Raw genomic sequence first — 72,089 nt, forward strand, 5'->3', positions numbered from 1 at the left:
CAAGTTGTGGAAATAGAAAAATACATAAGCCTCAGAAGGATAGATTTCAGAATTACAAAAATAATTTCCTAATTTATGGACAGAGAGGACTCTTCCAGAAAGTATTTAGTCTCTCCTAATTGTGATGATAAACAGAGGATCTATTATAAAGATTCCAGCAAAGGTGGATAATATGACCTGTCAAATTATGAGATTATATTCTTTCATTAAGTCCAATTTCCAAAGCATTTCTGTTTGACCAAACCAAGAAACTAGAATCTCATTCCAATGTATTTTTAGGAGTCCTTATTTACTACACATTGGCTCATGTGCACCAATGCCCTCTCAACTACTTTGTCACCAAGTCTATCAATTTTACCTCCCAAATAGCTTTCAAATCCATTTCTCTTTTTTCACCCTCACTGTTTTATTTTATTTGTTAAAAAAAAAATTTTCCTGGGCCGGATATGATCGCTTACACCTGTAATACTAACTACCCAGGAAGCAGAGATTGGGAGGATCACAGTACAAGGCCAGCCTGGGCAAAAAGTTTGCGAGACCTTTTCTCAGCCAATAAAAGCTGCATGTGGTGGCATGTGCCTGTCATCCCAGGTATAGGGGAATCTTAAATAGGATCATGATCCAGGCTTTCCCAGGCATAAACACAAGACCCTATTCCAAAAAAATTAACAAAAGCAAAAAAGGGTTAGGGACATAGCTGAAGTGGTAGAATGCCTGCCTGGTAAGTGTGAGACCCTGAGTACCACAAGGGGAAAAATGTTTCCTGGGTGCCTTCTATGTAACAAGATCTGTGCTAGACACTGGAGACACGATGCTGAATAAGACTCAAGTCTGTGCCTTCCTAAAGGAGATAAGCAAACAAACAAAATTACAGTACTCTGTGAAAATGCTATTTTGTTAGAGATAAGGACAAAACAGTATCTGCTTGGAAGCGAGGGGGTGGGGGCGAGAGAGGGGGTGGGAGGAAAGGGAGGGGGGGGGAGGCGGGAGTAATGACCCAATCATTCTATGCACATATGAATAAAGGAAATTTTCAAAATTTTTTTAAATGCTAATTTAAATATATGCTATGCAAAGGGAGTGGAAGCTGGAAGAGGTGGCCCTGAACTGAGTCTCAAAAGACACAGAATCTCAAACCTCACCTCTTCAGCAAAATGTGTGCTGCCCTCTGCCCCACTCACTTTGTACATATCTACTTGACTGCCTTCTACCATTGAGTTGTCTTTATATGTAGCTTTCTCCCTGGGTTCATAATGGCTAGACAGAAACTCTTAGTTTTATTTGTCATTATTCCTTCAAGTATATTGTGTGAGTAGCTGGTTGTAACCTTTTAATAGGTGCTTATAGAACCTGTTGATTTTCGTTTTAGTTGTAACTCACAGCCATGGTGAAGTACCTTCATTCTTACAAATTCTTATGATGGACAGTCATTCGCAGCACTGTTCTGCATCTGCTTTTGAGACTTTCTGACGCTCTTCCTGTTCCACTTGACTGGGCTTTCACTTTTTGTTCCTAGCACTGTGTGTACTTCTGAACAATCCAGAAGCTTCACTAAGCAGGAAAGCAGTACCTCGTGCAGCTCCCCTTACTTGGGAGCTACATTACAGTGGCTAACTGATCAGGATTGATGGAGAAGGATGAGGACCGCACAACCACCCTGGCACCTTCTTTCAAGAGCCACACTCGTCAGAACCATGGAATATCTGACGGGGTGAACATGGTTTGTCCCTCCATCTCCGGAAAAAATGACAGGAGCTCTGAAACCAGGCTGAAACCTAAACATCATGGCTTGACTTTTCCTAAACTGGTATCTGTGGGTAGTTTAAAATGGCCTGGTTCCAATTTTCTCTATTTCTAAATTGAACCAGAATGAAGCAGTGGAAATTCATTAAAATTCAGTGTTTCCCAATGTGTGAAACACAATCTACCCAGAGATTTGCAAAGTGATTCCCCATGGTACTCATATGAATGTCTTTTAATTAAGAATGCACTTAAGTCAAAGTAATTTATTTTTCAAGTCAGATATTTATTTACCTTTTATTTAGGGTAAGTAAAAAATGTATTGATTTAAATTCATCACCATGCATATAATAGCATAAGTGCTCTTAGAGGATTAAAGTTAACTTATTCCATTGCTCAAGGTTCATACCAACCTGTGAAATTATGGTAGCAGAGAATGCCAAAGTTGGAAGAGAACATCTAATTCAAGCCACTATTTTATTCACTTACTTAACAAATATTTACTGTGTACTTACTATGTGTAAGTTTAAAGGCAGAATTGCAGAGAATCATAAAGACAAGCATTAAATATATACCTAGTAAATGAATTATAATTATGTAGGTTCTATGAAGACATACAACATTTATAAAACCATTGACAGCAGGATGATGCTTGGATGAAATCTTCAAGGATCAGAGGAGATTAATCAGGTAAGGTTTGGGGTGGTGTTGGAGGCAGGTGATGAGAAAAGTGTGTAAAAAATGAGAGAGCCAGTGTAACTGGAGTTCATGAGACACACTCAGTCTCTCATGTGCAGATGTCCATATAGAGCACACATGGTGGCTAATTTTAATCAGGACCAATCCAGAAACAGAGGCTCTGGAGGCAATATGACCTGGCCACAGGTCTTAAGAAAAGCCACACATCCTAAGAGTAGCCAAACTCTGGCCTCACCCTGTTCACTCATTCTTTGTGAGCTTCAGCGTGCCCTGTGTTCAGCTCCTTTTCAGGTGCTGGGACCCTACAGAGAACAAAGCAGACAAAACTCTGTCCCCACAATAGCCCAACCAAGACACAGTCTCCTCCCTCTGCACAAAGACACCAACTTCTGTCTGTTTAGTTGCTTCTTTAATATCATAGTCTTTATTCAAACACACCAAAATTGTACTTTTCCCCTGGAATCTGAAAGTAGCTCATTTGGGAACAGGCCAACACATGGACATTGATTGTTTACTCAGTGATAACTTTTGCATCCCTATATTGCTCCTGACTGAGTTTAGACACCCTTTGACGGTTCTAGGCAAACAAAAGAATTTGGGAAACAATCCAATGAACAAAAGCATTGCCTTCAATCACCCAAAAGTATTAGGAAGGCAGGTAAAATTTTATTCCTAAACACCTAAAGCCCATGTAATAAATATTTCCTTGCTAACTGGCAAATGAATGTTTCCCAGCATTATTGATGTCCAGAGACCCTAAGGAAAGGATCTTGTGGAAGTACAGCACAGTCTACCTCAGCCATGAGAGTAACTTGTTCATATAAACCATTGAATGCCAAAGAGTGGGGCAAGGAGAGGTGTAGGTACACCGTGGTCCATGGCATAGGTGGGACAGGTTCTGCATCCTCAGATCCAGCTTAACCAAATATTTCTCAGGAAAGAAGTATGTCCCTGCTACTGCTAGCCTAGCAGCCTGTGCAGGAAGCCCTGGGTTGGATTCCTCATCACTACGTCCCAGACCCACATCACCCCTTCCTCATTCTGTGGACTTACCAAGTACTGAGGTCCCCCATAGGTAAGACATAAGGCCCACACTACGTTGATGGGGAAGACAGGAAAAAGTAATGTTGGAGTACAAAAACAATGCAAACAGAACGGTCCTCATTGAACAGCCTGAGGAACATTTGATTGAAAAGAGCTATATGGTGAGAAAGCAATAAAGAGTTGTCAAGGGCACAGTCCAATGGAGGCCTGGGGAAAGCCCTATCATTTATACCAAATGATACCAGATCATGGTGTTGTCTGTGTGCAGAAGGACCATAATGAATGCCTTGAGAAAAGAATTGGCTGGCTGCCCAAAACATGCTGTCAGAAACTGCCCATGTCTTCTCTGCCATGTGCCAATAGCAGTAAAGTAGAGGCTCTTTAATGAAAAAGAACAACCAGGCCATATTATTCAGCCAACTGGAGGACTAACTGTGTGAATGGGGATTTTAGACACTACAAAGGTTGACTGTGAGGGAGTCTGAGCTGCAGTTTTACTTTGATTTTGCCTCTGTCAACTTTCCTAGTTGCACAGCACCAGAAGGAACATCATCAAACTTGGTTACCTGTGAGGTTTTTTTTGTTTTTTTTTTTTTTTGGCTTGAATTATTTGTCCATTCCTAGTGAATCATTCTAAGTAGTTTGTTGACTTATGGATTCTATTTGATATGATCTGGTTATACTCATGCATCCAATGAAATTATAGTATGCCTTCATAAAAGGATATCCAGGAAAAAAAGATAGACAACATTTAATTAAAATCAAAATCTGTTAAGAGCTAAGTTCACATTGGGCATAATTAATCATCATCCAACTCTCAGATAAGCACTAATCATGTATATATTATTTGTGCAAATCTCAATACTATTATATTGTATACCCAAATTTTGTCATTGTCCTTCTATAAATACTATGTAAGTTGATTCAAGTTATATACCTTTAAATTAAACTTACAGATGTACTTAGACAAAGCACAAAATATGACCAAGATGAAAACATTGTTTGAAAATACAGAAAATGTACAAATCAGTGACAATTTACTTGTCTCCAAAACTTTATTAAATTGTGTTTCTTCACCTATTCTGAATCACCTAACTTGTCAGTAATATGTACAAATTTTTAAAAAAAGAAATACGATGTTTTAAATTTGTTCCTAGGGTTCTTGTTGTAATTCAAAATAACTATCAATGTTCTTGGCTTCTTGATTTATGAATGTTTTCCAAGAGTTCTTTAATCCAGGACAGAAGAATATCCAGTTCACTGATGGCTTTATAGATTCCTTTGTGTCCAATCTGCAGATAAAATCAATATTAAAAAGCAGAAGCTTTTTGTATTTTAAAAAAAATATTCAAAAACAAGGATTTGGAATACTTACCCCATAAAATGTTCTTTTCATCCTGGAAATAGATTTCATCTCTCTAGTTGATGAAACACAGGAAATCTAAGAAATCAAGAGGTACAGGTAGAATTGTTGGAAAGGGACTCGCCATGCTTTTCCATCCACTCAACAAATAATTATTTACCAGGTATTATGTGCTGGACACCGTGGAGTCCCTGGCAGATAAATAATACATGATTTCTGTCCTCACAGAGCTTATAGCTGCATGGGGTAAGATTATAAATAAAATTTAGAAATTATATTAAAGCTATGTTTGCAATGTAACTGTAACAGAGATTTATAGGAACAGCCCACTGTCAATCAGGTGTTCATGGAGGGCTCCTTTAAAGATAACCTTTAAATTGGATCTGAAAAATGAGAAAGATCCAGCTACATGAGGAAGAGAGGAAAGAGGAAGTTGGGGAGGAAATGCAAGAGGAAGGGTAACTTGGACAGAGGAAAAAGTGTTGCAAAAACCCTAAAGCAAGGAAGGGCTTAGTGCTTTCCAAAAACTAGCAGAAAAAATGGCTAGAGCAATGAAGCAAAAGAGATATGGAAGCATGGATTTGGGGAAAATAACAAGGAAACATTTACTTTAAAACATCATCCTGAGTGTCATTAAAATGTATAGCTCAGTGTTCAGTGTGGTATGCCAGGAGAAAACACCGAGGAAAGGCATACGAGTTTCTCACGGAGCAGGCTGTTGTCCTGAAGAGCTGACTTGCAGCCTGGCCAGGGCAGCCACCAGTCTCCTTTGTACATGTGAATTTTCAACCCTATCAGAGTGTAGAATCAAATAGGAAAAAATTACCATCTTCCTCTGTTCTCCCACAAATTGCTAGAGGGTTAAAGAAAAGGGAAGAGAAGGAAAAAGTGTACATATCTAATTTGTTTCCTTTGTTCTTATTTATAATAGAACCAAGACATATTCTAACCAAGGCTAGAATAGACTAAGGAGTTTTTTTATGGTTGGATTATTCTCAATTTGCCAAAGGGAAAATAAGACCTGAGTAGCTTAGTCATTCACTTAAGGTCTCCCAGGAGGTCCTATCTTAATGGCAAAATGATGTACAGGCACTTAGTTAACACTTAATAACAGTTAAAATTCATGAAATGTGAGCAGCTAGATGACAACTATTAAAATGAGTAACACATGTCAACCAACAGGCCTCTAATGGTTATGATGGTGACAGTGTCATGGGTCTGCCTAAATGGGAACTCTTTCAGATCAGAATCTGCACAGGAAGGAAGAGACTCTTCTTTTGAAAAGGGTATCATAATTAGGCCCAGAAGAAATGTATGTTCAAGGGCTACAAACAAATTTAGGTACAATTTTCAGGATTCATAACAGAGGGTTAAACTTTCCTGTGCTAAGAGCTCTGAATTAAGAGTACACTTCACCAAAATATGCAACATGTGACCCTTCCCTTTGCAGTAGGTAGGGTGTTCTTATCTACTATTAGTGTGTAATGAACAGTCAGTAAAACTTGGTCTTCATATTAGATGTACATAAACCTCTGTTTTTAACAATAATAACATCATTCTTTGTGATCCCGTCAAAACATGTTAAGATTTAAAGGTTTAACACTGAAGGTAGGAAGCCAAAGAAGCCAACCAAATTCTGAGCATTAAAGAAGTGAAATAGCACTTCCTATAGAGTACTCTGCCCAGAGAGGTGTAATACACAGTACACCCTACAACAGGGTGAGAAGTACCAGAAAGACATCCATCCTCACTCACTCCCAAGGTGCACTCCACCACAGGAAAAGCCAGGAAAGCAAAAAAAGGAGAAAATCAGGGTTTGTTGAAAAAAAAGCTGAAAGTACCAGTGTTGCCGTTGGAGCTGCACTCTGGTTTACAGGATTTGTTTGTTGTAAAGGACCCCTGGTAAAAATCTGACCCAGAAAGTTCTTGTTTTCTTAACTGCTAGAAATGTGCACACAGATTAGATAGCTAGATTTTACTGTGACAATTCAAATTGTTTTACCTGAAAGGAGGAGTTTAAAAAAAATAAGTTCCTTTTCTTCGTTGCAGAAACTTGACTATATGACAAAAGGCTCCACAGTTTTATTGTAAGAATATCTCAATCATTTGACAAGCTCAACTGAGGCAGATATGATTTAGACTACAGGCAATTCATTAGTAGCACTACAATAACCAGAGACTGTCTCACAGTCAACCATAAAATAGCTGTGCAGTAAGAAACCACAGACAACATCCTAATCATTCTCTAAGTCAATGGTTTTACTGCCTATTTACTACACGCTGGGCTTTCACTAGTGTCTCTGCCACACAGCGTTGCTTCAGCTAGTTTATAAAAGAACCCTACATGATGAAAACTGCCTCAGGACACACATGATGACTCACAGTCTACCGAGACACAGAGCATAGTGCAGAGTGAGAGCACTGTGTGATAAAAACTGTGATTGAAATGAAAGTACAGCTGCTCTGGGAGACAGAGGAGAGAGAGGCGATCCAGCTGCTGAATTCCCAAGGGCTTCCGGAGAAGAAGACAAGGGAGTCACATCTTGAAGAATGAGTGGTAGGCAGGTGCTCTTATCTCTGAGCCACTCCACCAGCCCATTAAGGATGTGTATTGAAAACTGTTGAAAAACTAGGCGGGGGGCTGGGGTGGGGGAGGAAGGTAAAGGGGTAAGGAAGAGTATTCGAAGGGATTGAACAGACCGAAGTAAAGCACACCCACAGAGGGCATACATTGAGACGCCCCTCTGAACGTCAACTTAAATATTAATAACGAAAATCAGGACTGAAAAATAGGCACAGTGTGGGTGGTGGGGATACTTGTGAGGGGAGGAAGGTGAAGGAAGGAGATTAAGATGACAGTATATGGTTGACGGACTTCAAATACTTATGAAACAGAACTAAATAACCTCTTGCAATTGCTTTAAGTGGGGTGGGGAGGGGGCAGGGGAGAGAGATGATGGGGGCAATGTAAATAATGTATAATATAAGTCTAACAGAATTGTCACTACGAATTCCCCCCCCCGTATTATGAATCTATCCTAGTAAAATAATTAAAAAACAAAGAATGAGTAGAAGTTGCACAGAGAAGGGGTGAGCAGACAGAGAAAGAAAAAGAGAGCAGAGATGATTTAAAAACACTTCAGGTCCCAACTAAAATCCCTAAGCTAATTATCTAAGTTACAGCCCCAACCCCCAGCCCCTGGCAACTCATTCTCCTGCCCTCTGGTCCCTTCATAGCCCCATTGCATCCAGAGACCAGCAGAGACGGGGTGAGAATATGTATGGTGAGCTCTATGAGGACAGAGGAATTAACTATCAATTTTGGTTAAATTCCTAGCTCTGGGATAGTATTCATCAAATACAGGTAATATATGTTTGTTGAACAACTGAATCAGCAAATGAAATGTAAGTATCAGCCTCCTGCTTCAGAGTCTACAGCTTGCTGGTTTAATAAAAGTTTGAAACATGCCCTAGACATTAGTGAGCATTTCAATTTTGTTTACAACAACTAGAAAAACACATACTGCAATCTTTAGCTGGTGTCCTCAATATCCTCATGTGTTTGACAAACAGATTTTTATTGCAAAATACTATATTGTACTGCAAATGCATAAGCTGGGGGATGAAAAAGCACATGCATGAGAACTTGTATTTTTTACTTACCTGTGCATAAAACTTCCCACTGGATCACAATTACATTTTGGGCTGTGCTTGTTTCGGGGAGAGTTAGTTAGTTGACCCTGATGCTAAGATAGCTCCTACTCTGGTTATAGGGTCTTAGTTTCCAGAAACTATTTCTTTCTCAAAATACAACCGCTAGATAAGGGTTTAGAGTAAAGATTAAATTAACATTATTAAATGTTAGCAGATGTTGAGTTTCAAGCAAATCTAATTCCTTGACTTTTTGCATAGTTTTAACAGAAGGTCCTAAAAATATTATCCAAAGCACATTTAAAGAAATGGTTGAACAAGAAGCCACGAATAGCCAAGGCAATACTCAGTCAAAAGAACAATGCTGGAGGTATCACAATACCTGACTTCGAGCTATATTACAAAGCAATAGCAATAAAAACAGCATGGTACTGACACAAAAACAGACATGAAGACCAGTGGAACAGAATAGAGGACCCAGATATGAAGCCACACAACTATAACCAACTTGTCTTTCACAAAGGCGCTAAAAATGTACGATGGAGAAAAGACAGCCTCTTCAACAAAAACTGCTGGGAAAACTGGTTAGCAGTCTGCAAAAAACTGAAACTAGATCCATGTATATCACCCTATACCAAGATTAACTCATAATGGATCAAGGATCTCAATATCAGACCACAAACTCTAAAGTTGGTACAGGAAAGAGTAGGAAATACTCTGGAATTAATAGGTATAGGCAAGAACTTTCTCAATTGAATCCCAGCAGCACAGCAACTAAGAGATAGCAGAGATAAATGGGACCTCATAAAACTAAAAAGCTTCTGCTCAACAAAAGAAATGGTCTCTAAACTGAAGAGAACACCCACAGAGTGGGAGAAAATATTTGCCAGCTACACATCAGACAAAGGACTGATAACCAGAATATATAGGGAACTTAAAAAACTAAATTCTCCCAAAATTAATGAACCAATAAAGAAATGGGCAAGTGAACTAAACAGAACTTTCTCAAAAGAAGAAATTCAAATGGCCAGAAAACACATGAAAAAATGCTCACCATCTCTAGCAATAAAGGAAATGCAAATTAAAACCACACTAAGATTCTACCTCACCCCTGTTAGAATAGCCATCATTAGCAACACCACTAACAACAGGTGTTGGTGAGGATGCAGGGAAAAAGAAACCCTCTTACACTGCTGGTGGGAATGTAAGCTAGTACAAGCACTCTGAAAAAAAATTTGGAGGCTACTTAAAAAGCTAAACATTGATCTACCATTTGATCCAGCAATACCACTCTTGGGGATATACCCAAAAGTCTGTGACACAGGTTACTCCAGAGGCACCTGCACACCCATGTTTATTGCAGCACTATTCACAATAGCTAAGTTATGGAAACAGCCAAGATGCCCCACTACTGATGAATGGATTAAGAAAATGTGGTATTTATACACAATGGAATTTTATGCAGCCATGAAGAAGAACGAAATGTTATCATTCGCTGGTAAATGGATGGAATTGGAGAACATCATTTTGAGTGAGGTTAGCCTGCCCCAAAAGATCAAAAATCGTTATGTTCTCCCTCATATTGGATCAAGGGCAAACACAACAAGGGAATACAAGGGAATTGGACTTTGATCACATGATAAATCGAGAACACACAAGGGAGGTATGAGGATAGGTAAGACACCTAAAAAACTAGATAGCATTTGTTGCCCTCAATGCAGAGAAACTAAAGCAGATACTTTAAAGCAACTGAGACCAATAGGAGAAGGGGACCAGGAACTAGAGAAAAGGTTAGATCAAGAGGAATTAACCTAGAAGGTAACACACATGCACAGGAAATCAATGAGAGTCAACTCCCTGTATAGCTATCCTTATCTCAACCAGCAAAAACCCTTGCTCCTTCCTATTATTGCTTATACTCTCTCTTCAACAAAATTAGAGATAAGGGCAAAATAGTTTCTTCTGGGTATCGAGGGGGGTATGGGGGAGAGGGAGGGGGTGGGGGGGTAAGGGAGGGGGTGGGGAAAGGAGGGAGAAATGACCTAAACATTGTATGCACATATGAATGAAAAAAAATAGAAATAGAAAAGCCAAAAAAATTAAAAAAATTTTTAAAAATAAAGCAATGGTTGAGAAAAGTTTGCCAAATTAACCTGCTTTAAAAATGGACTAAGTAAGTAAATGTCAGCTTGGCAAAAGCCTAGGCATTAGGGCATGAACAAACAAAATTACTAAGACCAGAAAGGTTTATAGGAGACTCAGGAAGAAAGCAAGAAAATTAGCATTATTCCAAGAAAACAAAACTATATTTAAACCAAGTTTTCATGAGAGGTTTATGACTAAACTATTAGACAAGTATCTCCCTTCAAAACCGAATGAACAGTCAGATACTTAATTTGAACAAAACAAATAACAAATGTCTAACAGCAAAGTAAACATGAAACAGAAGACTTTCTAAAACATTACCCAATTTTTATTTTCTCCATCACTATGAGAATCATCTGTTATAGTAATTAGAGATAATCTCACTTACTTAGAATAATCTCAGACCCTCAGGGTAAGGTTACTGTTATTGTCTAAGACTTTAGGCATTGGGCTTTGCAGTAAATTACAGAATAAGGCACAGTTAATCTCACTTTCTCAATTTTAAAAATTTGAAATTATGAGGATGAGTAATTGGTAATTTTTCACATTGATAAGCTAATTACAATTGATGATTCAAATTACTTATCACACTGCCTATAAGAAATAGAGACATAAATATTGTTTGATAAGACATCACATTTTAAATGTAATTACACATAATAAATATGGAAAAATGTGTCTTTCTAATTACTAATTCCTCTTTGGGCTCTCAAAATGTTAAAGTAAATGATGAAATGTTGAAAACTAATGGAAAATTTTTTTCAGTTTCAACTTTGATCACTAGCAATTAGGCAAATTATTTTAGGCATCCAATAGGCAACTGTTAAATTCCCTTTCAAGTCTGAGAGCATTTGAGTTCTATAAATGTCTTTAAAATATCTCCTTACATTATACATAGGCCACCTTTCCAAATAAAATGGATACCAAGATTATAAAGGTATAGAAGCTTATATTACATTTAATTTATTTTCTTGGAATATTTATACCATCAAACTGACTAAATTGAATACCCAAATCAAACCAATTGGCAAATATATTTTATTACGTGCTATAAAATGCTTGGAATGTTACCAGATACAATGAAATACTAACCAAATGTGGCAGTACTGGCCATTCCAGACCTTGGAGTCAGTCATGGTAATTATCATGGTGCTGTTTCTTAGGAGGGGCCCAAGAAAATGCCAATCAGAGTACTTCAAAGAAGCATAAAAAAAGCAGGTAGCTTGGAGAAATCAGAAAGTTTTCACAAAAGCAAAACAATGATTAAAGTCCATGAGTTAATAATGAAACCAAGAGAAAATGACAATAAAAATAGCAACTCATTGGTCATCATTGGAAAATATTAGAAAACCAACCCTTTATACTGAAAACTGGTAAACAATGAAAAAGAATTAAGTATTTGCCCTACCTTTCTTGTTTAAGTTTTCAAGACAGCTAAATAGTTAGTGAGGAGTGTGTTTTGTATGTAAGATCGTTCCTGCTTATGAATAAAGAAGGTATAATGGAATTTTAAAGTCACTGTTTTGTAATGCCTTATGAATAGACGACTCTAGACAATAATTATCAATGGCTGCTAACATCTGAAAAATAGAGATCATATATTATGTGCCTCAATGAAAATATATAACTCTATCTACAAAGTGTTCTAGCCAAAAAAATCAAGCCTGATTCTAATCAAGTCTCCATATATAATTACTAATTTGTGGAAAATATATATGTTAAAGGATGATAGTAGATGGAAACCTGATCCCACACAAAAGAGCAAAAAGTCTCAAAAATGGCAAAACACTAAAGAGTTATAGCTAATAAGTCAATAAAGGTAATAAAATGTAATCACTGAAAAAGTCAATCAAGAAAGAAAAGATCAAGGAAAACAAAATGAAGAACAGGCCAGACAAAAAGAAAACAAAAGGCCAAGTGGTAAATTTAACTATATTCATAATCATATTGAATGTAAATGGTCTAAACACACCAATAAAAAGGTTGTCAAAGTAGATTTTTTAAAAACTCACAGCCTAAACGAATGCTGCCCATAAGAAACACACTTTAAATAAGACACAAGAATAAGAGTAAAGCGATAATATACCATGCTAACACCGATCAAAAGAAAACTGGAGTGAGTCTAATAGTTTCCAAAGAAGTAGGTTCCAGAACAAAAATATTATTACGGACAAGAAAAAAGCTAATTTTATAAGGACAAATAGCTAATTCAGCAAGATGACACAGTGATGATTAACATTTGTATACTTAAGAACATTATTTCAAAATACATTGAAGCAAAACCTGATGAAACATCAAGAAGTAGAGGAATCCTCCACTGATGCCAGAGCTCTCAGTAACTGATAAAATAAATAGGAAAAAACAGTACAAGCATGAGGAAATTGAAAAACAGTCACAACAACTAGGTCTAATTGAAATTTATAGAATACTCAACTTATGAGTAGAACACATATTTTTTTAGATATACCTAAAACACTTACTACAACACACCAAGTTCTGGGTTATAAAACATGGGTCATCAAATATGAAAGGATTCAAGTCATGCAAAGTATGAAATCAAAATGAGAAAAGTATCTGGAAAAATCCCTAAGAGCACAGAAGCTAAAACCCTTCGAAATAACCCAAGAATCAAAGAAATAAAAATGGAAATTAGAAAGGATTGCAAAGTAGAGGAAACAAATGTAAAATACACCAAAGACTTAGTGACAAAGACAAAGTACTTATAGAAAAAGTTACAATATGAAATTCCTTTAATAAAAGTTAGAAAGTCTCAACTTCGACCTAAAGAAAAATAAGATTTCAAATTAGTGATCCAAGCTTTCACCCTAAGAAATTAGTAAGAAAAGATCAAATTAAGCCTAAATTTAATAGAAGAAAGGAAATAATAAAGTTCACCGAAATTACTGAAATAAAAAATAGACAGGCAATGGCGAAAAAACTAAAAACTAGCTGAGAAATTTTTAAAAATTGATGAATTTCTGGACAGACCAGTTAGCAAGAGAAAGTAAAAATAAAAATTGCTATGTCAAGATTCTGAGAAGTGACATCATGCTGCAATGCACAGATATTACAGGAATATGAATAATTTGGGGCTATAAATTTAACAAATTTGGCCAGGCACTAGTGATTCATACCTGTAATCCTAGCTATCTGGGAAGCTGAGATTAGGAGGATCACAGTTTGAGACCAGCCCAAATAAATAGTTTGCAAGACCCAATCTTCAAAATAACCAGAGCAAAATGGACTGGAGGTGTGGCTCAAGTGACAGTATACCTGCTTCACAAGCAAGAAGCACCGAGTTATAAATCCTAGTCCCACAAAAAAAAAAATGGAAAGAAAAACTATTGAAAGACACAAGCAAACAAAGCTCACACAAAAAGAAATAGATAACCTATATAAGATAGCTTTATATCTTCTAAAAAGTAGAATACATAGCCAAGCATGGTGACACACACCTACAATCCCATCACTTGGGAAGCAGAGGCAGGAAGATGGTGAGTTCAAGGCCAACCTGTGTTCTATTGTGAGATCCTGTCTCACACACACACACACACACACACACACACACACACACACACACACACACAAATGAGTATTTAACTTGAAATTTCATTGCACAGAAAACTCTAGGCAAAAATGGTTTCACTGGTAAATCATAGCAAACATTTAAGAAAAAATAATAATAATTCTATACAACCTCTTTAAAAAATTTGAAGCAAAGGGAACAGTGTTATAATCAAAATGAGATAATGCTATTACAAGAAAAGAAAACTGCAGACTAGCATCCCTCATATATGTACATGCAAAGTTTTTAACAAAGTTCCAACAACTTGAATATAACAGTATAGGAAAAGAATAATACATCATTCCCAAGTGCACCCCTGGAAATGCATAGTTCTTAACTTTGAAAAATCAATGTAACTCATTGTTTCAGTTGTCTATATATATATATATATATATATATATATATATATATATATATAATTGATCTGAAAGTGAAACCTGAAACTAGAAAACTTCTATATGAAAACAGTAAAAATTCCCTGTAACCTTTGTTTAAAACAAAGATTTCTTAAATATGACAAAAAAGTGGCCCATTAAAGAAAAAAAATTCTAAAGTAGACATCATAAAATTTGAAATGTTTTCTCTCAAAAGACACTATTAAGATAATGAAAAGATGTCAAAAACTAGGAGAAAATATTTGCAAATGCTGTATCTGATAAATTGCATCCAGAACATCTTTTAAAACACATACTCAAAACTCAACAAGAAAACAATAATTACAATTTTAAAGAGGGAGGGACACAAAATATTTAAACAAATATTCCAGTAAAGAAAATATGTGATTGGTAAATAAGCAACTCAAAAGATGCTCAAAATCATTTAATACTGGGTAAATGCAAATTGGTAACAGTACTCTCCAACTAGCCTGGCTCACATTTTAACAGGAACTATACCAAGTGATACAAAGTATTAAGCAGCTTGAACACTCATACATTATAGCTACAAATGTAAAATTATACAACCACTTTGGAAAGGTTTAATAATCCATATAGTAGTTTCTTATAAAGTGAGCATACAGTTGGCTCAAGTGGTAGAGCACCTGCCTAACAAACATGAGACCCTGAGTTCAAACCCCAGTACCACCAAAAAAAAAAGTGAACATACACCTAACCTGTGATCCAGCCATTCTACAACTCAAGAAAAGTGAAAATACCTCCCCAAAGATTTGTACATGAATATTCATAGTAGCTTTATAAGTGACAGCCAAAATATTGGGGGAGGGAAGAAAGTTGTTCATCAATACGTGAATAAGTAAACTAAGGTACATCACCGCAATGGATGCTACTTGGTAATAAAAAAAGGAATGAATTGTTGATACATGCAATGACATCAATGAATCTCAAAGTAATTATGTAACTGACTGGGTGAAAGAAACCACTCAAAAAAATAGTGAAACACATATACCATTTACACTAATTTTTAGAAGATTCAAACTAAGCCTTAGTGACAGAAAATAGATCAATGTTTTCCTGGGGACAGAAAGGCGGGGGAGGGAGGCACAGGAAAGAAACTTAAAAGCAATGGATATGTTCGTTATCTTAATTGTGGTCGTGGTTTCACAAGCGTGTGCGTATATATATGTAAAAAATATCAAATTGTACTGTTTGAATATATTCAGTTTAGATATATGTCCATTACACCTAAATACAGTGTTTTATAAATACATTAGTATTAAACACATGGAGAACATACCGCTACTGTTAGGATTATACTTACGCAGTTGATTCCTCCAACTTTTTTCAGGTCTAAAGCAGTTTAGAGTTGTGAGCTTTCTCCTTCAGTATTCTTAGGAAATGCCACCCACCAGCATGGGCTCCTCCCAGACTCTACCCTCTTTCTCAGGCTCTCTTGACACTCCCTTGACCCCTGATATGCCCTCACCTGTCACCTCGTCCAAGCACACCATTGCAATGCTCTTCTCATTGGTTCTCATTGTGAGACTCACTGGTCTCACACACCCCTAGACATACTCCAAAGAGGTCTTTCTAAAACCAAGTATTTGATCATGCTGTGCCTTTCAATGCCCAGTCTTACCAGGCTCTTCACTTGGCCTCCATTGACATCTCCTGGTTAAAATCTAACCAGCAAACCTCATCTTCACATTCCTCAGGCCACTGAACATTCACTTGATTACTTGCCATTTCATGAAAATGGTATGTTTTATGCTAGCAAACCTTTGCTCAAGCTTTTGACCTTATTCACCTAAAAATTAAGCTCAAGCATTGCCTCCTTTTATAACACTCTTATCAGTCTCCCCCCACATGCAGCCCAATCCCCACAGTAGGAAGATTTATTATTTGAATTGATTACTTCTTCCTTTGGGCTTGCACAGTGACTCCCTCAAACAGAAAACTTTGAGCATTCACATGTAGCATTTCATAATTCATTGAGAGAGAGTGTGTATTGTATTTGAGACAGGATCTTCCTATGTAGCCCAGGCTGACCTCAAACTTGCCATCCTCCTGCCTCAGCCTCCCAAGTGCTACAATTACAGGCATGCACCACCACACCTGGCTCATTCAACATTTTTGTTTGCATTTCTCTTATAATAAGAGTTGTTATTTTGGACACAAATCATAGTTGCCTTTCTTTTTTTTTTTTAAATCTCAGTACCTAAAACAGTACCTGGCAAATATAAAGATGGCCAAACAAAGACAATTTGCCAAAGGTCAATTTACCACTCAAACAATTTTTTTAAATTTCTTGTTTCTTTTAACCATTTTATTTCCTTCGAAATAAAATTTACATTTTGTCTTTGTAACATCATTTTAAGATAAGTTCAATTTTTCTCTGCATCAGTCCTTCTTATTCATGATAAGAAAGTGCTCATGAGGAGAAATCATACATTGTCATGTTCAGGAACAACCTATAACATCATGCAGTGTGTGTGTCCTACACCGCGGCACCCAACTTGAGGGGGCACTGCATTCATGGCGCTGTTCTTCCTCAAGACTACATCCTTTTTCTAATTTGTGCAAATGTACCAAATAAGCTAATAGTGGCCCTGGTAACAAATAATACATTGATGAACACTTTTTTAGCAGTTGGCAGAGACTGCTACCTATTGGCCAAAATTGTATTCCTTTTCTTCCTAGACACAAGCTAGACTACACTTCTCAACAGGATCAGAATGATACAGGGAGCAAGGCTTAAAGGAAGCTGAAATGTCTTCTTCCCACTGTCACCCCTGCCACAGACTGAATGCAGATGGCTTAGGGAGCGGCTTAGCTACAATCTGGAAGGGGTCTGGATCCTTGACTCATAATGAAAGGTGATTCCATCCAGAAAACTCAGACTGGACTTTTATATGAGTGAAAAGCAAAGGTTTGAAATCTGAACCCACCAAACTTTGGGGGGAGTATTTGTTATAGCAGTCGGCATTATCACACTAATACTAAAAGTAGTGCATATACACAAAAGTATCCTTGACTATGAAGAATTCTTATATTTTCTTCCTACTTATAAGGATATATTAGTGTTAAGTATATTCATAAGAATTCTACATGTACAAAACATTTGGTTCCTATGACTTTTATATCTCCAGTTTTCACTCTCATTGTTTCTTGTTCTCAGAGAACAGAGAAAAACACTAAAAAATATGTTTGCACAAAAATGGGCTAGAGAGGGGAATAAAGAAAAAGGAAAAAAAGGGAAGAAAAACAGTTGATCCCAGTCCCTTGATGACTTCTTTCAAATGTAAATCGATAAATCCCCAAACCATGATAATTGTTTATTTCATTGTTTTTATCAAATAGTAACCAGTGACAGCACTATGCTAAAAAGTGATAGTAACTAAAACCACATGGTACTGGCATAAAATAGACTCAGCAACTAATGAAACGGAATAGAAGCCCAGTAATGAAACCAAGCATATACAGTCAATTGATTTCCAACAAAATGTAAGTATATGCATTGGGAAAGGGACAGTATCTTCAATAACTAGTATTGGATAAACCAAATGTTTGTATGCAGAATAAAATTGGACCTTTATCTCACACCTCATACAAAAATACAGCTCAAAATGGATTAAAGACTTCTTAAACATAAGACTTAAAAGTGTAAAACCGCTGAAAGAGAACAGGGTGAAACAATGGAACACTGGTTTGGGCAATGATTTTTTTAAATTTAATCCTCAAAATACAGGCCAAAAAAATAAATAAACAAATAGAATCCCATAGAAATAAAAAAGGAAACCAATAAGGGACAGGCAACCTACAAATTGGGAGACAATATTTGAAAGTCATGTCTGATAAGGGATTAATATTCAAAATATGTAAGGAACAATTTTATAGAAAGGAAAAACCATTGTCTGCTTAAAAATATGGGCAAGAGAAATGGATAACATTTCTCAAAAAGAAGACACATGTATGAAAAATGCTCAGCATCACTAATCATTAGGGAAAAACAAGTTAAAACCAAAATGAGTTATCATTTCACACCTGTTAGGATGACTGTTACGAAAAAGACAAAAGATAACAAGTGTTGGCAAGTATGTAGAGCAAAGGGAACTCTTGAGGACATGGGGCAAGGTGCAGAGTAGCTTTCTGTTTGACTCCATGCACAACAAGAGTCAGTGTTACAAATTTTCTACATTCAGAAAAGCGAAAAAAAGGAAGACAGCCAGGAACCACAAAAGAAGGACAGGACAGCTGAGAAGCATGAAGAAACAGAAAGGAAACCTTCTGCAGCTCCAGTCCTGGCTCCCTGGCAAGGCAAGGAAACTGGAGCCTCTCTACCACAAGAAAAGCTTGGCAGCCATGACAAACTGGCAAACCTAGCTGTGGACAAACCCATACCTCCTTGTGAGCCTTAAACCTAGTGCAGGGATTGGTGAGACAGCAACTGCTCCTGCATGACAGGCTAACATCAAACGACAAAGGTATTTTTCACCCTTCATATCTCAGAGAGCTATAGTAACTGACATCTTGAGAGAAGGCCAACTGTTTGAGATTGAGCTACTGAGGGACTTGAAAACAAGGAACAATCATGACTCAGAGAGTTTTTGGACACCCGACTACAGTGTGTCTATGTGGGAGATGGCCACGAGAGGCAGTCATGGAATGGAGAGAGGGCCTGACGTGGGCTTGTTGAAAAGTTAGGCAGTGGGGTGCGGTGAAGGATGCAGTGGGGTGCGGTGAAGGATGCAGTGGCCAGTGTAAGTCCTATTGCCTGAGGACCACTATGGAAACAGCACTGAGTTAATGGCTGGTACAGTGCTTGGGCTCCAGGAGCAGCCTATTGACTGTGGGGCTTTGCTGCCATGTAAGGTTTGAACAATTACAGTTCAGGGAGTCTTGAGATACCTTACCACAGTGTCTTGGAAGGAGATGGTCAAAAGTCGTGGCTGTGGAGAGGGAGAGGGTCTTATATGGACACACTGAGAATCTTAAGCAGGGGCAATAAAGGGTATAGTGGTCAGTGGCCACTCTCTAGGAGTCCATTGCCTGAGAATCACTACAGAAACAGCACCAAGTCCTTGGCTGATGGACCACTCAGCCTTCAGGAACTGACTGCTGTTGCAAGTGTTTGCTGTCAGGCACAGCGGAGAGCTCTGAGCACAGGACCAAGAGGTAACATGATTTCCCTCAGCTTCCTCCCTCATAGAGTGCTGAATTGCTGGGCAGGCTCTGACAGCCCTGAGACCTGTACATGAATCCCTCCACCACCAATGCAGAACTAAACATTCTGTTTACTCCCCTAACCATCCAATGCATTTACGGACATCTCTGGACTTTGAAACTTGTTCTTGGGGGTACCACCTGGGAGGCCAGTGCAGCAAGTAGGAATCTGCTTTGTTCATAGGCTACAAATCTTGCAATCAACAGTGGTTTCCAGTATAAAAAGAATGGAAACTTCTAAGATAAAAGCAGCAGAGGAGCAGACAATCCTTCACTGGCCCTGCCCTCAACCAACAGATAGTACCAAATTGCATACTCAAAACTAAAGGGACTCCAGCTAGTTTTCCTCTATCTGAGTGGTGCTGGGGATCAAGCCTGCTGCCTGAACAATGGATGAAAGTTTGGCTATTGAGCTACTCTCCTTATCTAGTGACAAGAGACTACACCTCAATTCTGCATTAATATTGAGCATATTTCCACCAAAAGACTAAAGGTGATTAAAACTTTCAACCAATGACTTAGCTTCCATGCATAAATCCCAATGCAGAAACACGAGAAATATCCTGAAAAGGTAACATAAATCCTTCAAAAGTCAATAACTCCCTAGTAAAGGAAACCAACGATAGTGAAGTAGATGAAATCTCAAAGAATTCCAGAGAATGCTTATAAGGATGATCAATAAAAGTAAAGATTCAATGCCTAAAAGAATCAAGAGAATACAAATAAACAACTGAATGAAATAATGAAGACAATGCAGGAGATGAAACAGGAATTCAATAAAGACATAGAAATCCTGAAAAATATCAAATCAAAATTTTGAAAATGAAAAACTCAATAAGTCAAAAAAAAAAAAAAACCTCAGTTAAGGGCTAGGGGCATGGCTCAAATAATACTGTTCAAATCCCAATACCACCAAAAAATATTCAGTTGGAATTCTTGCTAATAGACTGCATCAAGTTGAAGACAGAATATCTGTGCTTAAAGCAAAAGTAAAGCAATTAGAACATTCAGATAAAGACAAAGAAAAAATAAAGAATGGGGGATAAAGGAGAATGATGGAGAGGGTGAATTGAAGTATATAGTATAAGGACTTTGGTAAATGTCACAATGTATCCCCAGCACAACAATAATAAATAAATAAATTTAGAAAACAAATTTCATAGGCAAAAATCAATGGAATATTAGTAAGCCAACTTCCTACCCAATCCCAAAATAAAGCCTGTTAAAAATTTCTACCAAAAAGAAAAAGAAGAAGAAAAAGATAGAAAGTATGGATGGAACATACAAGACCTCTAGGACACCATAAAAAGACCAAACTTATGAACCATGGGCTTAGAAAAGGTGCAAGCTAAAGTCATTGGAAACATACTCAATAAAATAATAACAGAAATTTTCCCAAATCTTGAGAAAGAGACAATCACCCAGGTAGAGCAGAATTTTAGGACACCAAACAGACAAGACCTGTAAAGAACCACTCTAAGGCATATTATAATTGATACATTAAATATACAGAACAAGGAAAGAATATTGCAAGTTGCAAGAGAGAAGCACCGAGTTCACATGTAAAGGCAAACTTATCAGAATAACAGCAGATTTCTCAACAGAAACTTTAAAAGCAATGAGGGCATAGAATAATTTAGGTTAAGCCCTGAGAGAAAATAACTGCCAACCTAGATTACTGTATCCAGAAGAGCTATTCTTCATAATTGAAGAACTAAAAACCTTTCTGTGATAAACAAAAACTAAAGCTGTTCATGACTACTAAGTCAGCACTACAAAAAGATACTTAAAAGAATCCTATACACAGAAGAGGAGGGTAAATGCAACCATGAAAATATAGGAAAGTATAAATCCCACTAGACAAGTAGATAAGCAAATGAGGATTAGGAAAGAAGTACACATTGTAAAAATATCAAACTGACAGGAATTACCTGGGTACCAGTAGTTTACACCTGTACTTCTAGTTATTTGGGAGGCTGAGATCAGGACGATCATGGTTAGAGGACAGACAGGACAAACAGTTTGCAAGACTCCATCTTCAAAATAGCCAGAGCAAAATGGACTGGAGGTATTACTCAAGCAGTAAAGTACCTGCTTTGCAAACATGAAGCCCTGAGTTCAAACTCCAGTCTGACAAAAAAAAAAATATGACAGGAATTACTGCATACATTTTAATAATAACTCTGAATATTAATGGTCTTCATTACCCAATCAAAAGACACAGACTGACAAGCCTAGAAGAAACAAACCTCATTGGCAAAGACAAACAGACTTAGAGTGAAAGGATGAAAAAAGATATTCCAAGCAAATGGAGACCAAAAGCAAGCAGAAGTAGCTGTATTCAAATCTCAAAAAGCAGACCTCAAACCAAAATTAGTAATAAGAGACTCACTTCTTAGTAATAAAGGGAACAATCCCCATCAAGATGATATAAAAATTCTGAAGATATATGCACCAAATGTCAGCACACCCAATTTCATAAAGTAAACATACTAGACATAAAAGCACAGGTAGACTTTAACACAATAATAGTGAGTGAGTTCAGTAACTCAACTCTCACCAATACATGGGTCATCCAGACAAAACAAAAATCTCTGAGTTAAATGACACTATAGATCAAATGGACTTAACCAACATCTAAACAATATTCCACCCAACAGCTAAGCCACCAGATACATGCTCTTTCCAGCAGACCATGGAACTTCCTCCAAAAGAGATCACATTTTAGGGTATAAAATAAGTCTTTGCAAACCTAAGAAAATTGAGATAGCCTCTTTTGTAACTTATCAAAGCACAATGGAAATAAAAGCAAAAGAAACTATACAATATATTCAAACACATAGAAACTGAACAATATACTATTAAATGACCATTGGATCATCAAGAAATATGGAGGAAATAAAAAAATTCCTAGAATTAAATGAAAATGAAAACACATATCATAACTTGGAGGACATAGCAAAGGCAGTGCTAAGAGGAAAGTTTATAGTTATTGGTGCCTACATTAAAAAATCAGAGACCTCTCAAATAAACAACCTAATAATGCACCTCAATCTCTTAGAAAAATAAAAACAAGAAAGATCCAAAATTAGTAGGTGGAAAGAAATAATAAAGATCAGGATAGAAAGTGATGAAATGGAGACTAGAACTACAATACAAAAAATCAATAAGACAAAGAGTTGGTTCTTTGAGAAGATAAACAAGATTGACAAATCTTTAGCTAAACTAACCAAAAGAAAGAAAAAGACCAAAATTAATAGAATTAGAGATGAAGAAGGGGCTATCAAAACAAATACCAATGAAATCCAGAGGATCATTGGGGAATACTTCAAAAACCTGTGTTCTAAGACTGGAAAATCTAGAAGAAATGATAATTTTCTAGATATATATGACCACTTAAATTGACCCAAGAGACTATAAACCACTTACACAGACCTACAATGACCAATGAGATTAAAACAGTAATAGAGTCTCCCAACAAAGAAAAAAGCCCAGGACTGAATTCTACCAGACTTCTATTGAATTCTGTCAGATCTTTAAAGAACTAACACCAATGCTCCTCAAACTATTCCATAAAATAGAACAGGAAGTAATCTTACAAAGCTCATTCTATGAAGCCAGAATTACTCTGTTACCAAAAGTGGATAAGGACAAAAAAAATTATAGACCAATTTCTCTGATGAACATGGATGCAAAATTTCCCAGTAAAACTCTTGCAAATTCAATTCAATGGACATTAAAAGGTTCATATGCCATGATTTACTTGGTCTAATTCCAGGGATACAATGATGTTTCAAAATACACAAAGCAATAAACATAATATACACATATGCAAAAATCCCATGATCATCTCAACAGATTCAGGAAAAGCCTGTGTTAAAATTCAACATCCCTTCATGATAAAAACTCTTAAAAACTAAAAACAGAAGGAGTGTATCTCAACATAATGAAGGCTATATACAATAAACCTACAGCCAACATTGTACTAAATGGGGAAAAACTGTCACCATGTCCTCTAAAGTCACGAAAGAAGTAAGGATGCACATTCTGTCTACTCTCATTGAAAACAGTTCTTGAATTTCTACCCAGATCAGTAAGGCAAAACAAAGAAATAAAAACGATACAAGTAGGAAAGGAAGAAGTCAAAGTATCCCTATTTGCAAATGATGTGATCCTATACTTTTTTTTTCTAGAGCAATGGTTTATTATAATCACTTTTGTAAAAGTTAGAAAAAAAATATAGTAAGTTAGAAACTCAAAATAGGAAGAGTACAAAATGACAAAACATTGCAAATAAAGGAGATGGATAAATGAATTCAATATTAATGTTAGTTTTAACACTTTCTGGAATGATTGCTAAGATCATCAAAAGTCTCTCATTTTTTTTTCTTTTATTATTTATATGTGCATACAAGGCTTGGGTCATTTCTTCCCCCCTGCCCCCACCCCCTCCCTTACCACCCACTCCGCCCCCTCCCATCCCTCCCCACCCCTCAATACCCAGCAGAAACTATTTTGCCCTTATTTCTAATTTTGTTGTAGAGAGAGTATAAGCAATAAATAGGAAGGAACAAGGGTTTTTACTGGTTGAGATAAGGATAGCTATACAGGGAGTTGACTCACATTAATTTCCTGTGCGTGTGTGTTACCTTCTAGGTTAATTCTTTTTGATCTCACCTTTTCTCTAGTTCCTGGTCCCCTTCTCCTATTGGCCTCAGTTGCTTTTAAGGTATCTGCTTTAGTTTCTCTGCGTTAAGGGCAACAAATGCTAGCTAATTTTTTTAGGTGTCTTACCTATCTTCACCCCTCCCTTGTGTGCTCTCGCTTTTATCTTGTGATCAAAGTTCAATGCCCTTGTTGTGTTTGCCTTTGATCTATGTCCACATATGAGGGAGAACATACAATTTTTGGTCTTTTGGGGCAGGCTAACCTCACTCAGAATGATGTTCTCCAAGTCCATCCATTTACCAGCGAATGATAACATTTCGTTCTTCTTCATGGCTGCATAAAATTCCATTGTGTATAGATACCACATTTTCTTAATCCATTCGTCAGTGGTGGGGCATCTTGGCTGTTTCCATAACTTGACTATTGTGAATAGTGCCGCAATAAGCATGGGTGTGCAGGTGCCTCTGGAGTAACCTGTGTCACAGACTTTTGGGTATATCCCCAAGAGTGGTATTGCTGGATCAAATGGTAGATCAATGTCTAGCTTTTTAAGTAGCCTCCAAATTTTTTTCCAGAGTGCTTGTACTAGTTTACATTCCCACCAGCAGTGTATGAGGATTCCTTTTTCCCCGCATCCTCGCCAACACCTGTTGTTGGTGGTGATGCTAATGATGGCTATTCTAACAGGGGTGAGGTGGAATCTTAGCGTGGTTTTAATTTGCATTTCCTTTATTGCTAGAGATGGTGAGCATTTTTTCATGTGTTTTTTGGCCATTTGAATTTGTTCTTTTGAGAAAGTTCTGTTTAGTTCACTTGTCCATTTCTTTATTGGTTCATTAGTTTTGGGAGAATTTAGTTTTTTAAGTTCCCTAATATATTCTGGTTATCAGTCCTTTGTCTGATGTGTAGCTGGCAAATATTTTCTCCCACTCTGTGGGTGTTCTCTTCAGTTTAGAGACCATTTCTTTTGTTGAGCAGAAGCTTTTTTGTTCTATGAAGTCCCATTTTTCTATGCTATCTCTTAGTTGCTGAGCTGCTGGTGTTCCATTGAGAAAGTCCTTGCCTATATCTACTAATTCCAGAGTATTTCCTACTCTTTCCTGTACCAACTTTAGAGTTTGTGGTCTGATATTGAGATCCTTGATCCATTTTGAGTTAATCTTGGTATAGGGTGATATACATGGATCTAGTTTCAGTTTTTTGCAGACTACTAACCAGTTTTCCCAGCAGTTTTTGTTGAAGAGGCTGCTATTTCTCCATTGTATATTTTTAGCTCCTTTGTCAAAGACAAGTTGGTTATAGTTGTGTGGCTTCATATCTGGGTCCTCTATTCTGTTCCACTGGTCTTCATGTCTGTTTTTGTGCCAGTACCATACTGTTTTTATTGTTATTATTTTGTAGTATAGTTTGAAGTCAGGTATTGTGATACCTCCTGCATTGTTCTTTTGACTGAGTATTGCCTTGGCTATTCGTGGCCTCTTGTGTTTCCATATAAATTTAACGGTAGATTTTTCAATCTCTTTAATGAATATCATTGGAATTTAGATGGGAATTGCATTAAACATGTAGATTACTTTTGGAAGTATCGACATTTTTACTATGTTGATTCTACCAATCCATGAGCATGGGAGATCTCTCCACTTTCTATAGTCTTCCTCAATCTCTTTCTTCAGAAGTGTATAGTTTTCCTTGTAGAGGTCTTTCACATCTTTTGTTAGGTTTACACCTAGGTATTTGATTTTTTTTGAGGCTACTGTAAATGGAATTGTTTTCATACATTCTTTTTCCGTTTGCTCATTGTTAGTGTATAGAAATGCTAATGATTTTTCTATGTTGATTTTATATCCTGCTACCTTGCTATAGCTACTGGTGATGTCCAGAAGCTTCTGAGTAGAGTTTTTTGGGTCTTTAAGGTATAGGATCATGTCGTCTGCAAATAGGGATATTTTGACAGTTTCTTTACCTATTTGTATTCCTTTTATTCCTTCTTCTTGCCTAATTGCTCTGACTAGGAATTCCAGTACTATGTTGAATAGGAGTGGAGATAGTGGGTATCCTTGTCTCGTTCCTGATTTTAGAGAGAATGGTTTCAGTTTTTCTCTGTTAAGTATAATGCTGGCTGTAGGTTTGTCATATATAGCTTTTATAATGTTGAGGTACTTTCCTTCTATTCCTAGTTTTCTTAGAGCTTTTATCATGAAATGGTGTTGGATCTTATCAAAGGCTTTTTCTGCATCTATTGAGATGATCAAGTGGTTTTTGTCTTTGCTTCTGTTAATGTGGTTTATTACATTTATTGATTTTCGTATGTTGAACCACCCCTGCATCCCTGGGATGAAGCCTACTTGGTCATGGTGAATAATCTTTTTGATGTGTTGTTGAATTTGGTTTGCCATTATTTTGTTGAGGATTTTTGCGTCAATGTTCATTAAGGAGATTGGCCTATAGTTCTCCTTTTTGGAGGTGTCTTTGCCTGGTTTTGGGATAAGTGGAATACTGGCTTCATAAAATGTGTTTGGCAGTTTTCCTTCCCTTTCTATTTCGTGGAACAGTTTAAGGAGGGTTGATATCAGTTCTTCTTTAAAGGTCTGATAGAATTCAGCAGAGAATCCATCAGGTCCTGGACTTTTCTTTTTGGGGAGACTCTTGATTGCTGCTTCAATTTCATTTTGTGTTATAGATCTATTCAGGTGATTAATTTCCTCTTGGGTGATCCTATCCTTTAAAGACTCCACCAAAAAACCTTTTAATTCTGATACACATTGAGCAAAGTAGGAAGATACATCATCAACACATGAAAACCAGTAGCTTCTCTATATGCAACGACAAGCATGCGGAGAATGCAATTAGGAAGACAAATTCCATTCACAATAACCTCAAAAATTAAATGTCTAGAATAAGCTAAACTATGGAAGTGAAAGACCTCTACAATAAATATTATAAAACCACCAGATTTAATATTGTGAAAGGTCTATACTACCAAAAGTATTCTGCAGATTCAATGCAATCACCATCAAAATTCCAATGTTATTTTTCAAATATAAAAATCAATGCTTGTATTCATATGGAAGCATAAATGTTCCTGTATAGCCAAAATAATCCTGAACAAAAAAGAGCAATGCTAGAGATATTGCAGTACCTGACTTTGAATTATGCTACAGAACCATAGGAACAAAAAAAGCATGATATTGGTATAAAAGCAGACACATAGGCCATTGGAATAGAATAGAAAAATCCAGAAATAAGCCCACACATCTATAACCATCTGATTTTTGACAAAAGTGTCAAAAACAAACATTGTAAAAAAGGCAACCACTTCAAAAAAAATGGTACTGGATAAACTGGATATCCACATATAGAAGACTGAAACTAAATCCCTATTTCTCACCCTATGCAAAAATCAAACTTGATCAAATATCTTCTTTATCATCAGATTATTGTTGCATCAGGATACATTGCAGCATTTACAGAAATGCTTACAATCTATTTTAGTTAATGTAAGGCCTGAAACTTTAATCAGATTAACTCCATCACCTGCTCCCTGTTAGTCAACAGCTTTACATGCATTTTGTTATGCTGTGTCTGAGGATGGGTATCAGTGGGGTGGGAGGGTAAATGAGGAGGGTGAAGAAGGGAAAAAAATATGGTTGATGTACTTTATATGATTGTAGGAAAACAGAACAGTGAAACCTGATGCAATTGCTCTAAGAAGGAGAGGAGGGAGGGATGATGGAGGGGTGAATCTAAGATACATTATAAGCACATGTATAAATGTCACAATGAACCCCCACCCCATTCAACTAAAATATGTTAATAAAATGTAAAAAAGAAAAAAGCCTGAAACTTCCAAAATACTATGGGAAAACAGGAAAAGCACTTCAAATTATAGGCGTAGGTAACAACTTTCTAACTAGGCCTCAAATAGCTCAGGAAATAAGAACAAGAATTGACAAATGTTAAAGAGCTTCCATATAGCAAAGGAAACAATAACTAGAATCAAGAGACAACATACATGATAGGGGGAAATGTTTGGATTAATATCCAGGATATATAAAGAGCTCCAAAAGTTAAACAGCAAAAGAACAACCCAACTGATAAATTGGTAAATGACTTCAACAGACAGTTCACGAACAAAAAATTACAAATGGCCAATAAATGCATGCAGAAATGTATTTAGCCATAAAAAATACAAATCAAAATGAGCTTCCACTCGTATCAGAATGGCTAGCATCAAGAAAATGAACAAATTTTGGTGAGGATACACCACTGGTGAGAATGAAAATTAGTGCAGACACTATGAAAATAAATATGAACAGTCCTCAAAAAACTAAAAGTAAAACTCCCAAATGATCCTTCTCTACCACTCGGGTACATATCCAAAGAAATGTGAGTCACCACACACTAGTGACACCTGCACACCATGTTTATGGCAGTATTATAGCCAAGCAGTGGAATCAGCTTAGGTGCCCAACAACCAACGGATGGATAAATAAAATGTGATCAATATAAACAATAAAGTATTATTTAAGCATAAAGAAGAATGAAGTTATGTTATTTTTAGGAAAATGGAAATTATAATGTTGAACAAGATAAGCCTAGCTCAGAAAGACAGATACAACAAGGTTTCACTCATATGTGGAATCCAGACCTAAAAGAAGAAGAAGAACAAGAACAAGACATTATTGTATAAGAGGAACTGCTTGGGGGAAAACAGTGAGAGGGCAAAGGAGAAGGTGATGGAGGATTAATATAAGCAATAAATTCATGTATATATATGAAAAGAACATAGTAAAATCCACTAAAAGCTTTTAAAATGGGGGCAGAAAAGGAGGGGCTAAAAAGCAGTAACAGTAAATTTGATCAAAGTACCTTATATGACTGTATGGAAATATCACAATGAGACCCCTTAGTACAATTAATTTCCACTATCAAAAAAAGATTTCTAGAATCTTAAAAAAAAAAAAAAAGAATGAATGAAAGGGAATGGGAATGATTGCTCATTGCTGGAAATATAAATCAGTATAGCTTTTAGGGGAAACTGTGCTGGGATTCCTCAAAATACTAAAAATAAGTTGCCATACATTCCTACTTCTAGATATTTTACCAAAATTTGAAATCAATATGTCTAACCGATATTTGCAGTCACATGCCCACTCTAATATTCACAATAATCAAGTTATGAAATCAACTTAAGTGTCAATAGGTGAATGGATGAATAAAATGTGTATACATACATAATAGAATTACTCAACCTTAAAAAGAAATCTTGTAATTTCTGGCAACACAGATAGAATTGGACATTATCCTAAGTAAAACAAGCCAGGCACAGAAGGACAAATGCTGCTTGCTCTTGTTTATATGTGGAATTGAAAATAATCAAACTCAAATCACCTTTGGGTTGGAGGGAATAGGGAGATGATGGCCAGAGTACAAAAGCTTAATTTGACAGGAGGAATTAGTTGTTTTGTTTGTTGCTTTGAGATATATTACTCACCATTGTGAATACAGTAAATGATAATGTATTGTACATTTCAAAATCACTGAAAGTAAGCTTCAAATGTTCGCCCCCCCCCCAAAAACAACATAGGTATTTGAGGTGAAGGAACTGATAATTATCTTGATTATTCCATATTATATTTATAACTCATAACATCACGTCACGCCCCATAAAGATGAACAACTAGAACTTGTCAATTTTCACTTTAAATAGAATTTTAATTAAAATTAAATGAATAGTAATGGGTAACATAATGTTACCTAGGAAAGAATAAATGATGGAAGAGAAGCAGAACTAGAGTCATGCATTGCTTAAGATGAGTGATTACTCAATTTTATTGTGAAAAATCATAGACCAGAATGGTAGAGGTCAATCACAGGGCATGGTCTCAAAATCTAATCCAGAGACACAATAAACACTAAATGTCTGAGGTTGCTGCCCACATAACATAACATACTATTTTACAGTGAGTTTTTTAATAAGTAGAAGAACACTATAAAATAGTGTACCAACAAAACAGGCCAGGGTCAAGGTGACCTTGGTCATCTCCAGCTGACAATAGGTGATCCACTATCTAATCCCTAGTTGTACAAGAGTTGTTCTGTGAGTTTTCTCTTGGTGACCCAAAACCAAGATAACCCAGCTATGATATAGACATACCCCAAGAACTCTGCTCTTCCTAAGTGAAAAATTCCACTAGTTCAACATACATTGAACAAATTCACCAAAAGTCAAACCCTGTTTGGTAAAAACATTATCTGGAAAAAATACCATCTCAAATTAAAATACCTTTTTTGTATTATTAACCAAATAATCAATTTTTAACTACTTTGATGTTCAGTAAAAATTGCTAACATAAAGAAAAAATTCACACAGATCAAAACCACATACAAGATAACCATTTAAAATACCACCCACAAGATAACAATTTCTAAAAAAAAAAATACAATAAGTAATTATTTAATTTACTAAATGTTATATAAATCAATCCATAACACATTTGGGGGTTCTTAGGATAGGGGGTTTCAGAAAAAACACACATTAATGTTTTGTTGTTCACATAATTTCAAATACTAAGTAGGTACACATATGAAGGAAATTGATAATCTGTCCAAATTCTGTATCTAAATCAGCTTCTCAGGACACAGACATCATCGACCTCTGGAAGGCCAGTGTAAATGCAGCACTGAACGCATTTGGCCTACAGCATCACACTAGCCCACACATTCTACCAGAGTCCTGGCAACAGGCGTTTGGCTATTTCCTCCTGTTTCCTGATCATGGAAGAAAATTCCCCTCACCTTTGAATGAAATACACCAAGGTTCTGTGCAAATCAAATCTGCAGGACTCAGCGTCCCTTTCAACATCCCCTGAAATTTTTCCTGTTTCTATTTTGACCAGGAATTCTGATCTGAATTCTCTGAGCTCTGAATTCTCAGAGCTTTGCTGGGGCTTCTGCTAAGACCCCTTCATGCTTCCTTTTGTGGCAAATGTTTGTAAGAATCCCTTGCCCTCCCTTTGTTCTCCCTAAGTCCCCCTACAGCACATACACACACACACACAAAATGTAAGACGCCTGGAGGGCAAAGTTAGCATTTTCCTATTTTTCTTTAAAACATCCCCAATAGTGGAAACAACAGAGAAAGCACTGATAGTGCAATTAGTTTGCATATATTGGCTGTTTATATACAGATTATACTGTGTCTATTTTTGTTAAGAAAACAAACATCATTTAAATTAATGTTGCCTGAGTCACAGTGTTATCATTTCTCCTTGTTAAACCCTGCTCTGGCTACAAATTCAGAATTCTTCATTGAGAAGATTATTAATAAATTTATGTTAAACAGATTGAACTCAAGACCAATATCTAGTTCCCTAAAGCAATGTCTGATGCTGATTCTATCACTTTCTGTTTCAGGGTCGCTGGCTTATTGTATAAACTCCATAGTCTATGAAACAAATCAACGGATGCTAACAAGGATGAGCTTAAGGTGGAGAATTTGAGGACAACCCCAAGTTCAGTTCTTTGCTGCAGGTGGAGATCCAATGACTGGTGTGTTCGCATTCTGTCACCAGGGGGCGCCAGCCACTTTATTAAGCAGCAACCACTACAAGGTGCCAGGTGCCCAGCCCACAGTTAGTCAAGTCTCTGAGAAAGGCATTAATACTGACTGAGATGCCTTTAGGGAAAAACTGCTCCAAAACAAATCAAGGAAAACCGAAGTTCTTAGATCTAAATTTCGAAGTTCTAATCTAGAATATTGTTTGGTTTTTGTTATGACCATCATTACATGTTTAACTTTCGAGCTAACAAAAGCAAATCCATGATGAAATAAACATTAAGTTTGGAGGTTCCTGGTGTCCTCATACACCTCTATTCATGCAAGGACTTCTGTAATGCCTTGCCACCATTAACAAGCTTCATTGAAAGTAATGTAAGTTAAATCAGATGGCTAATAAACTACATAGCATCTGAACAGAGCAACAAGAAAGAAACAGAGAAACAGTGCAGCAAGAAGAGAAACTGAAGATACAGAAGAGTATTTCTTCTTTTTTTTTTTAGCACTTTTTTTTTTTTTTTTTTTGGTGGTGGTACTGGGGCTTGAACTCAGGGCCTTGCCCTTGGTAGGCAGGTGCTCTACCGCTTGAGTCACTCCACCAGCTTAGACTGAAGAGTATCCTAGATTCTGAAATGGGAAAAGCTCATTTGTTCCTTTGGATGACTCTACTGTGGCCTACCGTGTCTGCCATTGGTCTCATCATTACCCACCAATATCAGGTCTTTTATTCCCCTACTTTTCAAGCCTTTTCTCTCTTATTGGGAGTGATAACAACATAACCAACTGGTGGTAAATGCAAAATTATGTAATAATTTAACATACATATGAGAGACTATTTTTAGTTATTCATTGTCTCAGTTATTCATAAGGCAACCTTATAGGTTAATTATGGAATAAACCCAAGAAAAGTGATGAGCTTCCCCATTATTTCAGACAGGACAGCACTCTCTCCATGTTGTTGTTACCTACAAAAAGGTACCAGTTTGTAGTCTTATCATTGTTGTGTAAAGGGAACAAACATGAAGGGGAATAAATGCAGAAATGCAGCAAGGAATTTAAGGGGAGCAATGACAAAGGTGACTCCATTTTGGATGAGGTGGAACTTTAAAAGCTGATATCTAAAGAGACATCTAACAGGCTTTTCAGAAAAATAATGAGTCTCTCACCAAAGCAACAAGCAGCTGCACAGTGTGAGTAGTGGGCCCCATGGCCAGGACAAGTTGGGCAGACTTCCAAGGCCAGGACAAGCTGACCAGACCCTCCTGGAATGTCCAGTTCAATAAGGAGAGGGTCAGACAGGTGGTCAGATTTAATGAGAAGCTGATGAGGCCCTAATCAATCACAAATATGGAATAGTTGGACCTAAGCCAGTTAATGCCCTGTATCGTCTCCTGGACTTCAGCCTTTCTTTGAGTTAGTTCTTTCACTAAATCCCACCCATCAGGGTGCTTTGCATCTTTTCAATAAACCTTGTGTTTGCTTTAATTCTTAACTCCTGGTCTGGAGTCTTCAATCATCAAGTACACTAGGACACCAACCCGGGGAACAACAATCCACTCTCAGTTGTTGTTAATTCTAATATAACAGAATAGGAGAGTTTATGAAAAACCATGCAACCCAAGTTCCAAACAAACTTAAACACAAACTAAACAAGGAAGATAAGAAAGTAAATTTTGCCTAACTGACCATTTTCACACTAAAATGCCCAGCTGCAAGCCCCCCAGGGAGGGTTCTAGGGAACCATAAGAAAAACACACCCTGTTCTTATAAAGTAGAAGCCATCTTCAACTACCCAGAATCTAAGTCTCAGTGACATGGTGCTTGAAGTTGGAAAGCTATTTCCTCTGGCACCCCCAAGGCTGCACCATCCCCTTTGCAGTTTCTGCATAGTACAACTGCAGGAGACTGGGAGGGTCATTGCAGGAGCCCAAACAAAGTCACCCAAAGAATTCAACACTCCACGGAAGCAATCCAACCAACACCACACCCATCCTGACTGGCTTTTCTATCTGCACTTCCTTCTTACTGTGGATGTTTTTATAGGAACCTGGTCACTTTTCCTTTTTTTGCTTACTTTGATAATGACAGAGGCAGCAAATAATTTAGGTATGAAAGAAACCTTACCCCTCCTTCTTAAATTTTGATTGCAATTATACCTTCAAAAGAGTACATCTACTTAAAAAATTAGATGCACAAATAAGAAAACGGCAATCAAAAAGCTTTTATTTATATGGGACAGAAAGAGAGAGCTGGTAGTCAAGAAATATTCGTTAAATGGATGAAGGAGTTACATGGACATTCTATAATGAAGAGACAATTTTAAAAATATCTATTTGAGGATCATTCTCCATTATTAGCTCTTTTCAATATGTTGTATGTGGCATTCTTTAAGACATAATAAATAGTGGCATTATGAGGTATGCATGGTTCTTTGAGCTATTTCCCTGGTGATGGGCTCTCCTTTTGGACAGCAAGTCAACAATCAGAAAGCCATTGGTATGGAGACAGCTTCATATAATTCATATTGGTATGGAGACAGCTTCATAATGGGTGACAATACTCACCCATTGTTATGGAGACAGCTTCTCCATGCTGTTTTTAGATAGGTTTCCAAATCCAAACACAGCACATTTGCTGTACATACTTACACAGTGGCTCAATTTCTGCCTAAGGCTATGAAAGTCTTCCACAAATTGTATTTCTTTGCAAATTTGTAATTGGAGTTGACCAAAAACATCTTCCATGAAGAAGGACAGAAGCTGTTTCTGGAATCTGCAGTTCTTCTATAAAGAAGACACAAAAAATTTCATGAGATAAACCATTGGTTTGTCTGTTTGTCTTTAATGTCACTGAAATATCCCCCAGATTATTACTTCATGACTATTTAATTAAAATGTAGGGAAAAGAGAATCAAACAGGTAGAAAAGTGAAAAAGGAAAATGACATTCTGACTTACCATAAATAGCTTTTTCGTTTTCTTTTTTAACAATCGTATATTTTTAATGTGGTCTTCCTACAATAAAACAAACAGAAATAAGTTGTACCCATGATTGCAATGTCCCTTATACCACCCTTCTAAGCAGAGCCTAATACTTACTGGAATGGTTGCCTTGAGTCCAGCAGCCTTGACATAGAGGGTGTCAACAGCTTGGGATAGTGAGTCCCTTGAGTGACAACTTTTGGAGAAGCGAGATTGAGATTGCTTGTGCTTGGCAATAACAAGAGACAGAGTGACACAAAGCAACCCAGACTTTAAAATGCAATTCACCCACATCTCCCTCTACCCCACTCTGAACTGAGCTCGTGTCACTTGGGGCCTCAAGAGCTGGCAGTGTTGGTTAGATGGGAGGATAACCTACTTACTTCAGCCCTCAAAGCTGCTGCTCTAATGAAATGCAGAGAAAGATGACTTACAGTTTATATAGATGACGATCACTTAGCTTTTTCTATTTTTTTAGAGCTTGCTTCATAATCAAAAAACTTGACCATACCATCTGTGCCATTATGCAAAATCTCAAGCTCACAGGCAAGATTGGACCCCTATTTGCCCCCCATACCCAAAATATAAAACTTCAGATGCCTATCACAGCAGACTGCATTATTTTGAAAGTCACACCATGCCATGCCAATAAGAAAACATGAGCTCCAGGAGGCTGTGTGATCATTTGTTTTAATCCTCATATGAAAATCTCTGTTTCTAACCAGAATCACAGAAAAACTTAAACAAGGAGTAGGTGAGCAGCCCTGTAAGACTGCTCATGACCCCTTACGTTTGTCTCCCACCTGCCTCTTCCTCCTTCCTTAGAACCATCATTCTGCACCCAGCAGCAAGACTTTTTCTACCTTAGACATTTTAACTCCCACGATGTTTTCAACATTCCTATGTAACTGGACTATGATAAAGTCTACAAACTCCTAGGTTCTCCATCATCTCTGTCCAAGTTTATCACTCAGACTTCCCCTCCAACTCCATGTGCAGTCCAATGAGATTCCCTTGAGGGTCTTTTCACCTTCAAACCCTCAGGATCTACCATGGTGTCTCATCTAAAGAAAAAGCACAATTAATATTCATTGGAAAAAAATATTTCCCTTTCCTCATCATGAAATGCTACTAAAACTGCTTTTTCTAACTTATTGCATTCACAAATTTTTATTAAGGATACGCCCATACAAAGAGCAGTTCTAGGTACTGGAGGGCTAGCATGGGGATCCTACATGGACTCCAGCCTCAAGACTGTCCCAAGTCTTTCTATGGTGATAAGTGATAAGTAAGGTTTATTCTGGGTAGCAGCCTTAGCATTAGAGATGGGCATTGCCCCAGGTTATAAACTAAGAAGCAGAGACCGGTCACCAAAGCTGAGCAACAGTAGAGCTAATGCAGTAACAGGCAAGTCAACACTAGCAGTATGGATACAAGAGATTTGTCAAAACTAGACAGAGTTGGAGGTGCAGCTCAAGAACCTGCTTTGCAAGTGTGAACCCCTGAGCTCAAACCCCAGTACCACCAAATAACTAAGCAGAGTCAATAGCAAGCTTTAGAACCCAGGAATAAATTGAAAATCAAAGCAAGAAAGCTGCCAAAGGAGCAAGAACAAAGAAAAAAAAGGAGGTGACAAGATTGCAATCTTGGGAGTAATTTTTGCTATTTCAGAGGTAAGTGGATCTCTTTGAAGAGCCCAAGCATTATTTCCCCAGGAGCACTTACTGGCCAAGGACACACCCTATTAAATGACATAAGAACTATTCACAAAGAAGGGACAGCAGGAAGCAGCTAATTGGAGGTGCCCAGGGAGACTTGCTGAGACGTTATAAAAAATTCAAGGAAAGGAAGTATATTATTTTTAGTTGGGAATGCTTGAACGAGTGTTTGAACTGGAACATGAAAAACCTGAAGGGCTTTGTGAGCAGAGAAGTGCCTAGTATTCAAAATTCCTTTGGAATGAAAGAAGATAAACTCCAGAGATCAAAAACTCACGTGCCTTCAGAAGGCATGGGATTAACATCAACACCTTTCATTGTTGGAAATAGGACACTTGTGGTTAAACAAGTGCTTATATTGTCAACAAGCTTAAAATCTGCTAACTGCTTAGCCTATTAACACACTGTGTAGGTGCAATGAAAGGACCAAGAAAACACTCCCAGTACCCATGTACTGCCTTGAGCAGCCAATTTAGGATTCCCGATGTGTAGTTTGAGTTCTTAGTGTTAATAAGTGAAGTCGATGTGGGTTCTGGCTGTTTTTGAATCTCTGGCAGTTCCATTTCCATAAATGTCTAATATCCCTCAAATCATCACCATCCTAAAAGAGATCACACATATCCCAAAAATACCTGCGCTTTGTTTGGAAGCCAACTCAAGAAATTGTTGCCATGTCTTAATGACTGAAAATCCTATCACCATATTGATCACAGCCATCTCCATCTCAGTCAGCAGACCGACTTCCATAGCAAACAGGAGGTTTGCTTTAACAGTCACACTGACCTGAACGGATGAATAGTGCCCAACTATAAAGCATACTCAACACACAGGTCCTGAAAGCAACCAAAGCGGTGCCCCAAGAGTGTCTGAAATAACAGAAGAACCATTAGAGTAAGTGCATAATATACTTGGGACAACAATTTAAAATTCTCTGCTTATTGGAACATAGGTTTATCATATCACTTTCACAAGTTTCTTATAAGGAGATATGTAAAAACTGTTATTAATTGCAAGGAGATTTGACTTTGAAACACTGATCCACACTCATTAGTTGTGTCCTTGAAAAGGGGTATTCATCCTCTCTAAGCTTTAATTTTGTCATAAATAAAATATTTTGCCCAATGGCATCCATAGAGGATTCTGGAGGTGGTGGCTATTGCATTATTATGTATTAGGCAATAGATAATAAATGCATGTGTGACTTTTTGGTTGATGTTAAAGTTCATCAAGAGGCTTCAGAAGCTTTGAGAAAAGGTTGAAGAAAGTGAGGAAAGCGACAGATAAGCAACAATCCGACAGCATTTCAGAGTGTGGGTGAGAGGAATTCAATTACTCTCACAGACACCCAGAGGGCAGACTGTGACCATTAAGTCAATATTTCAGGGTGGCCACTCCTGCATAATACACAGAACATTCAACGTGATCTTCCCACAACATACTGACTGCTCCACTTCCTGCTTGCCAGCATGACATCATTTCCCTTAAAATTTAAGTCCCTTCCCACGCAAAAGAACACCAGCTGCCCTCTCTGAAGGCACACCAAGCCCAATGAGCAAAGTGAGCTCACCAACTCCTGCAGAGAAGCACAGCTCATGTCAAGTCCTCCACAACACAGCTTTTTCTTTATTGTTTTATTATTCATATGTGCATACAAGGCTTGGGTCATTTCTCCCCCCTGCCCCCACCCCCTCCCTTACCACCCACTCCACCCCCTCCCTCTCCCCCCATCCCCTCACTACCCAGCAGAAACTATTTTGCCCTTATTTCTAATTTTGTTGAAGAGAGAGTATAAGCCATAATAGGAAGGAACAAGGGTTTTTGCTGGTTGAGATAAGGATAGCTGTACGGGGAGTTGACTCACATTATTTTCCTGTGCTTGTGTGTTACCTTCTAAGTTAATTCTTTTTGATCTAACCTTTTCTCTAGTTCCTGGTCCCCTTCTCCTGTTGGCCTCAGTTGCTTTTAAGGTATCTGCTTTAGTTTCTCTGAGTTAAGGGCTAGCAACAAATGCTAACTAATTTTTTAGGTGTCTTACCTATCCTCACCCCTCCCTTGTGTGCTCTCGCTTTTATCATGTGATCAAAGTCCAATCCCATTGTTGTATTTGCCCTTGATCTAATGTCCACATATGAGGGAGAACATACAATTTTTGGTCTTTTGGGGCAGGCTAACCTCACTCAGAATGATGTTCTCCAATTCCATCCATTTACCAGCGAATGATAACATTTCGTTCTTCTTCATGGCTGCATAAAATTCCATTGTGTACAGTATCCACATTTTCTTGATCCATTCATCAGTGGTGGGGCATCTTGGCTGTTTCCATAACTTGGCTATTGTGAATAGTGCTGCAACAAACATGGGTGTGCAGGTGCCTCTGAAGTAACCTGTGTCACAGTCTTTTGGGTATATCCCCAAGAGTGGTATTGCTGGATCAAATGGTAGATCAATGTTTAGCTTTTTAAGTAGGTTCCAAATTTTTTTCCAGAGTGCTTGTACTAGTTTACATTCCCACCAACAGTGTAAAGGGTTCCTTTTTCCCCGCATCCTCGCCAACACCTGTTGTTCGTGGTGTTGCTAATGATGGCTATTCTAACAGGGGTGAGGTGGAATCTTAGTGTGGTTTTAATGTGCATTTCCTTTATTGCTAGAGATGGTGAGCATTTTTTCATGTGTTTTTTGGCCATTTGAATTTCTTCTTTTGAGAAAGTTCTGTTTAGTTCACTTGCCCATTTCTTTATTGGTTCATTAGTTTTGGGAGAATTTAGTTTTTTAAGTTCCCTATATATTCTGGTTATCAGTCCTTTATCTGATGTGTAGCTGGCAAATATTATCTCCCACTCTGTAGGTGTTCTCTTCAGTTTAGAGACCATTTCTTTTGATGAACAGAAGCTTTTTAGTTTTATGAGGTCCCATTTATCTATGCTATCTCTTAGTTGCTGTGCTGCTGGGGTTTCATTGAGAAAGTTCTTACCTATACCTACTAACTCCAGAGTATTTCCTACTCTTTCCTGTATCAACTTTAGAGTTTGTACAACACAGCTTTTTATTTATTTCTGTAGAAGAAAACAACGAATGGAATTCCTAAATTACTAATCCACTTAATTGACTCTAAAACCCATATTTGCATGTGAATGCATCTGAAATCATGTGTTTTATAATCCACAATCTTAAATTACATCACTCAGTTGGAGTTCATACACAGCTGTCCCTTCCTGTGCAGTTCCAAATTTCCCATAATTGCTACTGATGTCATCACTTCAATTGAACTATGTGGACAGTTGTCACTACCAGTGTTAAACTGAGTTGCTGTTTAAGATGTCTTCATTATATTTTATGAAGATTTCTTCATAAAGATTACTTTATGATTCAGTATAGAAACGAAAGTTCAAATGTTCAGAGAAAGTCACAGAACAGCAGTGGGGCTCAAATTTGATAGTAGAGAAGCAAATATTTGCTTTTGGAGAAACAACTAAGATTGCATATTTACTTGCAAAGCAACAAACCCTAAATATTAAAAAGGCGTTGCATCATAATTTAATCAGGAGTGCATCTTTTCCTTCCTCGCTGGCAAGAAATCATGGTGCAACTTCTAATTTATAACATTTTAAATTTGTTGCAGTGTGCTGTTTAATGATTTCATTTGGTATAATTCCTTAGTGTTATAAATCTTATAATCAGCACTACTGTACATTGGAAGTAGGTGGAACTATTTTAAACTGATCATCCTTTAAAAACTGAAATCTAATCTATTTTTCCAGGACAGAGCCAGAGGGTACAGACAGGCAGGCACTGTAAATATCACTGTTCAATGCAGTGATGTTTTAGTTTTGACTCTCCAGCAAAGGTATGTCCCTCTCAATTGACAACTTCACCCAGGAAACCTAGTTATCTATTGTTTGCATAGTGAAAGAGCCAGATGAGAAAAAAGGTAAAGAAGGAAGGGGAAGGAAGAATAGTGCAAATGGACCAGACAGGAAAGAAAGGGGATATGGCAGTTAGATGAAGGAAGAAGCATGAAGAGGAGAGATGCTTAAGAACTCCCTGAGAGTCTGTCTCACTGTGTTAATGCATGTGTCCTGGATCTATACTAGGTGACTTGTAATCTATAGGATTTCACTCTTCATCAATCACCAAATATTTCCTTCTAGACTGTACTAAGACTTATGATGCATCAATAAACACAGAGACAAAAATCTTGCTTTCATAAAACATTCTACTGGCAGAGAAAAGGAGGAGGAAGAGACCAAAAATAAATAAACGTAACAATTATGAGTTATATGTCATAAGTAAGTTATCTATATGTGTTGTGGTGTGGATGTGATATAAACATTACCTAAAGGTCCATTGTGATTAAAGGTTTAGTCCTCAAGATAGCTGTGTTGGGAAGAAGTGGAACTATTGGGAGGTAGGACCTTGTGGGAGGTCCATGGGGCATGAAATATTTCTCATGGGACTCCTTGATTGTTCTCATATGATCCCCTAAATTCTCATGAGAGGACTGTCATAAAAGTAGTAAGCCTGTCCTTTCTCATTTTCTTTCTTTGTGTTCCTCTTTCTACACGTGTTTCTACCATTATATGCCACCACCAGAGACCAAATCAATGGGAATATCCAGCCTTTGATTTTGAACCTCCAAGACTATAAGTTAAAGAAACTTCCTTTTCTTCATAGTGGCCTGTGTAAGGTTTTTTGTTACAGTGACGAAAAGCCAATTAATATGATGCCGTTAGAAAAAAATAGATGTTTTGGAAAAAATTTATTTTTTCCAAAAAAAGGAGGTGTCAACCTAAATAATAAACAAAGATCAAAAATTAGTAGGTTTGTTTGGGAATAAATATTGCAAGGGGAATACACATATCATAGTAAACTGTGCATATATTCCAGGAGGTGGAGGCAAGGAGCAGTTTTTTAAAGCAAAATGAGGAGAATTACATAAATTATTTTAAGACAACAATCCTTGGCCACAGGGACTGTTATAGTTTGTATCTTAAATGTCCAAAGCCGAGAGCCAGTGGCTCATGCCTATAATCCTAGCTATTCAGGAGGCAAAGATCAGGAGGACTGTGGTTTGAAACCAACCTGGGCAAATAGTTTGCAAGATCCTATCTCAAAAATACCCAACACAAAACAGGGCTGGTGGAGTGGTTCAAGTGGTAGAGTATCTGCCTAGCAAACAGAAAGCCCTGAGTTCAAGCCCAGTACCACCAAGAAAAAGAAAATTCTCCACCAAATATGCTAAAGGCTTAGTTGCCAGTCAGTAGCACTATTAGGAGGTAAAGTCAATTTCTTTCAGGTGTTTTTTTTCACAATGATGGAAAGCAGATTAACACAGAAAATTTGTACTGAGAAGTGGAATCATTGCTATGATTCACCTGATGATGTGGCTCAGAAGCCTCTGGAATGGGTTTGTGGGAGGGTCTGAGGATGTGGGTTAAAGAAAGTCTAGAAAGCTATAAGCAGAGCTTGGTGGGAAATTCTAGCGAGGGCTCAGAAGATCAGAATGGAGAGTAAAGGCCAGGTTCATGAGGATTCAGATGGAAATGAGGACTCCATTGGGAACTGGCTTGAGATCATTCATGCTACATTCTGGCAAAGAACTTGTCTAGATTTTGTCCATGCCATGAGACATTGTAGGATTATGAGTTTAACAGTTTTAGACTAGTTTATCTGACAGAGGAAATTTCAAGGCAGCACAGCATTCAGGCAGTGGCATGGGCACTGCTAGGAGTTTTTATTTGGATTTATGGTAAGAATCAAAGGCAAAAAGCAGAACAGAAAGATTTGAAAAATGTGCAGTTGGACAGAAAAGAAGAGTGTTCAAAGTTGTAGTCTTGGAGGGTATGGTTTCTGAAGAGATTGTGCCTTTGAAAAGAAGCCAAGCACTTTGCACTGGATAATAGGAAAGATGCCTTGAGGGCATCTCAGGAATCAGCAAGACCTATGTGCCCTGCTTGCACAAGGCCACTTAGGGAATTGAATCTCTTAGGTTCAAGATTCATTTGCCAATCTTCAGCCATCTAGAGACTCTGGGGCAGGTAGAGCTGTAGTCCAAGGGGGCCTGTGGCAGACCTTGATGTCATCCATGAGATACTGATTTCACAGACATGCAGAATGCAAGAGTTATAGCATCATGGAGGCTTCCACTGTATTTCAAAGGAAGGCCTGACAAGCCAACCAGCATGTGACAGGCTAAGGGTCCCTGCATGCAGTTCTTTGGAGGATGATGCATGAAGCTCTGAGAATGAAGCTGAAGCTGCAATGGAGACCCTGGAGAGGCCAGTGATGTGAAGTGTCTGCTGAGAAAAACTACAGGCAGTGAGCAGAGCCAGCCAGGCAAAAGACCATGTGGACTGCAGCCAGAAAAGCCACAGGAGTGGGGCTACCCAAGCCATTGAAGCTCACGTCTCACTACTGTGTGCCCCAGAGGCTGGACATGGAGCTATATGATTTAATGTTTGCTCTGCTTGGTTTTAGTCTTGCTTTGGTCCCAACCCTCCTTTCTCTTCCCCTTTTGAAATGGGAATGTTCAATCCTGTGCCATCATATCTTGGAAGTATATAACTTTCTTTTTATTTTTACAGGGACTTACAGCTGAATTTTCCATGTCTCTGAGAAGATTTTTGGACTTGAACTTTTGAGCATACTAGAACTGTTAACATTTTGGGGACTCTTAAAAAGTGACTAAATGTATTTTGCATTATGAGATGAGCATGAACCTTTGGGGGCCATGGTGGAATGTTAGGGTTTGGATTTTAAATGTCTCCCAAAATCCATGTGTTGAATGCTTGTTTACCAAGAAAAGAAAACAAAGAGAAGGGGGAGGAAGAAGAGGAAGAGGAGGAGAAAGTCAGGGGAAAGGAAGGGAAGAGAGGGGAGGGCGAGCTAAAGAGAGGCAAGGAGATCCCAGAAGTTGATGCAGCTGCAGAAAAAGAAGCCACATCTGAGTCAACACCAAGCCTTTATCACATCTTGATATATCAAACTTATATCACATCTATACCAAGCCTTATCTGTGACCCTAGCACCTCCCTTCTTGTAAAATCCTCAAGAGTAGCTTTTTTCCCAACTATGTATTAAATGTAAGCTTTTTAGTGGCTCTAAAAAAAGTGTTTTTTGTGGTCTGACCTCTTGTGTGCTAGACAATGTTCTACCACTGAGCTACATCCCCCAGCCCCTTTAAAATTTGGAGATTGGGTCTCACTATGTAGCCCAGGCTGACCTTAAACTTTCAATCCTCCTACCTAACCAGGATTTATTAGGTGTGTGCCATCACATCCAACTTACAAAAACATTTTTAAGAAGAGAATTCTACTTCATCTGATAGTTAAAATATATTTAGATCCATTTACGTGGGTTTAAAAAAATGTCAGATCATGATTTGGCTTCTTGTTTGTTGAGCAAGGAATTAGTGAAATTAGGCTAGTCCTTGAGTTTCACATGTGACAAATTAATATTGCACAGGCTTAGCTGAGGAGAGACATTTTATACCCTAAAGTATGGAGCATAACTTACTACATTTGCGAATGTTATTGGTCCTTAGAGCATCACCTATTGAATCTGAGCTCCAGGGAAGTCTAGCCACATGCCCAGTGACATACAGCTTATAAGAGGCTGAAACAGCATGTCACTCCATGTTTGTGTGACTCTAAAGCCTATGTCTCCCACAATTTGTGCAGCTCCTACCTCACTGGAAAGTAGGACACAGGAAGGCATGAGGCTATAGTAAACCCTGCAGAAAATAAGAAGTAGAACAAAGACCTAAAGAAAAAGGAAGGAGTGGAACAATAGGAATGATAAAACTTAAACATTTGTAGTGTTTTATGTTTCTTGCATAGACATTGTAACAGTGCCTAACTTTACATAGTATTTCTCAAAGATGTTCCTTTACCTGGTCTTCCCAACACTTCTGCAAGAGGTATTATGCACCATCAATACTCACCATGGCTTTGGTTGGTTGTTGTTTTAGCAATTTTGAATTTGACAAATTGGTATCATACATATTAGATATTCATTCCCGGGTGATTGCAGGCATATAACCCACAAAACCTGCAAAGAATATGATTCTGCAACCATGATTTCAAAAGTAACAAGTCAGAAGCAGACTTCCCATAACAGCCACCACAGAGGATGGCAGGAAATAGCCCGGCGGAGAGAAAGGAGAAAAGGATATACAATGCACCAATTTAAGTACCCTACTACTACTTTTCAGTAGTAACATCAAGAATTGAGGCAATGTTTACAAGTCATGATAGCAACAGCCCTAGAAATAGAGGTATCATTTCTGAAAGGATACTAACTATGGCTCCCTTCTCCTTAGCCTTGTGGCCCTGGAGTGCTCAGCATAAGTGTCTAATAGAATCTACTCAGAGCCAGAGTCCTGGGCACAGTGGTATCACCTGTAAGTCCCAATTACTGGGGAGGCTGAGGTGGAAGAATCACTGGAGCCCAGGAGTTTAAGATCAGCCTGGCCAGCACAGGTGAAATCCCATCTCAAAACAAAGCAAAGCAAAACACACACAAACACCAAAAATCAAAGTCTTTCCCACATTTTCAGGGTCTACCTTATTTTTCCTGTTCTCCTTACCTCCCTGGCCTCTTGTCCTACCCCCTCGTGTTCCCCTACTTTAGCCATAATAACATCCTTGCAGCAACTCAAACCCACAAAAGCCTGCAGCTCAGAGCCTTTGCACTTGCTCACTGCAACATCAGCTTTCCCTCAGATCTCTGCACGACTAGCTTGTTCAACTTGCAAGACTTTACCAAACACCACCTTCTCAGCAAGGCTTTCTCTGGATGCCTGATCCTGCTGAGCTGTGTTTCCCTCTCCATCTCAAAGTTATGTAAGTCTTAATTAATACTCAGGACCTCAGAATGTGACTGTATTGCGAGATGGGATTTTTAAAGATATGATTAAGTTAAAAGTAGGTCATTCGTGTGGACCCTACCTCCATATGCCCAAATAAGAAGAGGGGATTAGAACACAGAAACAGGGGAAGCTATGTGAGCACAGGTGGCCGCCATTTACAAGCCCAGGAAAGAGGCCTCAGAAACAACCAACCCTACCCACACCTTGGTGTGAATGGACTTCTCTGTTACAGACCTGTAAACAGAATAAATTTCTGTTGCTTAGGCCACACAGTTATGGGGCTTTATTGTAGTAACCCTAGAAACTGTACAATGCTCTAATTTGAATTAACCCCACTTCCTCCCCCTCTAAACTCTTTTCTCTGTTTTATTTTTTTCCAGAGCCCTTGTTATTATTATTTAATGTCTGAGATATCTTACTTATGCATTTTATTTATTATCTGTCTCTCTTTGCTAAAGTCTGAGCTCTATCAGAGCAGAGATTTTCATCTGCTTGTTCACTGCCAGCACACCAGTTCCAAGCAGTGACTGGCTAAGTCTCCAATAAATACTTCTGGATTACTAGCTCACCACAGAATGCCCTGTGAGGGGCGAAAAGACCAAAGAGCTGCGAGTGCACTGAAAAGGAAGGAGGAGAAATGTAGGTGCTTTTGACGTAAAGATAATAAATTCTGCTTTGGGAGAGTCTCTCTGGAAGTTTCTTCTCTACTCACTTCTGAGCTAGTTTGGCAGCTGCAAGCAACAATTTATCTTCTCATTGTGCCTAAGAGCCCACAATGGACATCCTCTCCCCTGCATTCATCATTATTTCTTGTCTTTCCTCTGCATTTCTCACAAAACCAGCAGGGTTGAGGAATCTGACCAGATGAGTATCTGAGTGAGATAGGAACCTTAAAACCAGCTCCGCCTTGGCTGATGACTCTGTTTTGTTCTCTATCTTTGCTCTCAGAACTTCCTGCACACAAACTGCTTTCTTGCCTGCAGTTAAATACATCTGCATTTCTTTACTGCAGGCCTAAGTGCTCTCTGGCAATGGGAATTAACTAATATGAGGACTCCTGTGGTTCCTACAAACTTGTTTCAGGATTCAAGTTTCCCAGGGGTTCTGCCCTGAACCAATACATTCATTAATTCTTCCAAAGTGGAAAAAATATATAGTTATTGGGCATCTACTACAGGTGATATTCTAAGCAGTGAGCAAAATACACTAAAATCCATCCCCTCATGGAGCTTAGGTTCTTGTAGGAAATTGACTCAGCCGAGGTTCCAGAAAATAGGGCCTGAGAATGACTTTATGAGCTGATGTTTTATTAGAGATTGATGAGAGTGATGGAAAAGAAGAATGAAGCCAACAAAGATCGGAAGCAACTCATGGCAGTGCAGGAGTGCTATGGCCATGCTTGTGAAGGGGGACAGCCTCACTTGACCACAAAGGAATTTCATAGGGCGTTTCTATGCAGTCTCTGCAGAAATACCACGTCTTGGGTCTGACCAGTGGAAGATGAAAGGGACGAAAGTTACATGCCAGCTCCCTCCCATGAAGGTTTGTCCCAGAAGGAACTAACTTTTGGCACCTCCAAGCATTACCTGACTCCTTCAGCAACCAAGGAGAACACAGCTTCCACAACCAGCTCCATGACACTTTAGATGAGTCTGGAGCAGCAGAGTAGCCAGAAACTATCACTGTGTGGTGGCAGCTGAGAACAAGAGAAGCCAAGAGAATTGGAAGTAGCTCCTATGCTGATACAGAGATTTACTTTCTACCATAACAAAAAAAAATTAATTGGCTAGCAGTAAAAGAGCAAATACCTCACTCTCATGCAAGGCATTGATAATGGCGGTAGCTATGCAGGTGTGGGACAGGTAGTATATGGAAAAATCTCTGCACCTCTGATCAATTCTGCTGTGGATCTAAATACCTTCTTTAAACAATAAAGCTCATTTTTAAAAAGACTAACAAGATGAAATGATAGTATAGTCATAGTTATAGTTTGTTGTTCTGCAAGAGGAAAATTTAACGTGATTTTTGTTAACTCTGGGTCACACTCAACACTAAACACATTTGATACTTTGCTGCTCATTGCAGGTCTTATTAGTTGCCTGCAAAAGGATTCCCCTTTAATTCTGCTCCCCAGATTCTGTTTGAGGGCCAATGGGCTTCATTCGGAAAAATGAACTATGAGTGATCTAAACCCGAATGTCAGCAAACTATCATTCAGATCTGGCTCAGATTCTATTTTTCTAATTTTCATGAGCTGAGAAGGGATTTTATACTTTTTAAGGGTTGAGAAGAAAGAGGCAGGGAAATACATAGTGGAGAAGATGGAGAAGTAGAAAGAAGAGAAAAGGGGGAGAAGAAATAGTCAAGAGAGACCATATGTGGCCCATAAAGCCTAAAATAGTAACTGTTGTGTCCTGTACAAATTTTTTTCCCATCCCTAATCCAAGCCAATGGTTGTAATGAGATATGAGCCATTTCTGGCCAAATTGGTGAGAAGAGCAGGTCCATTTGGGGGATAAGACAAATAGACACTTCCTGATTCCACACTGGAAGAGAAGGGGAAAGGGCTTGGGGAATACTACACCATACTTCTCTTTTCTGACTATCATTAAGTCGATTTAGAAAACTTCTGTCTAGCCTTAGGGAGTGAAGGAAGGTGCACCTCCCCTCACTTTAAGGCCAAGGAATCTGCAGTTCATAGTTAGGAGCCATGAAGAGCAGATCTTATGGATCCTGGATCAGACTCCAGTGCACTGCAGAGAGGAGCATGGACAGTCTGACAAAAAACCCTGGGAAGAGAACTGAGGATACTGCTGCTATGCTTTTAGACCAGGAGCTCCCAAAGGCCTCCACACATCAGTGGTTATCAGCAAAATAGTCCAAACAGGCTTGAACAGGTCTCCTACAGTTACAAAAAGTAGCATTGTTTGTCTGGTGCTGTCAGAAACTATTTAATTGCTTTGTAGTTGGCCTTTTGAATGACTTCTTCTTGATTCCACCAGACACATCATAATCCTTGTGAGGCATCTGGTGGTAAGAAGTGCTCATAGGTGTCAGCTGCCCAAACCCAAAAGAAAATTCAAGTACAGAATGTTGACACCGAGGTCTCATCAGTTCATAGCGAGTTAGGGACCCAGGCAGGGTATAAGTCAAAATCCTGTTAGTCCACTGAGCTCCCTTTTCACAAGTCCCAGAGTGCCTGAGCTCCAAAGACTAGAAATAGAAAGTTGTGTAGAATGAATGCTACCAGCTGCTGGTCATGTCACACTGCATCAGCATTCACAATCTGTGCATCAGGCCTCTGGCTATCCTCTGAGTACTATATCCCATTCCATTATTTTAACCCCTGCTTACACAAGTCTGTGGGCCCAGAATGCCATTCAATTCTTTCTGCATCCATCCCAAGCATTTACTGAAAAGGGCAGGCATTTTTAGGGCTAGGCACATAAATATAAACAACAATAGTTTCTGCTCTTGAAAAGCTCTCAAGAGAGACACAAACAAATGATTAAGCTGTAGTGTGATAATGTAAGAGAGCCATACAATTGTTCCTTAAGATTTGTAAAGATAAGCTGGACACTGGTGACTGGTGCTTCTCATCCCAGGTACACAGGAGGCTGAGATCCTGAGGATCATGGTTCCAGGTCAGCCTGAGCAAAAAATTTCATAGAACTCCATCTCATCAGAAAAAAGTTGGATGTGGTGGTCCATGCCTGTCACCCCAGCAACAGCAGGAAGCATAAAATAGGAGGACCACAGTCCAAGCCATGGCTCTATTTCCAAAATAGCCAGAGCAAAAGGTTTGGAGGCCATTTTTGCTGGAACAGTATAGCACTTGCCTAATCAGTGCAAAGCCCTGAGTTCAAACCCCAATATCATCAAAAAAAGAAAAATTGTGAAGATGGAATGACTTCCTATGCCTTGGTTGCAAAGAGGGAGGAAAAAGGGGACATTTTGCAGAGGAGATGGTATTTGAACCTGCTGAAATCCTGTCCATCCTTCAGCTCAAATGCAATTTTTGGCACCTTTCCCTATGACAATTGTCATGTTGCCAGTGCCTCTCCTGTAGCACATTGCAGTTCCGTGTATCCTGCTCAGTTGTGTGCTTGTCTTTGTAATAAGAATACTTGAGGAGCCTAGTAATATCCAGCCACGTGTTCTCAGAGCCCCATTATAGGATCTTGTGCAGACTGTGATCTAAATAGTTGTTTACTGAACTAAATTGAATTGACATTTTGAAAGGTGTCACTGAGGCAAAAAGCAATGTAAGATTTATAAAACCCCTGAACAGTCATTGTGTCTAAAAATAGCACCGATACCAGTGGCGAGAGGAAAATGTCACAGATGAAACAGCAGCTCAAAAAAGCATCTCTCAGCATGAGGACCTCATAAAGAAACAGCCTACCAGTAAGGACACATCTGGTGTTATTGAGATTAAACTGCACACACAGTGCTAACGTAAGATGCAAGATGCCGAGAACAACCCCAGACAGTTAAACATTGTAGAAATAAGGATAGGACTGTGACTAATAGAGACATGCATGGTAACCTTGAATAATTCCAGCAGCTGCAACAAAGAAAAAGGAGAAAGAAGAGCCACAGGAAAGAGAAGCAGCCAAAATGCAAAGTCGAGAGGAGTCAGAATTATTCAGGTGAAATAAGTATCCCACCCTTGGCCAGCACAGTAGCCCAGCTTAAACAAAAATTCCCAGGTATGACCAAAGAGCAGGAAGCCACAAAAAGAGCAACCACAGAAAGAACTAAGGGCACTCCTGGGGCCAGAGGTAGAAGAGATTGTCTAGGTGCCTTTACGTAATGGTGCACCTTAATCTAAGCACCTCTATTTCCCTGTGCAGGAATCTGTTGGAGAAATAGGGGGAACTTTCTTAAACAAAGTACTCCAATTTTAGAAACAAAAGTACTATTGCTTCTCAATTTATTTTATTACAAGGTCAAATATGTATACACAGTTCTGACAGGCAAAATAAATGACTTTATGTATTGTCTATAAATAAATAATCTTATCTAGATTCCCAGACTCCATCCTGCTACTGGGTGGGGGGTGGGGAGAAGGAGGAGAATAGGAAAGAAAAAAGTACACAGGTCAGGGGCCCCGTGGAAGACACAGGGCACACGCAAAAGGGGTTATGGAAAAGAGTTTAAGAGTTTAATAAGATTGATTTTAAAAGTGTGGAGAGAGTTTAAGAAAACCAACAAGAAATAATGCAACGCTATAAGTCTCAAAATATCTGGAAGCCCATTGAAGGCCAGGATTGAGAGTTTCCAGAATGTCGACAACAAAAAGAGGAGGGCTGCAGGAGCTCCAGCTTTTCAGAGAAACACGAAGCTAACTTGAATGGCAACCTAGAGGAGGGCTTTGGGGGATCACTAACCTGACCTTACTCTCCTGCTAACTTCTCCCATCCGACAAATACAATCAAAGGCCATAGAGCAGCATGTATGTAAGAAAATCTGTACGCCAGCCTTTCTGGGCACAAAGAAGAGTGGCAAAAGATAGGGTATGAAAGGATAGAGTATGAAACTGGAGGGGCCACAAGGACACAACCCATCTCTTTTGTCTTCAGCACCCACTCTTGTCTTTGTCCAGGTAAAAAGAATATATAGTTCCCAATACAGAAAACCATGGAATTTCATCAGCTACCATATCATTACAGGATAGGTCAATGTGGTCATATTTTCACCTGAAAACTAAAATATTAGCCAGTGCAAGTATTCTCCATGTGAGGGGAGGAAGGGAGAAGAAAGGACAATTAATTAATAGAAATTCCTACTTTTATTGCTGTTCACAAGACCTAGGTTAATACTCATGGGTTCCTCCCTTCTCTACCCATATTATTCTCTTTTTACTTTCTGCCAACATCCAACTTCAGTTGGATGGAGTTTTTCACCTGGTTAAGTGCCTTAAATTCTCACTCCTGCCAAAATGGAGTGCTTGTAGATCCTGCAATTGACACAATTCTCCATTAATGAGACAGTCCAGTGAGTCCCTGTGGTCCCACTTCCATCCACCTACCCCAACGGTGTACCAGCAATACCATTTCCCCATGGTGAGCAGGATCAGTCACTTCAGCCTGCTCCTCCTTGTTTTTCAACAATGAATAGTCCTCAAAGTTGATTTTCAGGATAAATTCACAATGACTATAGTTGCCTAAGGGACAATAAGACCTCAGTCTTTGGCTTTTGGGTTCAATCCTTCACTCTCATCATCTAATTTGAGTATATTTACTCCAATCTTCAAATTTTAACCTCCTCTCAGAACAAAATCACCTCTCTATCCTTACTTCAATTCCTGTATAAAGCACTGTATGCAAGAAAATAATATAGTGTAGATGAAGAACCAAATAAAAACTAAAAGATTCCTTTTGCTGTTAGTGAATATGATCCACACATAAGTCTTATTTCCCAGAAGCCCAGGCTGAGGGTCACAGCAATAGTGAAATTCCCATTTTCTTTGACTCTACTGCCATCTAATCCAATGCAATCATCAGCTCTTTCCTGTACTCTTGCCCTTCTCTAGCATCTCTTCTCCCTCCTAGATTTACTCTCACCAGCAGCAAGAATGACCCAGATAAAACATGAGTCATATCAAGTCTTTCCCATGATTCAAACACTCCTCCCCCGATGGCTTTGCGTCAGCCTTAGAATAAAATCCAAAGTCCTACTATGGCCCTCAAAGTCTCATACACCAGGCCCCAGCCAAAGCTCAGGTCTCATCTTCAGCTTTCCACCACCCCCATCCTGCTCGTGACTCAACCTCCCTACTATTTCTAAACACCACAAATTTGCCTCATCTCAGGGTTTATCTCTTGTCATATCCCCAGTCTTTCATACCCTTTCTCCATGCAGGTATCTCCTCCTCCAAGAGGCCCTCCTGACCTCCTGTCTAAAATAATTCCCATCAGAATCTGTCCCAGGTCTTTGTGCATCTTCATAGCACTTATCAGCGTTTGTTATACCTTCTGTCATACTTACATTAGAATGGAAGTTTCCTGAGGACAGGGACTTTGCCCTAACCATATTCCATGGCATAAAGTAAGCACCCAATAAGTACTCATGTAAAATTAAATGAATGGCCAAAGGTGATAAATTTCTTAGCTTATGTGTGCTAAGGACAATGAAGAAAATGAAGTGGGGCGATTAAAGGAGGGAGCAGAGGGTTGGTGAGAGGACAGTTTTTGATAAATGGGCAGAGTGGATCTTCCTAAGGTAGTAACATCTGAGGAGGAACCTGAATGAAGGGACGGAATGGTCATGAAATAATTGAGGAAAGATTGTTCTGGATGTAGAGAATCGCAGATACACAGTTTCCTAGGCAAGAGCAAAACTGATGTGTGACAGAACCAGAAAGGCGGACTTGTGGCTAAAACAGAGAAGTCAGGCGTAAGGATGGAAGGTGAGAAGATTGGGAGGAGGTAGCGATGGCGGCAATGGCCTTCATTCTCAGCAGGATGGTAAGTCATTGAGAGAATCAGTAGATTTCCCAATCTAATACCTTGTTCTTTAAGTTTACTTGGGCTGTTAGGTAGAAAATAAACAGTGTGATGACATTTGGAAGCTGTTAGGATAATTCAGAGGAGATATAATAGTGGCTTAGGGAGGATTTGGCCATTGGAGGAAAGAGGAGATACAGCCATTCTTTTGGAGTTAAAACAGAATGTATTTTTTACATATTCAATGTACAAGGCTGGGGAGAGGAAAACACAGTTTGACTCTAACTGCTTCTGAAATGCATCTCATATCATGGAGAAGTTTTCAAAATCTCTTAGAAAAATCTTCCAATTTAAGGAATAAATATTCTTCCAATTGTGGTTCAATTTCTAGAAGATTGGCCAAAAACAAGTATAATATCATAGCACTGGGACTCACTTGGAAGAACAGGAAAAGTTCTAAACAACGGCTTATCCCAAAAATAGAGATAATTTTATCATCCCTAAAGATTCTCAACAATGGCATCTCTCAGCATGTGGACCCCAAACCCTGAAATATTAACTCCATTTTATCCATGAATGAGCTGCAGCTCCTAACACCACATTTGCCCTAATGCTATGGGAACCTGACGGAGAGTGACCTGTAGAATAAACTCACAACTCTTAATGTTTGGAGAAGGAATCACATTAGACGGCTGGCCACTAACTCCTGACTACTGACTTTCATCTTCTATGAAAAGGCAATCCACCAATGCTCTTCAATGCAGGTAACATTTCTCTCCCTTCTAGGTAGAGCTAGTCCAACCTTTGTCTTTACTCTGCTCTTTCCTCTCTGCACCATTGTACAGATTTCACAGATGCACGACTTTCCCTCTGTGTGTTTCATAACATATTACCCATCTTCTGCTTTAAGACATCTCTATCGGTGCTAAACTCCAGTGGTAGAAAAGACTCCCCAAACATGGTTGGCTTCCCCATTATTTTTTGCCAAATTTGCAGGAAGAGTGAAGAATGCTCTCCCTGACAGGCCTGATTTAGAACTAAAATAGTTCATTGACCACAGTGGGATTACATGTATTTCCCCCCAGCAACATTGTATTTTAGCAGCAAACTGCTAACAATGTAGATGGATTCTTTTCAATGTTAACCTTTTTTTTCAGAATTACGGCTGAATCAGCATAATAAATTGACATAGACAATATAGCAGACAGCCTTAAAATGAAATAGGCCTTTCTCAAGAAAAGTCAACTACTTATAGTTTTAAAATGTTTCTTAACAAGTTTCTGATTCAGTTTTCTCACCTATAAAATGGATGTAAGTCAATTTTTTTGTCACTATCACAAATATCTGAAATAACCAACTTATAAAAACAAAAGGTTTTTTATGGGTCCTAGTTTTGGAGGTTTCAGACCATGGTCAATTGATCCAATTGCATTTGGACCTATGGCAAGGCAACATATCAGAGTGGAGAGCACATGACAGAGCAAAGCCACTCACATCAGGGCTTGGATGAAAGAGAAGGTAGAAGGGACTAGAGAAGGAAAAAATCAGACAGCTGACCCTCTTCAAGGACACTCCTCCAAAGACATGAAGACCTCCCGGTAGGACCCACTTCCTAAAGGCTCTACCACTCCCAATAGCGTCATTTGGGGTGCTAAGCTTTTAACATATGGGCCTATAGGAACCATTCTAGATCTAAACTTTGGTCATTTAATAATAGTACTGATACTCATTTCCTTGAGTCAAGCATAAAGTCATGAGAATGATTTGATGATGATATTAATCATATTAAAGGAGGAAAGTCACAATGACACAAGATTTCTGGTATCCATGTGTTTATTGAAGTCAAATAAACATATTTCCATCATTATTATCATAAATATTAATATTAGTTTTATACTCAAATAACAATATCAAACAATATTTCTATAAATAAATCCATATTAATAAATGGCATAAATAAATGCACACTTATAATAAATAAATTTATAAATATAAAGGATTGATTATGGAAATGAAGTTATTTAGGATTTTTTTCTAGAGGAATGGGAAGTAATCCTTTTTGTGAAAATAAACAGTGGCTTTAAAAACTATTTTCTGTTATATAAAACACCAGTTATAATAAAATGCTATCAATAAATGTCTATGGTTGGCAGGCCTATTTTTTGATCTTATTGACAAAAGTGACATTGATTTCCTTAAGCTTAGCAAGGGTTCATGATGATGGAGTTTGACTTCCCATTTTCCTTTTAGTAGAAAAATCCTTTCAGAAATCTTATTGTTATTTTTAAAAGGCAAGAAGAATTCATTATTCATTTTCTAGCTTTCCTGTGTCAGACACAGGCATTTTTCAGGTACGTAAACAGCAAATCCAGTTCTCCAATTGCTTTGATCTCCCCACTCTCTCCAAGCTGTGAAAATAAGAATACAAACATATTTGAGCATTTGTGCCATGTTTTCGAAGGAGCAATAAGTTAGAGGGAGATGGCATGATTAGCTTGCTGGGCATAGAAACCAAGTTTCAACCTTTTGTAAAAGATTAATAATATTAATAATTAATAATAGCTTGGGTATAACCTGATTTGCCAAAGACCCGAAAATCACAACTATCTGAACTAAAGACACCAATAGGCTTCAATCTCAGTTTCATGCCATGCTAATGAAGCTACTGATGGAGAAGTTAATCACTTGACTGAATCTTTACAATGTGTGCATACATGGGTCCAACACCAATTAGACCCATAAGTTACATACTTATTTGTCAATTACAAATTTTAGAAGGTATGGAAGGAAAGTTAGAAAGAGATTTGCCCAGCTCCTAACCAGACCAACCACTCTGAAGCCAGGTTGGGACCCAGAGATCCTGAGTTCTACCCAGTATGACTTGCCCTACCACAAAGCCCCTCAACTGTCTAAGATCAACTAATTAATAACAACTCAGCTCAAGCAGCCTTGAATCAAAACCATTTACCAATGCATTGAGGCTTTTTCTGTTCCCACTTGCCTGACAAAGGAAAAAAACAAATAAGTTTCGACTTTTGTAGGGAAATACCAAATATGCCCTTTGCAGTTGCTGTAATTAGTAAAAGGCCAGATACAGGTTCTTTTCTCCTCCTTCCAAAAAGAATGCAGAAGAGGATTTCAAAGTCAGAGGAAAAGAAAACCAAAATTCAAGTCCAAAGCATTCTCCTCTGAAATTCACCTAATCTATTAATTTTCTTTAAGTCACTCTAAGAAAAATCCTCTCATCATTATCCTCTATGTTTCGTTCTCCTTTCTCTGCTTTCTTCCCCCATACTACTTTTCTGTACTTCCTCTGATATAATGACAAAAGATATCATTTTATATCTCAAAGGCTCATGACAGTATAAAGAATGTCTTAGCTTATCTTGCCCTACCTCTACTACACACAGTCTGCTCTCAGCTTTCAACTCCAATGACAGGCAGTTAATACCTCCCATGACAGCCCTCCCATTTCAGACAGCTCTGACCAGTTCCTCCTCCTATTGAGCTTTCTCTGAATAATATTTCTCTCTTGCCTATGCTTTTTGGAGCCACAGAGGAAAAAAAAATCACTATTTTTTAAATCACTATTTCAAATGCAACCTCTTGTAAAAATCAAAATTGATTCCCTCAAAATGGATTAAATCTGTTTTTATACAGAGTTCTCATCTCCTGTAAGATTTTTCCCTTTCACACTTCATTTTTCTAAAGACAACAAGGTAAGTTGAAATCAGGAACTTCTCAAACAAGATGCACAAAGCATGTCTTATATATGGCATGCTAACATTCAGCCTATGTGTCTAGGTGAGAGTCTTTAAAAAGAGAATTGAACTTCACAGTGAAAAACTACAAAGCCTTCAATAATCAAAGGAAGAAACCGTCATGCTCTCTGCTCAGGAAGAATTTTTTAAAACTTCAGGTAGAAGAGAGGAAAAATTGAGGTGTTACTGAATTGAGTGTGTTAGTGAAAATTCCATCAACTAAAGTCTTCTTGTTTCTGAGTATTTAATTACACCTGGTTGCAGAGAGCATCACTTTCACTACTACCAATCACCCCTCTGGTTTTGGGATGAGTCATACTTGCTAGTCTGAGTCTCCCACTGTATTCTTTCCCCAAATAGGCCACATAATGGTTTTAGTCACTTACAAATGTACACTAGCTCACAGTAGTGAGGGAGTAAAGGAAGTAACTCTATAGAAAGGAAGGTGAAAAAAGAGGGGAAGAAAAGAAGACTTCCAATTCAGATTTCCCTTGCATTATATAAATCTGTCACTTTATATTTTCACTCTATTTGAAACCATGTAAAAAAATCAGAGATTACCTGCTCTTGCTTTTATACTAAAATAAATTGTTATTGGTACTCTATTATGATCATTTAAAATATAAGTATCAGTGATTCTAGAAATTCATTCTTTATGCAGTTCAGCTCTTTTGTTATTGTTCTCCAAGTTTTAGAGTTCTAAATTAATGGCTTCAAAAATTGCTTTAATAAGTTTGCAACCAGGCACTTTTCCAGTTTTGAACAAGTACTTCTGCAGATTAGATGAGTCAATGGGAACCTGAAATTTCCCTAGGAATTATTAATAATACTAAAATTAACACATAGAGCTGCTGGGAATCAGAGACCTGCATTCTAGCCCTAGCTCTGCCACTGGTCATTCTCAAAGCATAAGATAATGAAACTAGATGACCTAAGTTCCCTGCTAGTTCTAGAATTTTATGATTTCTAAATTTAGAAATTGGTTTCTAGATATATGTAGACACAGATATATATACATGTACCTAAGTAATCAATCAAATAATAGAATCAAGTAAAATAACACAAAGGGGAGGAAGAAAGCAAAGAAAGGAAGACATTCATCTTTCCTATTGGATGACTTAGCATCGATATACATCAACGGTACCTCTTTCACCGTGTCCTTCAGCTTTTGCACATTCTTCTGTATATGCCGATCGTCACCCCCAGTATGCTACAAAACAAAAACAAGAGTAACTAGTTTAATGTTGGTGTGCAGAAGCTTTATGAACCTCAGCACCCATCTGAGGCACATGACAATTTACCTGGAGTGGAAGTGCTCAGTAATTTTACCCACAATGACCTAGATTTCACCAATGACCTAGATTTTTTTAATTCTTGCATTCTCTTGGACACCTAAATCCAGGTACTTCTCTTACAAAGGATCTCTCTTCAACTCTGGGAAATCCTACTGAGGCTTAAATTGTGGCAAGAATAGAGTGGGTTTTTTTCCCAATTCTGACAGGAACAAAACCCTAAGTGTACCTCATCAAAATTTTGAGCTCAGAACAAGAACTGTGCATAAAGTATCTTATGAAAACAGTTAGGTCCTTCTCAATAAATATCAGATCCCCTTCATTTTGCCTCTGCTCCAGACATGTTTCATAGTTTTAAGTATTCAGAAGCATCAAGTTCTCACACTTCTGATTTTGTCACTTCCCACGACATCAAAAGGGGAGCACTTTTACCTATCCACCACCATTAAGTCTTCCCATTCCCTTCTTTCTCCTCCACTTCTTTTCTAATCTGAGTTGCTGTCTTTCCACACACAAACAATGAGGTTTCTGTACACTTGTCTGCTAGACCCCACGTGCCACTGTAAACTCAAAAATATGTCTCAAAGTCAAAACAATCACCCTGGGATTGATTCCTGATGATAGTGTTGTGGAGGCCCTTCTCACTGGCAGCATGGAGCTGGGGCAAGAGACAGTGGGGAAAAGAGCTCTACATGGAAGAAGGAGGGAAGGAAGGCAGCTGGGAGTGGGGTGGATGCAACTAAGAGAAGGACTTACGCATGGGCTCAGCTTGCTGCTCAGCTTGGCCAGGAAGGGCACCACCTCCTGCATGTAGGGCTGAAATCTGTCCAACTGGGGCAGCAGCACTTCTTCAAGGGTGAAGTTAAGCACCTGCTTCATCAGATAGCAATGCTCCCTCATCTGCAGGTAGAGGAGAGGCAGCAGGGGTCATATTAGGGGACTCATATCAGAAGACCTGTCCACTGGGCCAACTAATCACGGATGGCTCAGTGCCCTGTTCATGAGAATGCTAGCTTACATTGACTCCTTGTAACAGTTTCTTCCCAATGAGACGGACATCTGTGTTGTTATCTGCAAAGCTAGCCTGGAAGAGAAGAAAAGACTAAGTGCCTGGACATTGAGGAGATAGAAGAAAAACCTGTAAGTGGAGATATGCACCTTCCCTTCCCCCAGAGCAATCTCATTAAAATTAAAGACAGAATTCAGCTGTGTTTCTGAGTTTAAAATGATAACAGAGGAGTAAAGAAAAGGTTACTAATCAGAAGGGCTATTTAGTGCCTCCTCTTCAGATAAAACTCACTCTCTGTACTCTAAAGACTAAAATGGAAGGAATTATGATAAAATTGGGTCCTCAAAAAGCCTCTGAGGAGACAGAAAATTCTGTACTTGTTGGAATAAATGATAGGTTGCTAAAGAACTTCGACGTTCTTCAAAGAAAATGTCTGGGCCCGTGTAAATACGATGAGAAAGAGGATGCTGGCATGCGTACCTCTCTGGCCAGCATGAAGGTGCGGTTGGTGATGTAGGACTGCTGGAAGTCGGACTCATCAAGCTTGCAGTGGGAGCTGATGGGCACCGCTGTGCCCCCTTGTACCCACAGGGCAGTGAGAAGCAGGCAGCTGGCGGCCAGGGTCCCCATAAGGGAAACACTCACAGATTTCTGTAGAGCAGCCATCACAGACAACTCCAACTTAAACAATTGGTGACTGAGAAAGAAGAACCTGGTACCAAGAGAACAAAAGGCAAACATGAGGGAAACAAATTAAACAAGAAACATCATACCAAATAGGCTAATGAATTATACTGGCTTGCTGAATGCTTACCTGTTTGGACGATTCTGCTTGTGATAGGAAAGGTAGTAGCTGCTGCTTTTATAGCCCCCAGGACACTAAATTTTTTGTGTTGCGAAAAATATGACATCAGCAATTATCTAATTTCCAGTACTGTCTTCTGAGAACTACCTAACCACCATAGGAGCCCACAAAGCACCACCTCCTATCCTTCCCACCTTGAGATGAAAGTGTTTCCCTAAGACGTCACTATTAGGGCTCAGAGGGTGCTTTTACAAATAAATCCCAGAAATTGTCTAAACACTATAGATTTTTCGAAGAAAAAAATTGCTTTGTCTTGGTAGATTCCAATTTAGTATAATATTCTTTGATCTCCTATAGTAACTGAGTAAACATTTTGGTCACGGACTCATTTTCCTACCAGCTTCATAGATTTTTATCTCTAGAAGTGACCAGAAATAAAGGACCCATGTCCTATATCCTCTGCTTTCAAGTCAGCAGTAATGCAAACTTAAAGATCATTCCAATTTTAAAAATAATTTTATCTCATTTTTTAATATGGTGAATCCTAAACTATGCTTATGTTTCAAAATAACATTGCGGTTCATCTACTCACTGTTTTCTTCCCATTCTGAGACTACTTTTAAGTTATGAAAATAATTATGGTAGGAGTATACATGGAAATTTTATACATGGAATTACAACCAATATCAATTTAAGTTTGGGAACATGAGTGCTGGACAATTTAACCATCATTTTTAACATGTATTTTAATAAAAGAATACCATACACACTAATTCATCTTGAATTTTTATCTACACTAATTCTAAACAACACAAATCTCAAAATATTAGTTCTAAACAATTTCACAGTAGCTCTGATTATGTAGATGAACATTTGAAGAAGAGAATCTGGGAAGAAAGTGATTGCATGCTGATTTTAAATTATTAATAATACATTGAATCAGAAATAACACCCAAAAACTATACTGGAACCTTCCCAAGTGTGGGCACACAGAGCAAGGACAGTTATCAAAATGCAAGAATCTCTTGCTGTGGGAAGGAGTGAAAATTAGTTCAATCACATTTTTCTCCTCATAACTAATTAAGATCAGGGCTGTTGAAGAAAACTAGAAATCAATGTAGAATCTTGTTCAGTGAAAGATGTCACAGACCTGAGAAAGGCACGAAGAGAAGAATCAGAACAGCATGAAGACACTGAGCATTTGGGAAGGAGAAAGACTCAGAAGGGAAGGCAAGAGTGAATAAAACCACACGATCTTCCATATTAGAATATAGAAATGAACTCAGAGAGTAGAATAGTAGTTGACCTGGGATGGAAGCAAGAGGCTGGGAAGACGTTAGTAAAAGAATACTAAAATTTCAATTGGAGGAATACTGCTCAAGAAATCTATTGTACATCATGAGGACTGTAGTTAATAACCACAGAATATATACTTGAAAATTATTCAAAGAATAGATTTTAGGTGTTCTTATCACAAAAAAATATGTGAGGTAATGTACATGCTAGCTAGCTCAATTTAGCTGTAATATATGTAATATATGTTCATATCAAAATATTATAATGTACAACATAAATATATATAATACTTATTTGTCAATTTAAAAATAAAATACTTTTTCTAAATTAAAAGAAAAACTAAGTGAGGCACTGTGGCTCAAGCCTGTAATCTTAGCTATTTGGGAGGCAGCGATCAGAAGTATTGCCATTCAAGGCCAGCCCAAGCAAAAAGTTCACAAGACCCCATCTCAACCAATGGCTTGGCTATGTGGGGAAGCATAGGAGGATCATGGTCCAGACAAGCATAAAGCAAGACCCAGTCTCAAAAACAACCAACACGACAGGAGCTGATAGATGGGCTCAAGTGATAGAGCACCAGCCTAGCAAGTGCAAGGCCCTAAATTTAATGCTTAGTACCACTGAAAAGAAAAGAAAGAAGGAAGGGAGGGAGGGAGGGAAGGAAGGAAGGAAGGAAGCAAGGAAGGAAGGAAGGAAGGGAGGGAGAAAAAGAAAGAAAAGAAAAAAATCCAGACCTGTCCCAGACATTTTCTTATGGTTGTTCATAAGCCCAAGAAAAAAATGAAGAAACTCTTCCTATCTGATTTTCTATTGTATGAAGTATAGTTGGTTTTTGCCCAGAGCTCTGTATAGTAATATTAGCACTGGATTTAGGCTATTCTATGGATTAAATAGACTTTTGTTGGTTTGCCTGAGAAACTAACAAGCACACATGACTTTGTTCCCATGAGAAAATAAATTTTGACATCACAGAATTCTCTATTTTTGAGGAAAGTCTCTCTTTCATCTTTGTAACTCTAATACAACAGGGCTACACACATAGAAAGGTATAGTGAAAGCATATAGAATGGACATGTAGATCTATGTATTTAAATAATTTACTGGCTTGGGAGCGTAGAATTGATTTGAGGACTGATTTTATAGCAGTCTAACATCGGGAGTTTCACCTAATACTACTTATCAATTTCATTTTTGTTCCCCAATAGGGAATAAATAGCTTTGAAACAAAAACACAATGCCAAAAAAAAAAAAGCTTTCTTTAGTCACTTTTCTTTTTTTGGTGGAACTGGGGTTTAAATTTAGGGCTTCATGCTTGCAAAGCAGGCACTCTACCATTTAGCCACACTTCCAGTCCAAGAGCATTCTCTAATAGCAGCAATATATCTCTCATTTATCCCCCAGTGGTTCAACTACTTATAAGGCAATGCCACTAGAGCCAAGAGCTTGGGTTTTCACAAACTTAGCTAAAACTCCTAAAGTGAAAAATCTGCTCTAGGGCTGCATGTAGATTTCTGAACAATGAGAGCAGTAGTCTCAAAAAAATGCTATAGTATATATTAACATAAATGTATAATATATAACATAAATATAGCTATAACATATAGCTGTTCCCATGAAAAGACAACAGGAGACATATGTGTGTGCTGAATAATTTCAGATCACAAGGTCTTCTTCACTTGTGAATTTTCAAGTCTTTTCTGTAGCCACCCAGGTGAAGTGCAGCCCCAGCACCACGATCCATAGGCCCAGACAGACCATACCCATCATTGATCTTAGATCTAGGCAACAATTTACCCAGTCTAGTGCCAGGAAGAGGCAACCAAAATCCCCAAACCAGAGGTCGGCTTTTTTTGTCTTATTCACTATACCATCCCTACACCTAGAATAGTGCTTGGCATTTAGCAGATGATGAATAAATATTTGTTGGCTGAATGAATAATTCATTGGCTGAGGCTTAAAGATCCACAACTGGAAATGGTTTTTCAAAATCCAAATCTCTTCAGGACAAGGAAGACTTTTGTTTTCTCAGATTAAAAGTTTTGTATGCATCGTACTTCTCTGTCCAATGCACATCTTCATTGTTCCGCATGTGTGTGCATGTGTGTGCATGTTTCCATCCTCATTAGTCTCCTTCTCGCCCCACCTGACACCCACCACCACTCCTCCCTGTCATAGGTTATGGCCATAATGCATACATATTTGATATGTGGATCTGAATATGTATGCATCCTTATAAAACACATAGCATTATTCAGTGTGTATAGGTATTTTTATTCTATGGGAATGGTTCTCTTTTCTTTTTCATTCAGCATAGGGGTCTTCCCATCTATCCATGCTGCTGTGTGTTTAGCCCCTGCTTCCAACTTGACCTTCTAGAAGGTGTAGCCACCACATTTTGTTTCTTCATTTCCCCAGGGCTGGTCACCTACACTGCTTCCAGTTGCTCACTAAACAGACTTTGCAGCACTCAACAACTTCATCCAAGTCATTTTAATGGTATTTTTGTGAATAATTTTGAAATATTTACCCAGTAGTAGGTACTCTGGATTAAGGATAAGTTTATCAACTTTTACTATATATAGCCAGGTCATTCTAAAAACAAAAAAATCAGTATTAGCCTAGTCTCTCACATAAGTGCATAAACTTTCTCTGTTTCCCATCCACACTTGTTGTAACTCAGCTTTAACTTTGTAAGCTTTTAGAGATCTAAACTATCTTACTATTGTTTAAACTTGCATTTTCCTTCATACACTTGTAGCTACCTTTTCACAAATTGACTGTGTATATTAGTTGCCAATTTTTTTCTAGTGAGCTTTAGTCTTTTATTCTTGTCAATTTGTAAGAGCTTCCTATCTATTTTAGATATTGCTCCTTATTTTGGTTACAGGCGTACAACCAATTTGTGTTCTATCTGTTAACCTTGTCTATTTGGCCTTTGTTGAACAGAAAACTTAATTTGGGCATCATCTAAGACATCATCTTTTATTACCTGTTTTTTTACATTTTAAGACTTTCTTTTAAAGCCCCACCCCATCCCTAGATCATAAAGATACTCTTCGATCTTATCCTCCATTTATTCAGTAGTTTTGCTTTTTATAATTAGGTCTTTCATGCATTTTTAGATGATGGAAGCTAGGAAATCATTTTAATTGTCTCCAAATGATAAGTCAGTTTTCCCAGTACAATATATGAAACAGTCCTTTATTATATGTGAATTTCCAATACGTAAAAGCAACTATCTCTGAGATCTCTATTTTGCTACACCCATTTATTTTCTTATTCTTAAATCAGTTCCACAATATTTTATTACTGAGAAGTGTCTTTATAACCAGACAAGAAAGTTTACCCTCTCTGGTCTGCTTTTCCAGGACTGACTTAGCTATTCATGCACCTTTCCACGTTTATTTTAATTAATTTTATAATAAATAAGTCAAGTTCATGGAAAATGCATCAGAAATTTTTATTGCTTTCTCAATTCATTTAAAAACTAATTTGAGGAAAATTAACATCTTTGTAACTTGAACTCATTATAATTTGAACTCTCCTAAAATCTTATGCCCTTTGATAGCATTTCAAAATTTTATCCCTTAAGGCTTTGTGCTTCAGTTTTAATTCCTGGTCACTTTATAGGAGTAGTAAAATATTGAGCTATTATTAATCATTTTCACCTTGATGTGAATGAGTACCAAGTGGGCTTGGAGAAAGAGACCAATGGGAGTCTCATCTCCTGAGAACATGAAAAGCAAATGCTTCTTTTCAGAGTCATTAGGGTGAAGGGAATAGAAGTACCAAAAAAAAAACCCAAAGCTAAAGACTGGCATTTCCAGACGTAAACTCCTTTCACTTCCAGTTCTACTCTAAACTGACCCTGACAGTATACAAACAACTTTCTATCATACCCATCTCATTCTGCCACATCCTGCCCACAAAGACATTGATCAACCAGTGCCACTTTTCCCTTCTTCCTGAGGACCAGATCTTGAAATAAGTGTTGTTTCACATGTTAAAAAGCAGACTGCATCCATGAAAATGTGTCAGAATAAAAATAGATATATTTTCCTCTCTAGAAATTCCAAGTGCTGGTATCAGTTTACAAGATGGAAGAAAGAGACTTGTATGCTTATGCAAATTCCTCTGGAGCAAACAGAATTTGACATTGGCTTCCTAATATTAACCCTCTAGCAGCATTTTTAAAGTCCATAGTTCCATCCCAATCTTCTCTTTCATTTGTTATTTTGACTAGTAAATAAGCATTAAAAATCATAACTGACACTTGCTTATATCACCAGAAATTCAAAGGCACCGTTAACTAATACCTGTGAATGTTTTATCCCAGTCCTCAAATCAGCTTCAGGATTATTGCTTCTCACATCATTTGGCACTGGTTACACATTTTTTTTAAATCTGAAAAATTTACATTCAAAACTCTGTGGATCTTCAAAATACATTCTATACATGTATGAAAAGATTACATAAAACCCAGTAAAAATGGACCCAAAAAAAAAAACCCCTTATGGATCTTAGTATGGTTGTTCCAGACATCTGAGGGGAGAATTGTGGACCAAGTACACCAAACATTTCTCACATTCTCACAATCCTGTTGAACTTTTAAAAATATGAATAATCAAACCTAGCTCCAATTAACATGATTAAGACATCACAAAGATCAGTCCTCAGAAAGTGCCCATTTTCTCTTTTCTTTGTCACTGTCCTAACTCAAAGGCTTATACTTAGGAGAAAGTATTGCACATTTGGGTTAGTTGGGCAAGAGATCAATCTGAATCAGGCACAAGGCAGAAATTTATGTTTTAAATGAAGTGCAGTTCCATTATTATTTCTAAATTTTTACAACCAAGTAAACTAATATTTTCTTCTATAACATCTATTTTGCTGCCATTGCAATATTTTTCCAAGGAGGAGTTCTTAGACCCCCATTTAATACTTAAAAATGCAAAATGGCTAACATTGTGTTATATTAGCTTTAGGATTACTCCGCAGTAATCCTGAAGTGGACTTGCTTTTAAGAGAGAAGAGTGATTGTACCTAAATACTGATTAAAGGACTGGAATTTGGGCTGAGTATGGTAGTGCCCACCTGCAAACAGAGGTAAGCAGGAGACAGAGGTGGGAAGATCACAGGCAGAGGTAAGAGGATCAGCGTCTGAGACCCTCCCCCAGACAAAAAGCTCAAGACTCTATCTGAAAAACAAACGGGGCAGTGGGTGTGGCTCAAGTGGTATAGCAAGTGCAAGACCCTGAGTTCAAACCTCAGTACTACATTCAGAAAAAGATCTTGAATTTAACCTGTACTTATATTATAGGTGGTGTGTCTCTTATCTCAAATACTTTGATACCACACGTGGTTAGGGTTTCAAATCTTGAAATATTTGCATATATATTATAAGATATCTTGAGGATAAGACCCAAATCTAATCACAAATTTATTTATGCTTTAAATACATCTTATATGCATAGCCTGAAGGTAAATTTATTTTGTTGGTTTGGGATTGTTTGTTTGTGTTGTTTTGTTTTGCTTTGCTTTGCTTTGGTTTAAGACAGTCTTGCCATTTAGCCTAGGCTGGCTTTGAACTTATAATCCTCCTGCCTCAGCCTCCCAAGTGCTGGGATTATAGGTGTGCACCATCATACCCTGCCTGAGGGTAATTTTATACAATATATTTAGTGTGCCTACATTTTGACTATAACCCATTTGATGTGGAATTTTCTACTTGTAACATTATGTTTGTACTCAAAATTTTCATATTTTGGAACACTTTAATTTTAGATTTTTGGATAAGAGGTGCTCAACATGTAGTTAATTGACATGCCTTCAGAGAAAGTAGAAGTATTAGAATGAGAGGATTTAGGGGAGAATTCATTTTAAGAACTGGTTGGATATGGTGCTTGGAATATTTCACAGGTTATAACAGGGAAGAGTAGCAAAAGTGATACAGTCATAGGCAAGTGGAATCATTTATTAAAATGTACAGTTTATGAAGGCAGTAGATGTAAGAAAATTATTTGGGTAAGATTTGCCTAAGAAACACTGCAAAGACAAAAAGTTACGCGTAGGGTACTGGATAGCAGTGGTTTTTCATTCACTTATTCATTCATAACTATAATATCAGTTTCATAGAGCACCTACTTCATATACCTGGCACAGCCCTTAGGATTTCATCAGCCCTCAGTAAGTTCTAGTTGGATGACTGAATGATTTATAAGCACAGATGACTGAAGTTTGTTGAAATAATTATCTTTTACCATTTCATTTATTAAGGTCCTCAAACAGTGCCTTGTATCTAGTAGACACTTAATAATTGTTCTCTTAGGTGAAGGGACAACTGAATATTTACCAAAAAAAAAAAAAACCTTCTTATTTCTTCTTGTCTTCAAAGCCACTCTCTAACATACAAAAGGCAAAAACATTCTTGTCCTTCTTTACAGCTGGATAACAACACCAAGAGAAAATGCACTTTGTGCATAAGCCACTCACAGCTAGTCAACCCTGAATGGAAAGGAAAGATTGAATTGGCTCCATGCAACTGCTGGAATTACTTTTATACCAGGGACCTTTTCTTATCTTTCCACTTTGACCAGCACTGAATGAACATTTGGACTCTACAGGCTCAGAATTCTAACCCTTAAAGTACAACATCTAACAATAACAACCTGAGCATCATTTTTGAGATGCTAAGGTATCACCTATAGGACAGACAGAATTAAACTTAAAAATGGACTCCAGGTGAGCCCAGCCTAAGAATCACTCCTTCTAAACCACTCAGATGCCTAAATTTGTACAAAAGTATCTTATTGGCACTGACTTCCACTTGACCTGTCACTTCCCCTCTAACATGGGATCAGACCATCTGGGAAAAAGTTCATCCCAGCAACAAGGGATGATTAAAAACCACAGGGTGGTTAATTTGGCAGATAGTTTCAGAAAAAACTATTCAGAGACAAGCAGCTCACAGGGAAAAAACTGTTCACACAAGAAGGAAAATTATCAAAATCCAAATGGAGTCACTTGTGCCAACCTCTCCAAATGTAGTGAAAGCCAAGAAGTTTTTTTAAAGTGTTCTTATATGTGGCTACTGAACATTCAATACCTTCTAGCTACCTCTAACAGTAGGCAAACTTATATTTTTGGCTGAGGCTTTGATGTCTTCTGACATTGACTCCTTCTTAGGCTCCTTCTTATATTCTGGTTTATAATGGTGCTTCTAGGGTTAAACAATGGGTTCTTTTGACTTATATTCTCCATCTATTTCAATTTTTCCCCCTTATAAACTATGTACTAGTTTATAACTGACCAAAAATCCTGCAAAGCCAGGTTGGCCAACATCCTAATTTCATCAAGATTGAGGGATGCTCAAACATAAGTGGGACATTATGGTAGGTACTTAAACTTCTTTTACTGAAAAGCACTGATCTCTTACTTGGACCAATGAATTAATTAAAAGCAAAAACAAAAACAAAAAAACATGGCATCCCTGCCTCCATTTTTTCATCTGTGTCCTTTGCTCTGAGCCATTCCCCCCTGTAGTCACCTAAGAATCCAGGAAGGTCAGGACTTACCAATAGCATGTTTACAAGGAGGGATGAAAGAAACATCTTCCAAGGAAAGAAATGAGAGCGACTCATAGGACAGACCATCAACCAGGCAACAATGACTTGTTCATTCTGACCAGCAATAATAACTGCTCTGGAACCCCTCCAGAAGCAAGGACTGAGGTAACGATCTACTGGGGCACACTGTGACCAAGACAATCTAATAAATTGTACAAACCTCTCTCCCCTTGTCCCCAATTCTTTGTCTATTTAAACATAGCGTTCATGTCTATACCCTGAAGAGGGATTGAAAAGCCGTCTTTCTGTGGCGTGCCCATGCCACCTAATAAGCCTCCTTTCTCTGCCAAAAAAGAAGAAAAGCCCACACATTCACCAGAATGACTAAAATGAAAATGATAGATGATGTAATTGTTGCCAACATTTAGAGCAAAAGGAACTCTTATAAGTTATCTAAAGGAGTAAAATTTTGTACAACCACTTTAGAAAAATATTTTTGCTGTATCTACTAAAGCTGAATTCTGTAACTCCATATTCAGTTTCTAGCCACATGCACAACAAAAATGAGGTTGTTTACCAAGAGACATGCACAAAATTTGCATAACAGCATTGTTCATAATAGCCCCATACTGAAAATATTAAAATAAAGTGCCCTATGATTATACATTAGAGTACTACACAGCAATGATTTTATATATATATATACATAAAGTGCCCTATGATTATACATTAGAGTACTACACAGCAATGATTTTATGTATATATATATATATATATATATATATATATATATATAAATTTTTTTTGCGTGTTTCTATAAGGATGACTCTTAGGAACATATGTTGGGGAAAAAAGCAAATAGAAAAATGCAAACCTTGTAATTACATTCATAGAAAGTTCAAAGACAGACTTCTAAGTTAGGAGTCAGAGGAGTAGTTACCTGTGGGGATTCTGGGGGAGGCTAGACACAAAAACGGAGTAGAAAAGGGCTTCTGGTACAGTGGTGATACTGTGTTTGTCTATCTGACTGATTATATGGGTATATCAGGTATAAATTTATGAAGCTATACATTTATGATTTATTCACTCTACTTATGACACCAGCAACAAGGGTGGTTAGTAACATTGGTGAGGTGAGAAGCAAGGTTGGCAATGCCCCAAAACACTTGAACCACCAATGGCTAAGATTTAGTTATCCCTAGCTTAGGACTGTGGCACAACTCATGTTTTAAAAGCTTTACTTCAGGCAATTGAGTAGGAAAAATAGTCATCTACTTTAAGATGTCTGGGGGACAAGTAATTCTTAGACATAGTCCCATATAGTGCTGGTGGTCAGTCAGAAAGACCTGGCGAATAATTGATAATCCAGAAGGCAAAGATGGCCTGTGGAGGTCCTTGAAAAAAGACAAGGCCACTTATAAGAAAAAGACAAATGGAATAGAAACTGTTGACTCTCAGAAGCCAAATTTAAAGACAGAATCACCAAACTCCTGCAGCCTCTGAATACATCTGTAGCAGACCAAGTGCTTTGCATGGACTTTCTTCTCTTCCTGCACTCACAGGCCCAGAGGGAATGAAGCAGGATGGGGCCCAAAGGATCCCATCCTGTTCTCAGTTGCCCCTGCCCCTCTTCCAACAGAAGTGACAGGTGGGGAAACCAAACAGAATAGAAGTCAAATACTGCTTCCCTACGGAAATGGGTACGGTGGAGTGAGGGATAGGAATGTGAACACTGGGGGCCAGCAATGTCATGGGTTTAGGGAGAGAAGCAAAATAGAGATGGACTATATACCTGAGCCAAAGAACTTACTAGTAAAAGCTAAAATCTTTGATTGGCAAAGATTCTTCGCTTTTAGCTACTTGTTTGCACAACTTCTCGACACAGTCTGAGCAAGATCACACACACAGTAAAACCAAAACTTTTCTACTGCTCAGCACAGACTCAGACAAAAAAATGGTGAGTGAGTAGTGAAAACTGATTTCTTCAGCTCCAGTGCCTGCTCCCCAGCTGCACACACCTCCAGTACAAACAAGCCCATAGGGCAGTGCTCTATGCTGAACTTCACCGCACTTGATCCATAAACATCAAGGAAGTCACCAGAATTGTTGAGGAAGATCTTTGGCCTGACTTTTTTTTTTTCTCTCTCATGCAAATCTCCCAAACTACAGCTCACCATTGGTCTGTTCTTCCTACCCCCGCTACACTGTCTCTTTTCAATTTCCCTAAGAATTGATCTATAATTCTTCACAGTTGGCATCATCTTGCTCTCTGAATCTGTTTTGTTCTCCACACTACTTAGAAATGCTCTGACTTGTCTCAGCCAGCCATGCACATGTGCTCCCGTTTGGCTTTCTGGAACCACACTGCGTCCTTTGGGGCTGAGCTATATGATGTCTACGTAGTTTCTGTTGGAAGAAAAAGAGATGGCATACCTACGGGTACAGCTATGATACCAACTGGGCCACATACTTTCCAGATGTTCTTCCCTCCCCCCACCTTAACACTAGGGTCAATTATCTGCATTTGTAAATAACTATTATCTTCAACTAGGACTGACTTGAAGTAAAACTAAGGATTAACAGAAGAATGCTTTGGGGGTTTTTTGTCTCTTCCTATCTATGTTTCATTCACTATTGTCTCTTCCTTCTACTCTCTCATCCCTGCCTTCTTCCCAGCTTGTTTTATATTCATGCTGTCATAAATCATAAAACTAATTCCATCCATAATTTTCAAGCTGCTCCCCTAGATTTTATCTTATTTGATCTTTATAAATGTCAAATAATATTATTCCAATTCTACGGATAAGAAATATGAGGCTCAGAAAAAGTGACATAACTTTCTGTGAATCATACTGACAAGTCACAATGACAAATCCAGTACTAATGAAGGATTTGTTTCACTCACTGTGCTCTCTCAGAGTGAAGTGTTAAGCTAAGAGCACTTCCACAGACAGGATTTCAGCTATTTGGGTTCAGGCAAAGGACATACTTGGTCAACAAAGGAGAGTTTGCCAGAATCCATGAAAACACATGACTTAGTAACTAACACCCATAGTACCTTGTGTTTACTCCCACCATAGAAAATGATGATCTGAGTTAAAAATATCCAGATCACTACCTTTCCAACCAGCTAGTCAGCTCTATCAGGACAGGAGACATGTACAGTCTGTCAATATTTACTTGCTTCTTCCTTTGATTCCAGTAAATTCTCTTTCTTTCTCTCTTTCTCTCTCTCTCTCTCTCTCTCCCTCTCTCTTTCACACACACACACACCACACTATTTTATATTATTTCT

General features: G+C 38.1%; 2 protein-coding genes across 2 annotated transcripts; both read right to left on the minus strand.

Annotated features, from left to right (window-relative positions):
* Nucleotides 1–4,554: 4,554 nt before the first annotated feature.
* Il26 (interleukin 26) lies at nucleotides 4,555–35,325 on the minus strand. Its single transcript, XM_020152639.2, has 5 exons — nucleotides 35,149–35,325; nucleotides 35,008–35,064; nucleotides 34,700–34,834; nucleotides 4,859–4,924; nucleotides 4,555–4,775 (listed from the first exon to the last, which is right to left on the minus strand). The coding sequence occupies exons 1-5, from the start codon at nucleotides 35,323–35,325 to the stop codon at nucleotides 4,668–4,670; spliced, it is 543 nt and encodes a 180-aa protein (XP_020008228.1). The 3' UTR covers nucleotides 4,555–4,667.
* A 20,071-nt stretch (nucleotides 35,326–55,396) lies between these two features.
* Il22 (interleukin 22) lies at nucleotides 55,397–59,801 on the minus strand. Its single transcript, XM_020152643.2, has 5 exons — nucleotides 59,609–59,801; nucleotides 59,138–59,203; nucleotides 58,876–59,019; nucleotides 57,972–58,037; nucleotides 55,397–55,474 (listed from the first exon to the last, which is right to left on the minus strand). Exons 1-5 carry the CDS (start codon nucleotides 59,792–59,794, stop codon nucleotides 55,397–55,399), a joined length of 540 nt encoding a protein of 179 aa, XP_020008232.1. The 5' UTR covers nucleotides 59,795–59,801.
* Between the last annotated feature and the right edge of the window lie 12,288 nt (nucleotides 59,802–72,089).

This window comes from Castor canadensis, chromosome 8 (genome assembly GCF_047511655.1).
Source record: "Castor canadensis chromosome 8, mCasCan1.hap1v2, whole genome shotgun sequence".
Lineage (NCBI taxonomy): Eukaryota > Metazoa > Chordata > Mammalia > Rodentia > Castoridae > Castor > Castor canadensis.

What these genes read in the sequence shown, in the direction of transcription:
- Il26 (XM_020152639.2), bottom strand. Translation starts at nt 35,325, where the DNA reads ATGTGGGTGAATTGCATTTTAAAGTCTGGGTTGCTTTGTGTCACTCTG. An exon ending in AAACGAAAAAGCTATTTATG is followed by an intron (nt 34,835 to 35,007) that starts GTAAGTCAGAAT and finishes TCTTCTTTATAG; the next exon opens with AAGAACTGCAGATTCCAGAA. An exon ending in GGCAGAAATTGAGCCACTGT is followed by an intron (nt 4,925 to 34,699) that starts GTAAGTATGTAC and finishes TTGATTTCTTAG; the next exon opens with ATTTCCTGTGTTTCATCAAC.
- Il22 (XM_020152643.2), bottom strand. Translation starts at nt 59,794, where the DNA reads ATGGCTGCTCTACAGAAATCTGTGAGTGTTTCCCTTATGGGGACCCTG. An exon ending in CCTTCATGCTGGCCAGAGAG is followed by an intron (nt 59,204 to 59,608) that starts GTACGCATGCCA and finishes CTTCTCTTCCAG; the next exon opens with GCTAGCTTTGCAGATAACAA. An exon ending in AACTGTTACAAGGAGTCAAT is followed by an intron (nt 59,020 to 59,137) that starts GTAAGCTAGCAT and finishes CTCTACCTGCAG; the next exon opens with ATGAGGGAGCATTGCTATCT.